A 72,089-nucleotide genomic window follows, 5' to 3' on the forward strand; every position below is an offset into this window, starting at 1 on the left:
CTTGGGGGGGGCAGAGGCAAGTCACATGACTGAATCCCCCAGCTGCACACCCACCAGGGCTTCTTTCAGTTGTATTCATTATCCGAAATTGATCTGAGTGTTAAGACCTGGAGCTACCAGAACTGCATGTCTTTCTCTAGTACCATTAAATGACTTGCATCGTCCACAATTTACAAAACCTTTAAAAAAATAATTTAGGATGATGTTCTATTGTGGCACATAGGTTACACACACACACACACACACAATGCTTTTTGTTACCACTATTCAGCCTCATTTAAGATTTCTTTACTTCATGAGCTAAGCTTCAGTGAGGGTGGGGGGCATTTTAAAATCTTGTCTCTGGGCCTACTCCAACCTTGCTATGCCCCTGGTCGCATGTAGTTCCACCCTGAGTTTGTCATGAGCAAAAGTGCCCAGAAATCCCTGTAACAACCAACTCATGTGCTCTAAAGGCTGTACTCAGCATGTTCCTTTTGCTAGTAAAGGACCCCTTCAAAGCCGGAAATCTTCAATTTTTAGGGAGTTTTGTGTCTTTTTTTTTTTTTTAAGGAAGGACATTTTTTAAATGCAATATTCTTCCTTCTCAGGAAATACCCTTACACTTTCCTTTAGCTCAGAGTGAAAAGAGACTCCATTCAGCAGCATCTAATTCACACCCCTTGTTTTCCCTTGCTTGTTATCTGTTTGGGGTTTTTCTAAAGAAAATGAAACAAAACCTCATCGCTGCCAAATATTCCGTGTTTCACGTAGGCTAATTCCAGCATTTCCCACATCTGTATTCAGCTCAGAGGAAGTTGATTTAACAAGCAACCTTGAGAAGTGACACTGTTGCATTCTTACAGGGTCTCAGTTTTGCTACACAAGTATGTGTCTAACTTTAGCCTTGTAAATACTACCACTGGAGAAGCACCACACTGAGTGATGTTCTTACTTGGATATTCAAATCATGGCATGGAGGAAACACTATGGCCACCATGTGTACACCTTCATACCTAGCAAATGGGCAGCTTCTTATTTGGGGGCATGTAGAGTCAGAAGGAAACAGTCAATCATGATTACCCCATCCCAGTGATGACTCAATGTTGTATTCTGTCTAGTAATCTTTTATGTTGTGTTGTTGAGAAGTTTGTCCCAGTAGGGATCCTGTAGAGATTGGGGTGCGGGGTGGAGTCAGAAGGGGAAAAGGAGAAAAGGGATGAGGGAAACAAATTAAAGCTGAATTCAAGCAAGATGGAGGAATTCAAGCTCATTGTGGGGAGTCAGAAATTGAGGGATGATTTACAGCTTCCTGTGCTGGATGGGGTTACACTCTCCCAGAAAGAACAGGTAAGCAGCTTGGGAGTGCTCTTAGATCCAAGCCTCATCCTGGTATCTCAGGTGGACACTATGGCCAGGAGCGCTTTTCACCAGCTTTAGCTGATTCAACAGCTGCATCCATTCCTTGAAGAGAATGATCTCAAAACAGTGGTGCATCAGCTGGTAACCTCCACGTTTGACTAATGCAATACGCTCTATGTGGGGCTGCCTTTGTAGATAGTTCAGGAACTTCAGTTAGTTCAAAATGCGGCAGCCAGATTGGTCTCTGGGGTATCCCGGAGAGACCATATTATGCCTGTTTTAAAACAGTTGTACTGGTTGCGGATATGTTTCCAGGCAAAATACAAAGTGCTGGTTATTACCTTTAAAGCCCTCAACTGCTTAGGTCTGAGTTACCTTATAGAGCACCTTCTTCTGTATGATCCCCACCGCACATTGAGGTCATCTGGAGAGGTTCGTCTCTGGTTACCACCAGTATGTCTGGTGGCAACTCTGAGCCAAGCCTTCTTTGCAGCTGCTCCTGGGCTGTGGAATACTCTCCCAGCAGAAATCTGTAGTTTGGGCTCATTTTTGCCCTTCAAGACAGCCCTAAAACGTATTTGTTTGGTCTGGCCTTCCAAGGTCTTTAAATTGTTCTTAAATGTTTTAACTAGTCTTGAATGGTTTTTTAATGTTTTTTTTTAATTGTTTTAAGTCAGTTGTTTTAAATGGTTGTTGTTATTTATTTTATTTTATTTTTATTTTACATATTTTTATACCACCCAAAACTTACGTCTCTTGATGTTGTTGTTGGTTTTTTGTTTTTGTTTTTGGTTGTACACTACCCAGAGCCTTTGAATTGGGTGGTATAGAAATGTAATAAACAAACAAACAAATAGGATAAGGAGAAAATGGAGTTGTTGCTGAAAAAATATCTGGTTAAATCTACTTAAGTTTTCTTTGTTTGTATGAGGGAAGCAGCTATAAAACACTCAAGACCTCAGTGTACCTGAGGCATGGCACCAAATGCCACTTCCCTTTGTGTGCACCCTCCTTCCCTTCTTTCCTTTTTTTTAAAAAAGCAGTAGGCAGGAGGGCCCCCTTGTTGGTGCCTCAGTAATCTACTACCTGAGGTGGCCACCTCACCTCACCTCATGAAAGGGCTGCCCCTGGTCCATTCTCTTTATATTCCACAATGTGAACACATATATGTGTGTGCGCACACACATGCATATTACCTGTGACAAAACAGACACTGTGGCTGATTTACTAACTATATTTACTTGAGGAAGTCTCACTGAAATTAAAAGGACACATTAGGCCAGGCCCCCTTTGGGCCCCCCCCCACTGTTTTTGAATTTACAACTCCCATAATCCCCAGCCACAGTGGCCAATAGGCAGGGGTTATGGGAATTATAGGCCAACACCTGCAGGAGGGCTGAAGCTGAACAGCCCTGTGTTAGGCCTAACGTGTCCTTTTAATTTCAATGGGACTTCCACAAGAACATTTGGTCAAGCTAGTGTACATATGGAAATTCTATTCAGGTAGGAAAGTTGTCATGAACTAAGCATTTATTTATTACACGTGTGCCCTGCCCTTCTTCCATTATGGAACTCAAGGTGGCATACATGGAATTCTCAGGTGATACCTGTCCAGACACTGACCAGAACTAGACTGCTTAGCCTCAGCAAAGTGGTTGTGGCATGCAGCACCCTCACATCCAGATCCTACTATGGTTCTGATGCCTGCCTATCCTTACAGCTCCCTATCGCTGTTCTTCAATGGAATGAAAGAAGAACAAACAACATGCATATGCTTTTGATTGCAGAAATTTGATGTTAAAACCCTTTCTTAAGGAATAACCTTGAAGAAATAGATTGCAGGAGACCTGTGGTGATCTGCCATGTCTGTTTATTGACAAAAATATACAAGTTGAGCAGGGGTAGCAAGCTAGTGCCAGGCAAACAGTGCTCATCTTCAAAGCAGGATCAGTTCCCCAAAAGCAGACAGCTTGCCTCTGGAGCCTCCCCAAGACTCTTCCTTGCCAATCAACTGCAAAGCTCCTGTCTCTGTCCCCCATGGTGGCTGATGTCAATCTTCATTTAAACAAGCAGGTTCTAGCCATCAATGTCTATTAAAAGAATAGATTTGGTTTATAAAGTAAATAAAGCCCAAGATAAAATGCCATCCCCTCACTTTGCACAGCCTTGAGAGTCTAGCCAAGGGAAGAACAAAAGTAGGGATGTGCACGAACCTGTGCAGTGTTCTATTCTTAGAACGCCAAACAGATACGGAACCCGCACATTCGAATCAGTTCGAACACGGGGTCGGGGTGGCTTTAAGGATGAGGGAGGGTGCACTTACACACACACACATTCCGGTGTGATTCGCACTCTGGCAGCCTCCCCATCCTTAAAGCCACCTCCGCCCCACCATCAGCTCGAAGGGAGCCAGTTCTCTGCACATCCTTAAACAAAAGCACCTGTGCCAACCCAACCTGAAGAAAATCGAAATTATAGCCATCTTCAGACATTAGGGCCAACAGCACGGAACATGCTGACATGTGCCAGAAGTTGGTCAGAAATCCTGCCCCCAGCCATGGGATCATGGGGTCATGGAATCATGGGAGCACCCATCATCACCGATACAATTTTCACCTCTTCGGATGAACCCTAGCGTATTCATGAGTGGCACGCAGGAAGTGGTGAGTGAAGGGCCAGGGCAGGTGTGCCACGTCATATGAAGAGGGCTTATGTGTCCTTTTCTTAGACTTGTGCAAATTGCACTTTTCATGGTAGAAGCCCATTCCACATTGAACCAGAGGAGGGAAAGGTGGTATTGAAGATGGAAGACCAGACAGAAGTGAAAAGAGGAGAGCATGAGAAGGAAACAGCAAGGATTCATCTAGGGGGCAGGGGAGGGAAGACAACATGAAAATAGTGAGAAGAGAAAATGGAAAGATGCAACCAGTGGGGGCGGGGGGATAATATGAAGGAAATCCAAGCAGAAATTAAATTAAAGCAAAAGCACAACAAGACAGGACACTCAGTAGCACCTTTGGGCTAGTGGCTTTATTTTATCTATACATCTTGCTTCCTGCATTTCACTTTGGAAAATGTCCTACAAGCTCTTGTTAATTTGGGGGAAGGGGGAGGGAGGTGATGGCAGAATGTGATTGCAAACGGGATGTAGGCCAACTTTCTGCTTCCCACTGAGCATAAAACTAGGTTAGTGTCAAAGCAGGTATTTTTAAATTCTGTATGTCACCCGGTGTCAGGAAGATGCAGATGTATAAATATATCTTTTACCATGTTGAAGCAAAGCACCCACAAGACTGATCATTTTTCTCCTGCAACGTCTTTCTCCTACAATACATTTAGCTATATTGCTGCATGAAAAAGAATAGGTCATTGTTTGCTTATAACCAGGTTGTGATTGTATAGTATACAAAGTGGACCAGAGACTTTTGAGGCAACACAGAAAAGCAGGTTTATGAACTCTGCTTGAAGCAGTTAGGTGCTATGAGCATAGCCCTTAATCCAACCTTGCCCTGAATAATTCTCATATAACTAGACGATACACTGGGATTCATATAGAAACTATGGGACAATCTAGCACACACAATAGCTCTATTCACATGTTATGTTCAATGCACATACAATATGTGTACAGTCTACGCACGTACAGATCTGTACACACATACAGTTATTCACACGTTACACTGAATGTGTGTACAACAGTATCCTGCATTTCAGAGGCCTGTACCCAGGTTCACTTTTAAAAGGAACGCATGTACAGTCATCAAACAAACACATGTACATATACGAAGACCTGGAAAGCACATACAACATAATTAGGTCATTCTCATAACAGGGGCCAGGGAGCGCTGGTGGGGAGACAGGACAGGATCGCTCTACCTTCCCCCACATGCCTGTGGTTCTGCTGCAGCCATGCTGCTCATGCACCCACACGATCTGCGCTGCAGCGAGTGGTGCAACCATCTGGTGGTGGTGTGAGTGGTGCAGCCATCTGGAGGCCAGGGGGGACGAAGCCCGACCTCCAGATATATCACAATGCACCACATGCAGTGGTGTAAACTCTAGAGGCCAGGTCACTCCTCCTCCCCCAGCCTCTATGGTTTCAATGGCTGCCTGCAGCCCAGGAGGAGCAGTCAGCAGCCCAGTTGTCCACATGACCCGGGAGGGGGACAGGAGAGAAAGCGTGTACCCTCCTACCTCACTTTTAGCCCAGCTACAAAACCCAGGCTACCCAGATGAGGAACACCAGGATTGGGAACAATCCCATCACTTCTCACAACCATCTCTATCTCCCTCACTCCAAGGGGCCACTGAGGAGAGGGGCAAACACAGGCCACCTCTTCCTTAGCTATGCCCTTTCTACCTGGGCAAGGGTAGGGTAGAGCTGGTCGTGACAACAGCCCTAAAATCTGAATAAGGCTAATAAAACCTGTTTCAAACCTATGTATATGCCATGGCTTACAACCAAAGAAGTCGGAATACTGTAGTGCTGTTAAGTAGTTAGCAATCTCTAACAGACCTAGTGTGAGCTCACTGAAGACACTGATTGATTGATTGATTGATTGATTGATTGCCATCAAGTCGGTGTCGACTCTTAGCAACCACATAAATAGATTCACTCCAGGATGATCTGTCTTCAACTTGGCCTTTAAGGCAGGGATCCTCAACGTTGGGCCCCAAGATATTCTTGGTCTTCAACTCCCATAATCCCCAGGCCCAGTGGCCTTTGGCTGGGGATTATGGGAGTTGAAGTCCAAGAACATCTAGGGGCCCAACGTTGAGGAGCCCTGCTTTAAGGTCTCTCAGTGGAGCATTCATTGCTGTCGTAATTTAGTCCATCACCTTGCTGCTGGTTGTCCTCTTCTTCTCTTTCCTTCAACTTTCCCCAGCATTATGGACTACGCAAGGGAGCTGGGTTTTCGCATAATGTGTCCAAAGTATGATAGTTTGAGCCTGGTCATTTGTACCTTGAGTGAAAATTCTAGACTGATTTATTCTATGATACGTTTGTTTGTTTTCCTGACTGTCCATGGTATCCTCAAAAGTCTTCTCCAGCATCAAAAGTTCAAAAGCGTCAATACTTTTTCTATCTTGCTTCTTCAAATTCCAGCTTTCGCATCCATAGAGTGTCATGGGAAAAACCATTATCTAAATGATTCTAATCTTTGTAGGTATAGACACGTCACGGCATCTAAATATCCTTTTCCAAGGCCTTGATTGCAGCCCTACCAAGTGCTAGTCTGTGATATATTTGTTGGATCCTTGACTGTCAATGGTCGATCCTAAAAGGCAAAAGCTATTTACCACTTTGATGTCTTCATTGTCAATTCTGAGCCTGGTTGCCGTACCACTGAAGGCATAGTAGGTTAGAACATAAGAACCTAAGAACAGCCCTGCTGGATCAGGCCCAAGGCCCATCTAGTCTAGCATCCTGTTTCACACAGTGGCCCACCAGATGCTGCTAGAAGCCTACAGGCAGGAGTTGAGGGCATGCCCTCTCTCCAGCTGTTACTCCCCTGCAGCTGGTACTCAGAGACATCCTACCTTTGAGACTGGAGGTGGCCTATAGCAATCCGACTAGTAGCTGTTGATAGATCTCTCCTCCATGAAGTTATCCAAACCCCTCTTAAAGCCATCCAGGTTGTTGGCTGTCACCACATCTTGTGGCAGAAAATTCCACAAGTTGATTATGCGTTGTGTGAAAAAATACTTTTTACATTAGAAAAGGAAACATATAGATTGACACCGTTAGAAGGATTGAGCACATGCACAAAACTATGCTTCTTTGGAGGAAGCCATAATTGGCTTTTTGTTGATTGGTTTTACAGATTTATCTTCTGTCCTGCCACCACATGGCTTGCAAACATCTTCAGGGTCATGGCTTACAAAGCTGTTTGAATCAAGTTGTTTTCAGTCCCAGTGGAGAGGGGTTTCCTCAGGTAGATTTTCTACCCTACAACAGATCCCCTCATCCTATATTGATGTCTGTTTTGGAAGGCCACACCAGTTAGCCAGTACCACTCTCATATTTACCTGAATAGAAAATGACCCTGGATTTAAGATGACCCCCCTCTTTAAAAATAGAACCTAGTCTTGGATTCAGGTAAATACAATATTTGGTATTATCCTCCAACGATGCCTCTGAAAAGCAAAGAGCAATCCTTTATTTATTATAAATAAATAATAATCCTTTCCTGCAAACACTACCACTACTACCACTACTAATATGTATATACTGCTTTTTAACAAAAGATTGCAAAGCAGTTTACATAGAAACATAAATAAATAATAAATAAGGGCGCTTTCCAGACTAGCTGCTGGAACAGCAGCAAAATGCCTCTATTCAGGCAACTCGCATTCGGAACGTAAACGGCAGGGGGAGCAGTCTCGCAGCAACTAACAACCCGAAAAAATAGCAACTTTTTCACACCAGCTGTATGACGTCCTTGCTCTATATTGCAGCGATTAAATTTGCAACAAGGCACTGGAAATGTGAACGGCACCCCGCTGTACCCATAGGGACTGCAGTGTCAGGACGCAGGAAGTGCGTCACTTTCAACGAGCTGTCCACCATGACCCCAAGATCCTTCTCCTGGTCAGTCACCAAAAGCTCAGATCCCATCAGCGTATACTTGAAGCTGGGGTTTTCATCCCAATGTGCATCACTTTACACTTGCCAACACTGAACCACATTTGCCACTTTGTCGCCCACTCATCCAGTTTGGAGAGATCCTTTTAGAGCTCCTCACAATCCATTTTGGATTTCACTACCCAAAAGAGTTTGGTGTCATCTGCAAATTTGGCCACCTCGCTGCTTACCCCTGCTTCTAGATCATTTATGAATAAATTAAAAGGCACCGGTCCCAGTACAGATCCCTGGGGGACCCCACTTCTTACTTCCCTCCATTGTGAAAACTCTCCATTTGTACCTACCCTCTGTTTCCTGACTTTCAAACAGTTAGCAATCCACACATGTACTTGTTGCCTTATCCCATGACTGCTAAGTTTCCTCAGGAGTCTTTGATAAGGAACTTTGTCAAAAGCTTTTTGGAAGTCCAGGTCTATGATGTCAACTGGATCACCTTGATCCACACACTTGTTGACACTCTCAAAGAACTCCAAAAGGTTTGTGAGGCAAGATTTACCTTTGCGGAAGCCATGCTGGTTCACTCCCAGCAGTGCCTGTTCTTCTATGTGCTTTACAATTTTATCCTTGAGGATGCTTTTCATCAATTTGCCTGGAACAGACGTTAAGCTAACTGGCCTCTAATTTCCCAGATCACCCCTGGATCCCTTTTTAAAAATCGTTGTTACATTTGCTACTCTCCAGTCCTCTGGTACAGAGCCCGATTTTAGGGATAAGTTATATATTTTAGAAAGAAGATCGGCAATTTCACATTTGAGTTCTTTGAGGACTCTTGGATGGATGCCATCCGGCCCTGGCAATTTGCTAGTTTTTAGTTTTTCCAGTCAGTTTAGAATATCGTCTCTTGTCACTTCTATCTGACTCAGTTCTTTAGCCTCCATCCTTAAAAATCCTGGTTCAGGAACAGGTATATGCTCAGTATCCTCTGCTGTGAAGACGGACACAACAAACTCATTTAGCTTCTCTGAAACCTCCATATCCTCCTTAATAATCCCTTTCACTCCCTCATTGTCTAATGGTCCAACCACCTCCCTGGCAGGTTTCCTGCTTCTGATGTATTTAAAGAAGTTTTTGTTATTCCCCTTGAAACTTTTAGCTAAATGTTCCTCAAACTTTCTTTTTGCCTCCCTTATTGTCACCTTGCATTTCTTTTGCCAGAGTTTGTGTTCCTTTCTGTTTTCTTCATTTGGGCAGGCCTTCCAATTTCAGAAGGAAGTCTTCTTCCCTTTTATGGCTTCCTTGACAGTACCCGTTAGCCATGCTGGCATCTTCCTGGACTTAGTAGTGGTACCTCTCCTCCTTTTGGGTATACAATCTAACTGGATTTCTAGTATTGTGCTTTTGAGTAAACTCCATGCACTCTGGAGTGCAGTGACTCTCCTGATTTTCCCTTTCAGCTTTTTTTTCACCATACTCCTCATTTTGGAGAAGTTTCCTCTTCCGAAATTCAAAATGTCTGTGTTAGACTTCCTTGGTGATTCTCTCCCAGCATGTAGGCTGAATTTGATCGCACTATGGTCACTGTTCCCTAAAGGGTCGATGACACTGACATCACGCACCACGTCCTGGGTGCCACTCAGAATTAAGTCCAAGGTCGCCTTCTCTCTGGTTGGTTCCAAGACCAACTGTTCTAGGGCACAGTCATTCAGTGTATCTAGAAATCTGACCTCTTTGTCATTACCTGACTGTGAATTTACCCCGTCTATGTGTGGGTAATTGAAGCCACCCATTATTACTGCCCTGCCTCTCCTTGAAGCCTCCCTGATTTCCTCCTGCAACTCCCAGTCACTGTCAGTGTTTTGATCAGGAGGGCGATAGCACGTCCCCAGTAGCATGTTCCCTTTCAGGCCTTGTATTGTCACCCACAGGGTTTCTGTGGAGGACTCCAGTCCACCTAGGTTTTCTAGCTTGTTAGATTCGATGCCTTCTTTAACATACAGTGCTACTCCACCTCCAAGGTGCCCCCCCTGTCCTTTCTATAGAGTTTATATCCAGGGATAACAGTGTTCCACTGGTTCTCACAGTTCCACCATGTTTCTGTTATGCCCACTATATCTATTTCTGCGTTAGCAACCAAGCACTCCAGCTCACCCATCTTGGCTCGGAGGTTTCTGGCATTGGCATATAAGCACCTATACGCTGAATCTCTCACCTGATGTATGCTATCTTTCTTTTGACTCTTTGACCAGCTGGCACAGGCTCCCGTCTGCTCTTTATGCAGTTCTGCTCTGTCCCCTTTTGTTTCATCTGAATGCCTTCCTCTGAGCTTTCATGACATATAGTATACATCTACAGTATAGATTTGTATACAGCTGGATCTGTATACAGCTGTTATCTGCTCCATTCCTGGATTGGACTGGCAATCTAGAAGCAACTTCCCACCCCCACCAGACCAATCCAATATAACAATATACACTGGTTTCCAATCTGACTATAGTTACCCAAGATCATACCCTGAATCCATTGCAACAGGCAACTGGAAGACAGTAAGGATACTAATGGCTAAAAACAGTAACCAGCATGGTCCAGTGAGTCACAATAGTAATATTTTCTCTGTTGCAGTTCTTTTTCCTCTATGCTGGCTTTACGGAGGGACTGTGCTAATTTATACCTTTGTGATGCTGGAGGTATATGTGTCACATTTATCCCCGAGGCACACCGCAAAAACATTCCTCACTGAGAGAAAAAGAATGACATAATAAGACTGTGAATGAATGTATAACCAAGGTGAGTATATGGATTTTGGCATGCAGTGGCATATAGGTTTCATTATTCATTATTCATGATGGAGGATGAATAATGAATAGTAATTCAGAGTCAAGCATTGCAACCAGATGGCAAGCTAACTGCTGGAGTTTACAGCATCTATTAGATTTCTGTTCACTTTTGAAAGTTCTAAACCTATCCCTTCTGACTTCCTAGTTTTAGAAGATAGGCTCAAAACCCAGGGAAACCTCAGTAAACTGGGAAAGAGTATTCACCATTCCTGCCCATATTCAAGATCAACAGACATCAATAGCAAAGAAATGATTGGCTCAGACATTGCATGGCTTTTGGGGGCTGGTGGTTGTTTTCCTACTTTTGAGCTTCTTTTCCCTTTTAAAGATTTCTGCTCGATTATCTTTCAAGTGTTTTGAGTTAAGTAAAACTTTGAAGAATGGTAAAAGCAACAACAGTTCTACAGATATGGTGCCTGTTCATTTCTAAAAAGAAGAATTCCAAAGTCAGAGTCTGCCTGGAAGAGGAAAGGTAGTAGTATTGTTGCTATTGTTATTATGTCATCTTTGCTTTACAAAGTACAAGAGGACAGGTGTCTGCCCCAAGGAGATTAATTCAATACATGGAGACAGACAACAGAGGATGGGGAGGGAAATTAAAGCAGGGGTTTGTAAGGATAGAACTCACTCAGTATGTACTCAGAGACATGCATTAACACTTTTTATGTTCCAGAGCTGTGTTCGAAATCTCCTGGCTCAAATTAAATTCTTCTTATATTCAGTAGTGGGAACAATTATGTCCTGATTCACACATACAAGCAACAGTGTGGTAGTTGCTTTTATTCAACCCAATGGAGGCTGCTCCAAGAGGAAACCATTTATGCAGATGTTGTTCTGCTTTCTTCCAAAGCACTCCTGGAATTCTGTACATCCAGTCTCCTAGCTCGGGGGTTCCCAACCTTGGATCCCCAGCAGATGTTGGACTACAACTCCCATCATTCCTAGTTGCAATGGCCAAAGGCCATTGTGGCTGGAGACGATGGGAGTTGTAGTCCAATATCAGCTGGGGATCCAAGGTTGAAAATCCCTGACCTGGCTCATGATAATTTCTAGGAACTGTATTGATAGTAGGGATATGCACAAACTGGTTCATGCACTCCCAGGAGGGGTGTGTGTGTGTGTGTGTGTGTGTGTGTGTGTGTGTGTGTGTGTTAAGGAGCAGAGAGGATGCTCTTACCTTCCCTGCCGCTTTCCCCCCATTGGCACTCTCCTCAAAACTGCTGGTGCAGGGCTGCAGAGTACCTCCCTGCAGGTACAGTAAGCATCATACCAGAAGTGGCTGACACTTCCCAGAAGTGGCTGACACTCCCAGTAAGCATCATACCAGAAGTGGCTGACACGCATTGGCCACTTCTGGTATGACGCTTACTGGGTGGGGCTGCAGAGAGGTACGCTGCTGCACCGCACCAGCAGTTTTGGGAAGAGTTCCGGGGGGTCAGGGGGAGCAACGGGGAAGGAAAGGGCACCCACCCTGCCCCTTAAAGGCCCCCCTGCCTCCGGTTCAAACACTGGACTGCCAAACTAGTTCGTGCACATCCCTAATTAATAGCGAGCACTGTCAAAGTGATAATATTCTGATAACAGTTTGCAGAGAACAGCTCCCTGTAAAAATCTACTCATCAGCTATCATGTATAGGAACAAAACACACTCCCTTTCTCTTCAATCTCTCCTTTTCTCTAGCTTCAGTGTTTTAGCTGGCAGAAGCAATGCAGAGGTGCAGCTAGGTAATTTTGGACCCTGGACCTAATGAACTTATGGTGGGGCAGGGCCTACAAAATAAACATTTTTTATGTATATATACATTTCATCACAAACCCACAGGTGCATGGGGGGGTGACGGGACAACACAACCCCAAAGGAGCCATACATCTTCTTGATCATTCACCACAAACCCACAGATATGGGACAGAATGAATTTGCCAAAACACACACACCAAAAACCCTACAAATAATGACTATAGATTCACATAGCTTATTGACCATTCACACACTAACTGGGACACAACACGTGTCCCTTGCTCCGCAGTTCAAACACCAAACCAACATATAGTGTTTTCGTAAAGAAAACATATTAAAACTTCAACATATGACCCTTGCTTCACAGTTCTCATGCAGACCTTTCAGATCACAAACCAAATTGACCATAGTGCATTTGTAGTAAATAAATAAATTGTTGTTTGTTTATTCAGATGTAACAGTTCCACTTTCACTAGATGTGAAGTACTCTATGGATAGAGATAACTGTTTCTGGCAGCTTTACTGCAGTAGTGGGGGAATGCATTACAATCACAAGATCGACCAATTTCCTTGAAATAAAAATATACAGAGCCCTGCCATCTTGGACTACACATGTATCCAATTTCAGAATTCTAAGCCCAGCCATTTTGGAAATGTAAAGGGTTGGGCAAGGGTGGGGGCATGTTTTTATGAAGGCAAATGGCAGATTCCTTCACATGGGGTGGAATGATGGCCCAATGGGGACTTCAGTCCCAGATGTTTTGTAATTTTCTGCCATGAAACAAGCCACTTATAGGACTTTGACATTTTGAAGGGTTTTTTTAATTTTAAAAAACACCTTAAAAATCAATGCATTGACTGATCCACTTGAAAATCAATATACAGAGTCCTGCTGACCTGTCCTACATCTGTGCCCTATTTCAGAACTCTAATCCAAGCCATTCCAGAAATATAAAAGGGGGTAAAAAAGTGGGTGATGTTTACCCCCTTTTAGGAAGGCAATGGAAAGATTCCTCTACATGGGAGTAGAATTATGGTCTAGGGGGTGGTATGGCCTTCAGTCTTCAGAGGTTTTTGTAATTTTCTGCCATGAAACAAGTCACTTATAGGACTTTTTGATTTTTTTAAAAAAATCAAAAAATCATTTAAAATCAACTGATTATGCAATCTGCTTCAAAATCAATACACAGAGTCTTGACAACCTGTCCTACATCTGCACCGAATTTCAGAACTGTAGATCAAGCCATTCTAGAAATATAAAAGGGGTCCTCTTTTCCCATAGGGAAAATCATGGGGCCCTCTAGCAGAGTGGGCACATGGAAGTGGGGCCCCACATCCATGCCTAACAGTGCCCCTGCAGCAATGGCAAGGGTTTTAACAAGTGCAGCCATATAGAAGTATGCAAAGACATTTGGGAACACCTGTGCAGGCTATTCTGGCAAGCAGCAAAAACCCACCTACGTTCTAGACTCCCCACTGGCATAAGCAAATTTGACTGTATTGCCCTGCTTGTGCTAGCCATATGTTTTCCCTCAACATCAAACAAGTTAAGTTAATTGATAGTTTTTATATGGTGTTTCTCGGTGCACTATTTTGTCTTCAATGCTTTTTAATATCTACATTAAACAGTTGGGAGAGATCATCAGGAGATTTGGTGCAGGGTGCTTTCAGTACTCTGATGACACTCAAATCTATTTCTCTATGTCCGCTTCATCAGGTAATGGCATAATGTCCCTAAATGCCTGCCTGGTGGTAATGGGATAGGTGAGGGATAACAAGCTGAGGCTGAAACCAGACAAGAAACGAGTGTTCACTGTAGCAGGCCACAATTCAGGAGATGGGATAGATGTACCAGTTCTAGATGGGTTTACACTCCCCCGAAAGGAACAGGTTCACAGTTTGGGAGTACTTCTGGACCCAACTCTCTCTTTGATATCACAGGTGGAGGCAATGGCCAGGAGTGCTTTTTATCAGCTTCAACTGATATTCCAGCTGCACCCTTTCCTGGAAGAGTGTGACTTTAAGCCAGTGTTGCACATGCTGGTCACCTCCAGGCTTGACTACCGCAATGCATCCTATGTGGGGCTATGTCCCAAATAAACCATATCATTTTGAAAGAACAATACTGGCTGCCGATAGATTTCCAGGCAAAATACAAAGTGCTGGTTATTACCTATAAGCCCATAACAGCTTGGGCCCAAGGTATTTAAGAGAACTCCTTCGTCATGAACCCTGCCACCTATTAAGATCATCAGGTGAAGTTCTTCTGAGGGTGTCACCAGCTTGTCTGGTAGCGACTCAAAGGTGAGCATTCTCTGTAGTTGCCAAGGGCTATGGAACACACTTCCTGCTGAGATTAGAGCTGCTGCATCCCTGATGGCTTTTAGGAAACCACTGAAGACACATCTCTTTATCCAAGCTTTTCAGTTGAAGTTTTAATTGATGTTTTTGGTTGTATTCTATTTATTGTTTTAACTTTAAAAATTATATATGTTTTAAATGTGTTAATCTTTTTGGTTTGCTTTATTATTATAAACCGCCTAGAGACTTTAGTAGTGGGCAGTATATAAATATGTTAAATAAATAAATAAATAATAAAGTCCTGGTGGCCCTGCAGCTGCAGCTGCTGCTGCCGCCTCTAATGGTGATTATTACCAGCCATAAAACGGTGTGCAATAGAAACCATACATCACCACACCCAACAATGTGACAACACAATAGAGAAATATTATTAACTCTGACGCAGTTTTCAATATAGTGAGTGGACCTCTGGGTCAGCCAATGAAATTGATAGGCAGCAGGTTCCAGGATGAACAAAAGGAAGAACCTATCCACAAAGCTGATTGCTAGGAATGAAATGTCCACATTCAGAGGTCTGGTTACCAGATGTTGCAGACAAACATTGAAAGTTAGCTCTCACCATCATGTTCTGCTTATGGGCTTTCTTGAGTCAACTTGCTGAATACATGCTTTATGCTGAGTCAGGCCATTTGGCTAGTATAGTCCATTATGACTAGCAACAGCAGCAGCTCCCCACAGATTAAATCAGGGGTCTTTCCAGCCCCACTACAGGCGTGTAGCTATGACTGAGCGAATGGGTTCAAAGAACCCGGGGCCTCCAGCTCCTGAGGGCCCCTTGGCTTCACCTCTCCCTAATTCCTTCATTATCTCCTTCACTCCAAGGGGCTGCCGCATAGAGGGGTGAACACAGGCCCCCATCTCCCCCAGAAACGCCCCTGCCCTACCAACTGAGACCCTTTTGAGTAGGGATGTGGGAAACTGAAACAGGGACCTTCAACATTCAGCTGCAGTACCCAAACAAACTCTTTTATTGGCTTGCACTGGCTGGGCTGGACTGACTTTGGTATCACACAGCATAGTAATTTTTAAGTAGCAACTTCTGAAAGTGAAGTGTACAGGTCACACAGGCCTCAACAATTCATATTGGTATAATGCTGTGAACATCTATGCCATGTGAATTTTCTAGCACTGTCTTTTCCTGCACAGGAGTTGAGTGCTTGGCTCTGAGGTGCTTACTCAAGGCAGTGTTCAACAAAAGACTATGCATTTCCAAACGGCACCAAGTTAAGTTGTAGTGTTTGATTTTGGTGGCTCAGCATAGAGCATTTCCACAATGCAGAATTAAGGTAGATTAATAGCCATGCCCTCTCCCAAAGAAACAGAATTGTAATTGTGTGGGGAGGTTAGAGATCTCTCTTTCTTTAACAAAATTGTCAGCAACACCACCAGCAAACTACAATTCCCAGGATTAATGGGGGAAAGAAATGTTAAAATGGCATAAAGAATGGTGTCATGCTTAGAATGTCAGACTAGGAGTTGGGAGACCCAGGTTTATATCCTCACTCAGTCATGAAGCTCATTGGTCTCTCTCAGCCTAACCTACCCCACACAGGGTTGTTGTGATGATAAAATGGGGTTGACCATCTAGATACACCTCCCTGAATTTCTTGGAAGAAGGGCAGGGTAAAAATAAACTTAATAAATACATAATAAAATCAAATAAATATAATCCCTGATAATTGAGCAAAGAGGCTCCTTTTTAAAGTGGTGATTCTCTTTATTGAGCAGGGGGAGAGCAAAGCATCCCTCCAGAGGCTGTTGCTGGTGTCTATCTTCTGTTTCTTTTTTAGATTGTGAGAACTTTGGGGACAGGAAGCCATTTTGGTTATCTATATAAATATTTGTCAGATTCATAACACATATGCACTGGAGATTATTCCATATAGAGGCACTGTCCATCAGTGTTCACGGTGAGGCATTAGACACCTTTCATCTCATGTATCTCAAACATATATGTACCATAAAGTTGGTGTAGCACTTCCAGATAAGGTGCTTAGTCTAGGATTGGCACTCCTTCTTCACTCACTCTTGCAGGGGGAGGGGGATTTTCAGGGGATGATGTCTATCTGCAATCCACCAATATTTTTCCAGTGCTCAAATCATCACATTGATAGAGAAAATCTCACTTTTTTAAGAACAGTGATACAGCTGCACAATGGCCAGGTGTGTGCTGCTGTCCTTTCTGAGCCGCCCATGCCCAGATAGAAACATAAAGAGGAAGGATGACAGGCGACTGATTCCTCTACTGTGTCCCAGAAACATACACAGTATTTAGTGCAGTGTGGAAGCCACGGCTCATTACTTTTCTGCTTTAAGTATTGAGGGGTGATGCTACAAGAACCTAGCCTGTAAGTGCCCCTCCCGGGATCAGGATGGTTTCTAATTCCAGCCCACCAGGTGTTAAAGGGCAGTCCTGGAGAAAGTCCTTATAGGTGCACATGGCGATGACCAGCACCAAAAGAGAGCTTTGCTGCTTAGCCTTTCCCCGAAACAATGATTCACCCCGTCCTTGACACAGGTGCGAAGGTGGCGTGCGGACAATGGGAAGCCCAACAGAACCCAGCCAGATTGGCCAAGGGGATCTTTTGAAGTTCAGCAACCAATCCGCTGCAGGACATCAGAAGGGAGGGCGCTGCCTTCTGCCAGGAACCACGTCCAGGATTTCAGACTCACCCGCGCTCTGGCTCTGAGTTCCTTCGATTGGCAGCAGAGAAACTTCAGCACTTGGGAAGCCTTGGCGAGGTTAATCCTGCTGCCTAGCTAGACTGCGGTGGCCCTCGCTGTGTTGACAGAAACCCGCTGGGGCAAGGCGGCGATAAGCGAAGCCTCAGCAGCCTCCTGATGATCATTCAGCGCACCGTCTCTTTGTTACAGCGTTTGCACACTGTCAGATTAAAGAGCTGTGGAGCGCGGGGCGGGGGCGGGCGGGGGGAGCCGCAAGAAAAGACAAGGAAGCTGCAGGTTTCACCAGGCGTGATAACCAAGAGGGCTTGACGGGGAGATAACCCGGCGCCAAGGAAGGCATTGTTGTGGCTCCTATTGAACAGAAAATGTCACCAACGTATAAAAGCCCCGCACAGATCCGTCTGCCCAAAGAACCTTCTGGTCGCAGCTCCATGGGCATTCACACCACCAGCGTCCCGGCCGGATTCAAGGAACACAGACCGGACACTGTTCAAGCCAAGGGAGACTAAGTAATCCCTTCCTAGATGCGATCTGATCCATCAGGCGTCGTGTTAGGAGTAAAACAAGGAGCATTGACTGGTATCAAAAGGCCTTCTTTCCGGTGGAGAAGGGTGGGTAGCCCCACGCCTGTACTTGCGTGCATTTGGAGGACTGGGCTAACGAACACTGCTGTTCCCCAGTAATATGGAGAAGGCCAGAATCTGGCCTTAATGACAGCCCCGCTGTGCATTCTGGGCAATGATCTAGCACACCCCAGTAGCCTGGGTACCTGCCAAAGCCTCGAACAACGAGCGCTCCATTTTTATTCTTATTTTGCCTGGGCATCCTCTGTCCATTTTCCTTCTCCTCCTGATGATTCAGATTCAGATGCTTCACGCTTTGAAAGCTACTAAATTTCTGCATTGTCTCTCATTACTTCCCTGTCTCTGGATCGGTGGCTGCAGCTCCAAGTATTCTTACCTCACCTGGGTCCCCCTGGAATTAATTACAGCCCAACCCTAATGTTTACTAGGAAGTAAGTCCCATTGATTCCGATTGGACTTACGTTGAAGACCGTATGTTTCGGACTACAGTCCTTCCAAGTAAACAGATCCCAAGAACAGATTTCTTCGTTCGGTTGCTGGCGAAGAGCTTGGCCTCATGCAGAGAGGGCGGGACTTGGCCAGACGCTCCGCCTCCCAGCTCTGTCGGAGACTCAGAGAGTGGCCTTGGTCAAGTTACTGTCGCTCAGCCTCATCTTTCCCCACCGGTAGAATGGGAATGACAATCAACGTCGGAGAGTTTGTTTTGAATTTGACAGCTAAGGCTGTTAAGTCCTTGCCCCAATAAGCAACTAGGCTCACTTACTTTGGCGTACATGCCAACTGAAGAGGTATCAGAACTTCTCGTCCTTATTTTTAAGGAGATTCGTTCTACTATTAGTAGCAGTCATATCTTTGTAGGAGTGGGGCACTGTGTTTCGCTTTCTTATCATTTCCCCCTTTTAGAACATTATTACTGGTATTCTTTTAACAATTTAGAATATGTTTGCCATTACAACAGTCTTGTAAATTGTTCCTAACAGATCACTATTCCTCCAATTTTGCAGATGGATACGGGGAGCCACCCAAAGCCACCCAGTAAATCTATCTCGTCTCTCCAGGTCCAAAATCAAGGACCCCTGCCATCTCCCATCCTAAGACCTATGCCCTAAGGATCCTGTTCTCCAAAAGCTACTAAATGATCCAGTTTTCAAAATATTGTCTCTTTCCTGCCAGCTTCCATCCTTATGGACATCCCACATCCAAAGGCTGGTCGAATCTTAGCTGCCAATGGTCCTGTTCTCTGTCTATCTCCAAGTTCACGTGTTTGGGAAAACATATGTATTGCCTTGCAAACAGAGGTTTCTCCGCTCCACACACACCAGTTGATCCGCCCTCTTTTAGCTCACTATTATGTTTTATTTGAGGCAAGGAGCAGCCTAGATATAGTTCCAGTGCCCTGAAACATATGAAGCATTTGCTAAAGAGTGCTCTAAGCATATGCAGAGAGTGTTTCCTTAGCTCGTAAAAGATCACTAGCCTAGTGATAGGATTTAAAAAGCAGGATCAGAAGCCCTGGTTTTCCAGGCAAGTTTGCAGTCTGATACCTGTGCCTTTTAAAAACCAGAAACTAAGGGGCGGTGGGTGGGACGCGATCTGCGCAGCCCTTAAACTTTTCCAGAACAAGAGGAGCAGAGGAAGAAGAGAGCCAAGGCTGGCTACCTCTGCCGATCCTTACGGAGCCTGTGGTCTGACATTCGCTCTCGGGCGCAAAGGGCAGATTGAACCGCGCTGTGGTGTTGTGTTGCTGAGGCGTTTGGGTAGGTGGGCCTGGAGCTAGTTTGGAGAGAGAAGGGAAGATCTGGAGCTGCTATGGCATCTGGCCTGGAAATAAAGAAAGGCAGGCGGGGGAGGGGGGAGGAAAAAGAAAGAATGTCCCGCGAAGCTGTTACATTAAATTGGAAAATCGATTTATGGAATGGCAGGTGTTAGCTACCAAACAGATGGAGAACTTAAAGGCATAAACAGGGCATTTGTATGGAAAAGCAGGCATCTATTTGGAACCAAGGAATCAATAGCAATCGTTATACCATTGCAGAGAAAAGGTCTCGTTTTATGGGTTAAACTCTGAATAACAAGAGAAGAGGGCGGGGGGCTGACAGCCACGGATTAGACCTGAGCGCTGTAAGAGAGAAGAGGGCTGCGTTGGTTAAGCCACAAGCAATGCATTGACCGTCTCGAGCTCTGTCTGGAAGCCTGTATGGGCGGATTTCTGGAGGAGGTGGGCACCCCATAATTGCCCAGTGCAGGTGATCAGTCAATGCGCCGCGCCACTTCGGTTTTGTGGGCAGCGCCTAGCGTCGTGTGTGCAGTTATATAAAACACCAATACTCCGGTTGTCGCTTGGACCGAAGTCCCTTGTGCTTCTTGGACTGCAGTCCGGTGGAGGCCAATACTTTGACATCGCGCTTGGGGACGGGATGAGTTGGATAGAGTACTTGAAACTTGAAGTGCGGGGATAACAAGTCTCCCACCTCTGCTATTCCCATGGACAGCGCCTAGCACAGGGCCCTTAAATAAATGAGGAGTACTAAAAACAGTTGGGCATAAGTCAGTCGTTAACCGTTTCAAATGCACACTCCTCGCCTTTGAATTAAAATAATGATAATACTGGAAATCAAGATGACCCCGCATTTTGAGCGCCTACGGGCTCCCAATACCCTCCAAACCACGGACTCTCGCCATGCCCTTGGGCACCAGCCTCAGTTGCAACATCTGTAAAATGGGGATCCGATCGACCTACCTACCAATTCTAACTCCTGGGCGAAATCGGCAAGCAAGCAAATAATCTCTTTGTAGACTGAAAGCGTAGCTACGATCCTACGCACGCTTACGTGGGAGCAAGTCTCATTAAGACCAGTGTGGGGCATACTGAGTGAACACGCGATGGATCCGGCTCCGGCTCCAATTTTATATCTAAGAACCCAGTGCGACTTATAAGTCAGGTGAGTCTGAGTTCTCCTGCAGCCACGAGGCTGACTTCCCTTGCGCAAAAAGGGCCAAGAAGACCAGCGTGCCCCGGCTTAAGCGCTTTGGGGAGCGACCTGAGAAGAGCCGCAGCGGGGCAGGGATGAGCGGCTGGGCCATTCAGGCGGCGGCTGCTTCTGCTGCCAAGTCCCCGGCTCCTGCTTGTCTCTCTCTCCTCCTTCCAGCGTCCCAAGCTCAGGCTCTGCGCGGCACGTGCTCCAGGCAAGCTGGCTCCTCTCCGAAGGTTTGCCGGGGCTGCCTGCAGCTGCCGGGGCTGCAGGTGTCCTTTGTGCGCTCCTTGGCCTGACTGCTGCTGCTCCTGGTGTCTGGAGGCTGCCGGGCCGGGCCCGGGCTTGTTGTCCCAGTTGGCACGTGGCGTGCTTGGCTGGCTCGTGGCAGCTCCCCTGGAGCAGATGAGGCACGCGCCGGCCTCATTACAATGAGAATGGAGCCATGTGGCAGCAACAGTTTGCAAATCTCCCCTCCTTCTGTGCAGATCAGGAAACATTTCCAAACACTTGTCTCCCAAATCGACCACATTAACATCCCTCGGCGCCCCTCTCTACAAAGAGAAGCTCCCAGGCTGGGGACATTTTTGAGGCTCTGTCTGTGTTTGTATGTGTGTGCGCGCGGCTTTTGGCTAAACATCGTGAGTGTGTTTTTTTCCTTTTGGCTGGCTTAGATGTCCAAATTTCTAACAGAAAAGTTTTTAACAGCGATCAAGGAAACCATATCACAAATAGATATGGTAAGCCTGCAAAGCTTGTTGGCAAGGCAAAACTGGAAATAAATCAGGTTGAATACTCGTAGTTGTTCTTGCTAGTTTCCCTGGGATTACTCCAGAGTAAATTATCTGAATATTGCAGCGTTGAATCCGGGCATGGGGCAGAAGGCGAGAAATAGGACTGATCGAGATTACTTTATTGGTTGAGTAAAAGGAGTCTGCTGGTAACATCTCCAGCCCCACTTTCTTCAACGTGACGTTTCCTTTGCAAAGCGTCTGTTGTGTTTTGTCTTCACAACAACCATGGTTCCTATCCAACAAGTGAAGAACAGAAAGAGGGTGACTTGCCCAAGGCCATCCGATGAGTCGGTGGCAGAGACAAGCCTTAAACCCAGGCTTCCCAGATTCAGTCTCCATCCCCTTGGAACACTCTGGTTGTCAACGTGGCATGAAACATTTTATTCTTTGTTCTTCCTTTCCTGAACTAAAGACAGAAATGTAAAAGCAGTGCACATACATACATACGACTTGCAAATTAATAGCAACAATCTGCCCGGTAAGATTTAACTGGTTTACAGGAGAGAATTTATTTACATGTTCTGCATCCGGGAATAATCTAGCTACCTGGGTACTCTCCCTCCTACCTGTGTGACTTTATGCACCCCCAGTCCCTTTATCGCACAGTAATTACCCGCAAAGACACACAGGAAATCGATAGTGGGAAAGAAAGCTGGAGCAGGCGGAGACAACCGTCATGAATACCACGCCGTGTTCAAGTGTGGCTGTTACACGAAGCGCCCTTTCTTACAACTGCGCCAAGAGACTGGCGTGTGCTGGACCCTGGAGAAAACCATACGGCTGCATACACAGAGAGAGGGAAATATCCAGGTAGGGACAGATCTGTTGGTCTGAGTCTGCCAAGTTTCTCACACACACACACACACACACACACACACACACACACACACACACACACAGACACTTTTTAAAATTATAATCCGAAAGAAAGAAAGAAAGAAAGAAAGAAAGAAAGAAAGAAAGAAAGAAAGAAAGAAAGAAAGAAAGAAAGAAAGTTAGTTATCTACATTGTCTTCCCCTTTGGGGAAAGGGCAGTTTTTCACTTTAAAGGTAAAGTTGTGCTGTGGAGTCGGTGTCAACTCCTGGAGACCACAGAGACATGTGGTTTTCTTTGGTAGAATACAGGAGGGGTTTACCATTGCCATCTCCCGCGCAGTAAGAGATGATGCCTTTCAGCATCTTCCTATATCATTGGTGCCTGATAGTCTGGGAAACATACCAGTGGGGATTCGGGCCAGCAACCTCTTGCTCTCTAGGCAAGTTACTTCCCCGCTGTTCCACTGGAGGCCTAATTTCCAGAGGAAATAAACTATCTCTATCGGACTAGTGTGCAGTCGTAAACCGTGCCTCGAACTGCGATGCAAGCCGACTGAAGCATGTGGATTTAAACCGATTTCGTCCAGATCATGTCGGTTTAATAGGGGCTTACATCAGTGGAGAGCAGATCGTCTCTCTTCAAAAGATCCTTACGACTGCTGCACCAAAACCGGTCCCAGCAATCCTTGGTCTTAACTTCACACCGGTATTTTTGAAACGAATGGCCGTGCTGCTGCTACCGCAGGAGCGGATAGCGGAATAGATGGCATGGCACTGGCAGGCAGCTCTCCAAGGCATCAGGCGGACCGAGATCTTCCCCAGCCCTGCTACCTAATACCTTCTCAATGGAGATGCCACGGACTGAACCTGGCACCTTGTGCGCTCTGTCGATGGGCCCTCCCCTCAGGGAGCTGCGACTGCTACGAATACTACTTATGTTCTGCTTTTCAACAAAAGTCCTTAAAGTGGTTTACCCAGAAAAAATAAATGATAGATGAATAGATTGGCTCCCCACTGTCCCCAAAGGGACACTGTGAAAAGGTTAGGCACTAGCAAGAGCCACTAAACTGGATCAGCGTTCTTTCAGAATGAAAAGAAAGTCCTCTAGGACCCAACACCCGTGAGGAACTATCTCCTATATATCTGCAGTGCACAGCTGCTAGCAAGAGCAGGATCAAGCAAGGGTCACTTCGCCAGTAGAGTATGGAGGGCAAAGGGGTGTGTGTGTCCAAATGGTTCCTTCCCCCTTTCTGTGGTAGCCCCCAAACAGAATGTGGCTAAGGAAGTCTAATACTACACTCATTGGTTTTATGTCTCTCTGTTTGTCTTCTATCTATCTTTCCAGGGGTGTAGCTATAATTGAGCAGATGGGTTCAAAAAACCTGAGGGCCACCCCCCAGCTCCACCCCTCCCTATTTTCTTCATTATCTCCCTCAGTCTGAGGGGCTGTGGGGAGCAGAAAGCACAGGCCCCCTCTCCCCTAGCTATCCCCCCCACCCCGGTCTGGCTTATACCTCACCTTTTAAGCACAAATGCAGCTTATAAAAAGTGACAAGCCCACAATAAAATACAAACAACCCAGAATACACTTCTTGGATATCCTTCAGGCCGATGAAGAGGCCTCAGTCTTGCCTCACAACCTGATGGAAACAACTGCAAGAGGATATAGGCCTTCCTTGAAAGTGGGGGAGGGACGGGGGGGGGCAGATGGCGATTAGTCCTCCTCAGGCCAGTGGAGGGGCCTCACCATCTTGCCTCACCCTCTGCTCTCATGCAGTGAGTTGCTAGGCCTCTGCACTGAGCCTAGTAGTCTGCTTTGACTAGCAATGGTCCCCATCCCTTGTCAACTGCCACACAGGCTCAGTGATTCAGTGTGCAGCGGCAGTACTCACAATCCCTCCCACCCATCTGGAAGCCTACTGGTATCCCTAGAAGGAACCTACTTGTTATGGCTAGGAAAGCTCAAGAATGAAGGCAGATCAAAGGGGGCCAATTGCCCCAGGGTCCCCCAACAAAACTATTACTACTGCTGTCTACTGATAGCATTGCTATGCATTGACTTTGTTGCAGAGGAGGTCCTGGAGATCTAGGCTTTGTCCTGAGAGCCCTGAGTTACCTACCCATCTTACCGTTGCCCAGGACCATCCCTAGGAGTGTGTGGGGCTGGGGGCAAATCAGCAAGTGCGGGGCCTCCTTAACATTTTATATCATCATTGAATCATACTGATTGATGACATACAGAATAAATAGTGTGAGTGAGGTTTTTGGACATATCCAACCAGCTTGGACATACAGTGTATTTCTAAAGAAATAAAAATAAAAAGCACAGCACATGCTTCACAGTTCTCACTCAGACCTTCTGGGTTGCAAATCAACTTGAGCATAGTGCATTTATGTGTGTGTGTACACACACACACACAATTATATAGATAGATATAGATAATATTGTTTTTCCAGAAGTTTTTATAATTTTGTAAACTTTTTGATGGGTTTTTTAAATTCATAAAAATATTTAAAAACCAACAATTTGTCCAATCCACTTCAGTTTAAATATACACATTCTTCCCACCCTGCCCTACATCTCTGCTCAAGGCCAAAGCCCTATGCCAAGTCATTTCAGGTGATCTAAAGGCTGGGGCAGAAAGGGGTGGTGGTGTTTTATCCTTTTTTATGAAGGCAAAGGGCAGAGTCTTCCATATGGGGGTGGAATGATGGTCGGGGGGGGCACTTCAATTCCAGACATTTTTGTAATTTTCTGCTATGAAACGAGCCACTTAGAGGACTTCTTGATGGGTTTTTAAAATTCAAAAATATATATTAAAACCCAACAATATGTCCAATCCACTTCGATTTATATATACATATTCCTCCCACCCTGACCTACTTCTCTGCTCAATACCAAAACCCTATGGCAAGCCAATCTCTAAATATTCAAGGGATATATTGAATATAACCCTAACCATAAAAAGGAAATCACATCATACCTCTATTACTAAGAAGCAAGGGCTGGGCTAGGCTGGGCAGAGGGTCTGCAGAGAGCTGTGGTGAGCAAGGGCAGCCAGCGCTGGACACTCTGCCTGCCTGCCTGCTCCCTTCCTTCCTGAGCTTCAGGCTTCAGCAAGGCCTACATGGAGGCCTCTCTAGAAATCCCACCCACCCACTGAACAGCTGAGAGTAGAAGAGAGAGAAGGAGCTCTAGCAGCGTTCCTGGGAACCTTTCACGTCTGTGCTGCACATCTACACAAAAGATTGGCTCCAGCTGGGCTGCGCATGGGGGAAGATAAGTGGCTGGAACTGGGACTGGGGGAGAGAGGAGGGCAGGCTGCATTGCAGTGTGACCAGAGAGGGGCCTGCGCCACTGTGGAGCTTGGGGCAATCGCCCCAGTTGCCCCGCCCTAACAGTCCTGCTGTTGCCTGCCCAAGGGCAGTCCACTGGAGAAGTCATCTCCTTTCAGAACCAGCCCTAGGCTGCTTTAAAAGTGGCATGGTGGGCAGAGAGGAGGGAAGGCAGCTGGCAGCCTCCTCTTCTCTTCTTGTGCTTCTTGCAAGCTTTGCAAGGACTGTAGGGAGAGGCACTCCTTGCTAAGCTTGCAAGATTCAACAGCTCTAATGGCAACAGTAGGGAGCATCCTGCTGCCCTGTTTGTTTGTTTATGTATTTATTTAACATATTTTTATCCCACCTGAAATTTACATCTCTGGGCAGTCTACAACAAAAATAGAAAAGTTAAAACATTAGTTAACAGATAAATGACAACAAAGAAATTAAAACATTGGTTAAAATAAATGACAACAAAAAGTTAAAACATTACAATTTAAAACCTTAAAACAATATTTCAATGTTAAAACTATTAAAACGGTATTTATATTGGTCTAGGACCATAATAAAGTTCTGTTCTCTTCTATTAAAACGGTATTTAATTAAAACCCTAGGTGAGCAAATGTGTCTTTAAAGATTTTTTTTTGTCAGAGATTGGGAGGCACTTATTTCAGCAGGGAGTGTGTTCCAAAGCATGGGGCAGCAACTGAGAAGGGCCGTCCTCAAGTAGCCACCAGAGGAGCTGGTGGCAACTGCAAATGGACCTCTCCTGATGATCTCAATAGGCGGTGGGGTTCATGACGTTCTCTTAAATACCCAGGGCCCAAACTGTTTAGGGCTTTATTGGTTATAACCAGCACCTTGTTTTTTGCCCAGAAACTTATCGGCAGCCAGTGTGGTTCTTTCAATACAGGAGTAACATGGTCTCTCTGAGAAGACCTGGAGACCAACCTAGCTGCTGCATTCTGAACCAGCTGTAGTTTCTGGACTACATACAAAGGCAGCCCCACATAGAGCGCATTACAGTAATCTAGTCTGGAAGTTACCAGCACATGTACCACTGTTCTGAGGTCATTTATCTCAAGAAACGGATGCAGCTGGCGTATCAGCCGAAGCTGATAAAAGGCACCTCTGCCACTACCTCAACTCGGGACACCAGGGAGAGGCTCGGATCCAGAAGCACCCCCAGACTGCACACCTGTTCCTTCTGGGGAAGTGTGACCCCATCCAGAACAGGCAGATCAAACTCATCTCCCAAGTTTCAACACCGCACAATAAGTACCTCTGTCTTATCTAGATTCAATCTCAGTTTGTTATCCCTCATCCAGCCCATCACTGACTCCAGGCAGGCATTTATGGAGGTTATGCCTTCTCCCAATGAGGCTGACATGGAGAAATAGATTTGGGTGTCATCAGCATACTGATAGCACCCTGCACCAAATCTCCTGATGATCTCTCCCAGCAGTTTCATATAGATGTTAAACAACATCGGAGACAATACAGAGCCCTGAGGGACACCATACAAAAGTTCAGATTTTGAAGAACAACAGTCTCCAAGGGACACTATCTGGAACCTGTCCAAAAGGTAGGAGTGGAACCACTGCAAAGCAGTGCCCCCCACCAACTCCCAACCCCCTAAGACACTCCAGAAGGATACTATGGTCTAGATTATCGAAAGCCACCGAGAGGTCCAAAAGGACCAACAGAGTCACACTTTCTCTGTCCATTCCTAATTGGAGATCATCCATCAGGCTAACCAAGGCAGTTTCCACCCCATAGCCCACCTGAAAGCCAGTCTGAAATGGGTCTAAATAATCAGTTTCCTCCTGGGAGCTCATGACCCTCTCAATTATCTTGCCCAACCACAGAAGGTTGGAGACAGGCCTGTAGTTACTCAACAATGAGGGATCCAAGGGAGGCTTCTTTAGAAATGGTCTAATAATTGCCTCCTTAAGACAAGGAGGCATCCTTCCCTCTCTCAGAGAAGCGTTTATGATCTCTACCAGGCCTCCTACAACAATCCCCCTGCTAGATAGTATAAGCCATGTTGGCGCCCCAATAATTCACTGCCTGGAATGACTGCTTCACCTCAAGAACATTCCTGCTGTGGACATAGCACATTGCATCATCTTGCTATGGTCTGAAGCTACTGTGCCTCTTTCTCCTTTTATCCATCTCAGCTAAGTGACTACACATGATATCCTTCTACTTATTCTGGCCATGCCATATTATTCCAATTCATCCTGCATCATTTTTCTGGTTTTCACTTTACTGATCGCTAAAGTCCAGAGGACTGCACAGCTACTACTACTACTACTACTACTACTACTACTACTGTTGGGGAAGCCCTTCCCTCTCCTTCCCAGGAGTACTGAAAGACCAGTGTGCCCTGAGAGGAAGGCAAGAAAGGAGGCACCCAGGGCAGGGAGATTTTTTAAACAGCAGCTTCTCTTGCCATATGGCAACTTACAAAATCTGTCTGTAAGATGACAACCTGATCTGTTCTGGATGTAGGGAGATGCCATAAGTTCCATATGATATATAGGAGCTCAAAGACATGCCCACAGTATCACTCCATTTTCTTAATTTAGTGTAGTCAAGCATCAACACAGGAATTCATCTTCCACAGAAAACACTGTGAAAATGTGGTGATATTGACAAACAGCTTCCTCACAACACAGTGCAGTGAGAACACTGGTCATCCAATCCACCTAGTAAAGTTTACACAAACACACACACACACCACAAAAACCATTCTTAATCAACCTTGTGGGACCCATATTGTATTTTCCATGTAGTATGTAAACACAGGTTGAACTCCAGCCTAGTTGGAGCTCAAAAATTCAATTTTTTAAAAAGTACAAGCATAGATTACAATCTTAAACTCAGTAGGGAGTAAGCCCCATTAAACTCAATGGGATTTACTTCTGACTATGCTGAGGGTTGCCTAGACTGTAATCTCTTATGCAAAGGTACTGATAAGCAAACTTTTGTTTATTCTCTGGGACTTGCTTCTGTATAGAGATAGGATCAAATTGCACAAGGTATTGCCAGCTTTGCTCATGATGAATCCATGCTGCCATTTTTCTGTACACTGTGATATGAAGACCATATGAAGACCTGAAGGGTGATTGCTACCAGTCAAAGTAGTCAATGATGCATTGATCAATCATTGGTCTGACTGAGTATATAACTGCTTCAGAAGTTTATATAACTGAATCTCCAAGGCTGCAGCCCTGCATACAGTTTGGCTATTTAGACTTCATGGACATCCCATGTGATGACATCCCGTATTGCAGATAAAGTAGTCATGACTAATTTCAATTGATTTTAATGGGACATGAGTGATTACCTTTCTCTGAACTGAAATCACTGTGATTCAATCAACCAGTGAACAGCAATTCAACTTGAATCAATTATTAGATTCTTCAGTAAGATGTAAATTAGGATGTTAAAGGATGCTTTATGGATAAAATAAAACACAAATACCGATATCATAAACACATAGACTTGCAGTAAGTCCTACTTATTTTAATGGAACTTGCTGTCCATTAAATAGGTTTAGGATTGGGGTATAATTAATCCATTGGTATTCTTAGTGTTAATTAATTCATTGGTATTCTCAGCATACTATATGGGTAGTATGAAAAAAATCAAGGTATGAAACGGGGGTGGGTGGGGGGGTGGGAAACAAGTAGTATCTCCTTTATAACAGTCAGTTTTTTAAAGCAATATATTTTTAAAGCATATTTGAATTAAAACTAATTTCACTTGAGATATTAAAGCAAACTATTTTATATGCCTTATAATATACGCCTTGTTCAAATCCTACATTATATATATTATTTGATACTTAATTATAACAAGTTGGACATTAAGTTTGTGGGCACTAGTCTTTCCTTAGAAATAAATGCATGCTAGGATTCAGAATTTGTTAAAGAAATAGATAATTTTTGAGGATTGTGCAAACTCTAAAGTCCCTATCAAATCCTTCATGGGTACATATTGGCCTATGGAACTGGGTGGTATTTGCAAGGAACTGGGTGGTATTTGACCAATTAAGTCCAGATTAAACACCCCTCAGTTAAGGGTTTCTAAGGTAACACATTCACTGTCACTTGTCACAGATATCCCATGCCAACTTTTAACCACCTTGGCATAGTCACAATAAAAGTTGGTTAAAGAATAGTAACAATATTGATTCTTTCATGACTGTTTATGAGGGTTCCAGTCATAGGTGTCTTTTTGGGAGTGGGGCAGTGTGTGCAGTATATACACATACAAAGTATGTAAATAGAAATCAAAACACAACAGATAGTATCCAATATTAATACTGATCCAATCCAGGGGGGCAACTTCCCCCTTGCCACCCCCACCCCAAAGCCCATGGTTCCAGTTATGGATGTGATGTTTAACCAAATAAACAGATTAAATGATTAAAATATTTCAATTGATTAAAGATTCCCCCAATTAATCAGACAGAAGGGTTTTTTAAACCATTCATCATTTCCCCCCCCCAAAAAAATACAAGTACTTACAAAAACTGCAGGTAGCCAGGACTATCATAAAAAACGAGTGTCTCTTCAAAGAGGCACTTGCTCTAAAACCTGTGCATGCATCATCCACAAATAGATCATTTTCTTTTCTTCCAAACTATTTGATTTGCATGCAGATGTATGCAGATTTAACTAGTTCATTGATTAATCCACTACCATAAGAATTCTTTGACAGTGTCAATCCTAATTTTAATCTCTGTTACTGTGATGATAGAATCAAGCAGATATGTGATTTTTCTGTAAATTCATGAGGTGGACTAGAATATATACACACACACACACACACACATATATATATATATACACACACACACACACAGCCCTCCCCCAATTGAAACCTCACACAAGTACTAGGGGAGCCCCTATCATGAGTGCTCCTAAATGGTTAGAAATATGTAGGAAAAGAACCAATTGTGACCCACAAGACTAGCCTTCGAACCTGCCCTCTGCAAACTTTTTTGATCCAGCTGCCTGATGTTACTTACTGCAACCTTTAATCTAAATTTCTTGTCAACACAAAACAGATGGCCTGTTACAGTTCATATTTATTATTTTACTACAGTCGCTTTAGTAGCTACAATCACAACGATATCATAGCCTCGACTTTGAGAAGATTAACTGTTTTGTACTACCAAGACAGCAGTCATTCTCTGGCAGGAGAGACTCGGGGTGGCAATCAAGTCAAGAAGAGTTGACAAAAAGTTGTGGCCAGCTTCAGGCTGAAAAGAAAGAGGCTAGGTTTCGGGGGGGGGGCTGGAACGTTCACCGCCCACATCACAATATTTTGACCAAGGAAGGGAAGTTGATGCTCGACGCGTGCAGATTAAACCTGAAACTCTATCTGCGAAGGTGCACGTTGGGAGGACTGCGGCAGTGAGGTTTGGCAGAGCTGTGCAAAGCAGGAGAGCTCCGCTTGTCTTCCTTTAACCTACATTATGGCTCGGAAGAATAGAGCGAGTCCATATGGTAGATGCTGCCTGTGGATCTCCAGCACCAATGCGATGCCCTGCTCCTGCACGCCGCCCGGCTTGTGCCAGATGGTGCCTGGGCCAAGTGGCCATGCGTGGGGTTGCTCTGGTTAGCCTAATAAACCTCCAATACAAGTCAAAAATCAAAACACACACATACTAACATCTGCTAGAGCCTGCAGTACCCAGCTAGCCTTTCAATGGTGAATTAAAGAGCCCCACCGCCCTTCTGTTCCCCCTAGGTTAGGCACTCATTACCATTTATCAAGCATTGATGTTATCTGGCCTCCCATTTTATTTAGTGCCAAAGCTATTAGCATCAGATTTGGTTTTGACAGTTGACGCTGTCGCTGCTGAAGCGGGAACGCTGGCCTGGCTGGGCAGGAGATCAGCAGGCTCTCCCAGTCCTCCGGACGGAGCTGACATTCTTGCCTTTTCCTTCCCAGCTTGTTTACGAGGCCAGTGCACCCAAAGCAGACGGCCATCCTAGGCGCCTTCCTTGGAAGTGAGCGGCACCGAAATCGATGGAGTGCGGGGGCGGGGCATCCAAAGAGAGGTGTTGGGCAACTGTTTCCAGGATGCTTCCTTTAAGAGAAGGCATTCTCAAGGCAAATGCATCGTTCGCGGTGAGTGACATCTCAGCTGTTGCCTCGCTCTTTCTCGGTGTAGAGGCCTTGCTCTACAGAGAGACACTGTGCAGATACCTCAGGAGCGAGCAAGGGATCTGGAGCAAAATCAAACGAAAAGAAAGAGGAGTCGTTTGGGGGAGAAAAGGCTTCCTGGCTAACCATCGACTACGGGTTTAAAAAGAAAAGGAGGTCATGCTGCAGTGTATGTGTTGTGGCAATAGGTCAAGACATGGTCGTGGAAATCTTAGGTCCAGGTATTACAGGAGGAGAGTACCGGTGTGGAACCATCCTCGCAAGGTGAAGAATAGTGGTCCCCACTCCCTACTGTGCGGACTTCTAAGAGAAAATCCACAGAAGTACAGCAATTCATAGACGGGAGCTGTAAAAAACACAAAACTGTCCAGAGAGCCAAAGAAGATCAGCAGAAGTTTACACCCATTTCGAGTCGAGTGAGTCCCCGCCCCGCCCCCACCACCAGCCATCTGGCATGCACACATTTTAGCCAGCCACTGTGGGTACCCCAGATCTAAATCAACATTTGACTCCTCCTGGTGTCCTAAGATCTGCAAACGCGGGCGTGGTCGTTGCTCCCAAAAGCTGCTTACACTTCTTTGGAAAGCAAGTTGGTGGGAATCTGTCCGGTTTTTGCAGAATCTCGACATTCATACTTTCTCGAAGTTAAAACAGACTATTCTCCACAGACTGAGAATTAGTTACATAGGCTAAAGAAAAGTTTACTCCTAACGAGAGTGTTTTCCAAATTAACGCGTCAAATGGTCCTTTCACTTCTTTTACAGGTGAAGGGCAGCACAAAACTTCTGGAGAGGGGCTGGCATAAAGGTGGCACGACCTCATTATCATACAGCTGAAGGTTTATCTTCTCCCAGCTCTGTCTCCCCCGCCCCCGTCCGCATCCTTTTTAACAAGCTGAAATAAAAGCCACATGAAAGGCCTTCTCTGTGCTTGGCTTTAATGAGGGACACGCGACCCAACAATAAGCACACATTGCAATCAGGCCAAGGGGGCTTACTGGCACACACCAGCCTATAACTAGGATACAATCTGGGCCCAAGAATAGCTGCTAAGGTCTGTTTTGCAAAACAGCCATTTTCTCTGCTGTATCTTTTTATGGTGCATCTATAAACAACATGCAAGTGTGTTCTCCCATCTCAAAATATTGTCATACACGAACGGCCCGCAGTTTTTAAGCGAACTTTCACTGTAGATATCAATGGATGTGAGCTGGGGCGGGGGTAATGCTAAGTGCACCACAAGGGTTTTTGAGGCAAAACTAGTATTGATAATCAACCCCCAGTCACTTCAGAGTAATTTACAAACAGTGGGAGTATCTCTCAATTTTGAGCAAAATCGGTTAAATTAACCAAACTTCACCTGGAGCCAGAGCAAATGTAAATGCTCCTTGCCCCTGTAAATGCTATACTTCTCTAAATTGGGTTAAAAATAATGCCCAAAAGGATAAAACAAAGTTTTCCGCCCCCGCGCTTTGCTTTTGAGGAGTGTAAATCGGAGCGAGCTGTCATACCCAGGTTGAGGATGTTTAGGTCAGCAACAGCAAAGGTATCTTTCGGTTTCTCCAAACCCAACTTCATTTCTCGCTTCTACTTGCTATCAGCTGGGCAGGTAAGACTTGTTACTCATATATGTAAACTCTAGATTGTGATATGTCTTTGGGAAACTTTAAGTTGCCTGATTTCTTTGAAGCTGGAGGAGAATGGCATTATAATCCCGCTTAAAATGACAGGTGTGTGTTTCATATTTGAGCCTGGCCAGCTGAGAAATCTTCCTTCAGTCTTCGCAAAAGCGCCTGATTTTCAAGGGAGCCTAAGTTGCCGGCGCTGGAAATATCTCAACAGATGCTTGTCTTGTTAATAATCAGCTCGGCTCCTCCTTGGTGGTCAGTGCAGAAGCAGCAGAAGCGGTGGCGGCGGCAGCGCAGGGTATTAATTCTGGATCTGAGGTCTCTGCAACATTTGGTTCCAGAACGATGAAAAAGGGGAGGGATCGCCTGAGCCTGACTGACAGTTTACATAATGAGCTTGCGAGGACATGAGGGCGTCCACTATATAAACAGCTCGAAGGGAAGCTTTCCATTTACTGAGCGAGCGCTGCGAGCCCCGGCAGAGGAGGAGGAGGAGGCGGCCGTTCCGTGCGACACCCACCCACCCCCTGGCGCGCCTCTCTGCTGGGCTTTGGAGGAGTTGAGGGAGCCCGAAGTTGCCCGAGCCCTCGCCCACAGGATTAATCCCTTGCCCCGCCCACGTGGATGGTTTCAGCCACCTGGATTATACCTTCCCATTCGGACTGGGGAATATTTGGGAGGAAGAGCCGGCGCTCGAGGTGCCTGCAAGCGACGTCTGGGGAGCTCCAGCCCGCAGCAGCAGCAGCAGCAGCAGCACCCCCTTGGGCCACCTGAGGAATACAAGGGAGCGCCGCCGCCACCGCTCAAGTCCACCCCGAGCCCAGCAAGCGAAGGCGAGGATGGCAGCCTTGCGCCACTGGGGCTGGACCTTTGCCTTCACGCTCATGCTACAGGTAATGGCCCCGCAGCAGCAGCCGCCGCCGCCGCCCTCCCCCTGCAGCAGAGGGGGCTCTCGGCAGGGAGCGAGCCGCCGCAGGGCCACCACGCGTGGCTGGGTAAGCTCTGATGTGGCTCTTTTGTGTGTGTCTCCTCTTTGTGCAGAGGGTCTCCGGCTCGGGCGTCTTCCAGCTGGAGCTGCGCGAGTTTGTCAATGGCCAGGGCTCCCTGGCGAGCGGCGAGCTCTGCGCGGCGGGCTGCAAGACCTTCTTCCGCGTGTGCTTGAAGCACTTTCAGACGGTCATCTCCCCGGGCGCCTGCACCTTCGGGAGCATCACCACCCCAGTCCTGGGCACCAACAACTTCACCATCCGAGAAACGGAGGGACTGGGCAGCCCCATCAAGTTGCCCTTTAACTTCACATGGCCGGTGAGCTCTCGCCTTCAGCAGCAGACTTGTATGCGGAGGGACCGGGGAGGTGAGGGGCAGCAGCGCGACGCTAGAAAGCAGCCGTGTGTGTGTGCGCGCGTGCGCGCGCGGGGTGGGTGGGTGGGTGGGGGTTCTATTAAGCATCCCCCCCCCATAAGTGCATCTCCTTTACAAAGCTGTACAGTCGAAGGTGGCCTTTGCAGACGCATTTAGAAAAAGCAAGGGCTGCAAGAGAAGTAGCCCGGTCTTTCAACCGCGAGATCTGCATTCCGCAAAACTCGTCCGGGGGTGAAGCAGAAAGGCTTCTAATCATCAGAGAGAGAGAGAAAATTCCCTCCGACAAAAGAAACGTTTTCCCAGGAGACGAAAGCCGTCCTGAGGAAGCTCCATTTCATTGACTCAAAGTAATGCTATCTGCAATTAGATTAATTGAAATGTATATCTACGACCCGGGACACTACCAGCGCGAGGTTTTCTGGTTTCACCTGATTGTTTCAAACTCTACGGCCGAGCAACCCCTTTCCGATCACTTTTCACAGAGTTCTCTCCTTGCCTTAAATTCTGTACCTTCCTGCTCTCACTCCTTCTTTTAATCCACAGGGAACTTTCTCGTTGATCATTGAAGCCTGGCACGCTCCCGAAGGCTACAGCCCAGCAGGTGAATATGGCATTTCACTCGGTGGTCACTAGAGGGCGAGAGCTTTTCAAAACTTAACTGTACTGCTTTATGTTTAAAATAAGACAAAACAGTTAAGTCGGTCGGTATCCTTATAAATTTTTCACCTAACATTTCACCTAAAAGAAATAAATTTTACTGCACGTAGCTGTTAAGAATATCTTTTCGGTGTTTGCTTTAGTTTGCAATCCAGAGCTGTTCCCTACATCTCGATACGTTTTGCTTTGATTTTGTCCCTTACTTAATCTCCACACAATTGCGTTTCCTCCCGTTTATTTTTGGCGTGGGAAAGAAAGGAGCTCTTTGGTGAGAAAACTACAAGGCTGCCAAAAAGTCCTGACTGCCTTTTCCTGTATTTTACACCTTTTTCAAATTCCGCCCTTTGGAAAAGGAATAATGGCTTTGGGATGTTTTTCTGACATAGAGGAAAAGGATATTTCAATAGCACAACAGCCTTTACTTTGAAAGGCTTTCTGCAAAGTTTCCCAGGTCCATGGTTAACTATAATTCATACAGAAGGCAACAGACAATAACACTTTTACAGTACTGTAATAATGTGTGGTTTTCCTCCTAATTACAGTATCTGCAAGCTGACAAATACAGCAAAGGTCTCCATATACATCTGGCTAGCTAATGTTTTAATCCACATTATATGGTACACTACTTTGATTGAATAATTGTAGTCTTCTACAATTCAATTAGACTGGCAAAGTATTGTCACAAATTGCCACTGGTCGCATTTAGTCCCTTTGCAAATTAGTTACCATCTGAGTTTTCCAAATGCTTTACCAATCTTAATTACAATTTGCATGAAACCAGTTCAGGATGAAATGGCTCTTTTCCCATTTTTTATGAAGGCACTGACTAATAGCCTTGCATGTTGGGAGCTGAGGGACTGATGCTAGATGACATTTTTCTTAAGGTTGACACTTTGGACATGTGAGAATGGTTTTAATAAGGGCATAGGATGTGATAGCACTAGGTATGGTGACATGATGCAAAGGTGGGTTGGTAGAGTCCTTCCTCCACGGCATGATGTTAAGTACAGTGGTGAGTGTGAAACAGCAAAAAGTTACCTGTGAGGAGAGTTGTCACCTGTTCCTGGCAGGACCCCTATTCTTTCTAGAACTTGGAACAGGCAGAAATTCAGCAAGTGAATTGCATCCCAGCATGAAGGATGCAGGAATGTAGAATGTATCACCTGTTGAATTTCTGCCTGTTATGCAGCTGGTAAAATATACAGTAGTGCCAGCCAAAAGTGACAAGCAGCCTCTGAAGATGCAGAGGCCACTGTGGAAAATGGCCAAACTAATAGCCAAACTGGCATGTGTAGAAGGCATAAAGTTGCTTTGGTGACAGGAGTGCAGTGGCAGTGTGGAAACAATTCTGGTGACATGAACTGGTGTGCCACTAGAATAGACAACTGTATGAGACAGTGGCAGTTCCTGGGTTTTGCATGGCTGCAGTGTACAAAGGGTATGGTGGAGGTCACAAAGGCTGAATCTCTTATCAAGAAAAGAGGTGCTGGGAGCAAAGTGACTCTAACCTTACCTGCCTGGGAATCATCATCTGCCTCTTGCAGCCCTGCTCTTTTTCTGAAGTGTTGCCGGGGACAGACCGTGGTTACTCAGTGGTGACCGAATGGCACTCCACGCTGGCTCAGAATCCCTTTCCTTTATAATTTTACACATCCCAGGACCCACCGTGAAAACGAAGTGGTTGAGTCTGACACAAATCAAGTCCTTCCTCCACGGCATGATGTCCAGGGCTTTGTATGGGGCTGGAGGACACTCTCTTTGGGGTCCTCCTCTGGGAGATGGATGGCCACCGCTAATGGTGTACCCCAGGGGTTCTCAGACAGGGCCAGTGTGGCTGGGGACGATGGGAGTTGTAGTCCAACAACATCATCCGGAGACCCAAGTCTGAGGTCTGGGGGCCTGGTGTACGCGACGCGGGGAGGCAGGCAGGCAGGCAGGCGGCTCCCTCGGCCTCCTTTCTGCTCTAACCCAGAGGCCTGCCTGGGCGTTCCCTTCTGTCCCAGGTGCCGAACTCCCCGCTCGGAAGTGGCTCATCAGTCAGATGGCGATCCGGCGGTCGCTGGCGGTGGGCGAGGACTGGTTCCAGGACGAGCAGACGGACAAACGGGCCAAGCTGAGCTACTCCTATCGAGTCGTGTGCAACGAGCACTACTACGGGGACAACTGCTCCCGCCTCTGCCGGGGCCGCGACGACCACTTCGGTCACTACATCTGTGACTCTGACGGCAGCGTCGCTTGCATGACCGGCTGGACTGGGAACTACTGTACCGAAGGTGGGTGAGTGAGTGAATGACCGCCGCCCCTCCCGGGTCACTGCCTCGGGCCGCTTTAGGGCAGCTGCGTGTCGACGGCGCTAACAAGACAGGCCAAGCCAGGGAGCAGAAGGCGGGAAACGCCTCTTGAGGGGGAAACACACACACTCTGGGGAGAGGAGACAGCGCCCCCTGCTGCTCGCGGCCGTTCATAACGTCGGCACCGGCGCGTGGAATCTCTAGGGGCACGCGTCGATTAAAGCCACGGGCGTTTATCGGGAGGAGAACGCGGCGCGAGATCGATTGCGCATGCGTGATCTTTGCGTCGGCGGGAGTTAAAGCGCAAGAAAAAGAGGTGGGTGGTGGTCAGCGAAGGGATGATGCAGAGACAGGAACTCAAGACTGTTACAACAACCCTCACATTCGGGATTCATTTGAACTTGAAAACCGCCGTATGAGGGACAGGAGCGTCATGCCTCTGATGCATTGGTTGCCCCGCGCGTTCAACTGAGAACCGGAAGTGATACTATCGCGTTCTTGAGTCTGTGTGTAGCCCTTTTGGTGTGCCTCAGTGGCGGTTATGATTATGAGGAAGCCCTTCGCTAAAACGCCTCTCGGAAGCGGCGCAAAGAGGGTCCTTCTCAAAACCTTAAAAAACCGGAAAGGAGCTGGTATTTTGTAGTTCTGGGGGGAAATTCCCCTCAATTTCCAATCAGTTCCTTTACCCCTTTCAGGGCTCTGTGGTCTTCAGGAGTCGACGCCGACCTGACGGCACACTTTACCTTTACCTGCAGTGCAACATAAAGCAGCAGCAATCAGTGTTTGCTGTCTCATGTACATATACAGAATCAGGGAGCTGTAGTTAGTTCTAGCTGTTTAGCACATGCATCTCTAAATATGTATGCAGCCAGAAACATGTTTGGTACATACACATGATGCAGTTTTATATTTCATACGTTTTGCACATACCCGTTAGAATTCATGGTGCAAAGTGCCCCTGAGTACTTTATTCATGGTGAGAAAATCACATACATTGTGTGTCACAAAGTAATTGTTGGTATTTTGAACTGGCAGGATCTAGACTAAGTCTTGTTACATTTAATGGGTCTTATGTTAGTTATAACTAATCTCCTTTGTTTCAATGGTTCTTAACTCCTTGCTAAGTCTGGATCTGGCCCTATTTGTGTTTGGACAGAAGTGTTGGTGCTCAAACCATAAAGAGTAATACCTAAAGTAACTCATAGTTCATCCTCAGAATGTCATTTGGAAGTCTTCATAATTTGGCACCAGATGTCAGACCAAGATACCTTAACCCCTTGTACCTCTTATTCGAGACCACTTCCTGCAGTCACGTGACCTCTTGCAGTTCCCTTGGGTCTAGATCAGTGGTTCTGAAAATGGTCTTTAGTGATGGCCACAGATCTTTCACAGAAGCGGCTGTGGTGTGCTCCCCACAATAGTTCTCTTGACTGACTGCAGACTCTTCCGTGTCTCCAAGCAAGACATTAAATGCCAGTCCATTTACTTCCATGTACAAACAACCCAGTGGCCTACAACCATGGAAACCAATGGATAGGAGCCACACTTTCCCTCACCACATTCCTTGCATACCCACAGATTTGGGAGGGGGTGCAAATGCAGCCCTTTCATCACTAATTCTTTTACTACTACTACTGCTCACATCTGCTCCTTAATCAACTTTCTTCTTCTTAGCGCCTCAGAACTTCCTGCATCTGAGCTCTGTATATTTCCACCCCCCACCCCCGCTTTGCACCCATGATTACCCTGCTGCAGATGGTGACTGCACCAAAAGTCCCTGGTATATTAATTTGCAAAACCATGTTGTAGATAATAACAGCTGAATAAAATAGATTCATAACTCTGAAGGTATTTTGAAGTCTAATAAGACCTATTAAGAACCTTCCATTACATTTTTAAATAAGTTCAACCATTAAGTCAGTTTTTTAAGTATCCGAGGAAGAACTATGAGAGGACAGCAAGCATGATTTGACCCCTTAGCTAAGTAGGGTCCACCCTGGTTGCATATGAATGGGAGACTTGATGTTTGAGCACTGTACGATATTCCCCTTAAGGGATGGAAGAGCAGAAGGTTCCAAGTTCCCTCCCTGGCATCTCCAAGATAGGGTTGAGAGAGATTCCTGCCTGCAACCTTGGAGAAGCCACTGCCAGTCTGTGTAGACAATACAGAGCTAAATGGACCAATGGTCTGACTCGGTATATGGCAGCTTCCTATGTAACTACTGTATTGTATTACATTGGCATTTTAACTATGAAGTGGAATACATTTGTTAAGGAGAAACTTGAGTTGCATCATTGCTGAAAGTTGTATGTATACAGAGCTGTTACTACCAGTCTCGATAAAACTGGTGGTAGAGCAGTTGTACGAGTTTTAAAAACTACAGTACAAGCACATTCTTGTTTTCTTCATCTTAGGAAACCAAACCTATATTTGTTGTGAAAACAAAGCCAAATCTGGCCTAAAGGAAATCTGTATTTACATACAGTGCTGATGTTATAGTCTTCATCCTTCTAGCCATATTGGAGTCACAACTGTGCATGTAAAGTGTGTGACTTTATATAAAACAAATGTATTTGCATACCTTAGAAAGATGTTCATAATCCTGTGTATGGAATATATGTATTTTTGTGATGGGATTTGGATTTGGGAGGAGGAGTGCAAAACAAACTGTCCTGCTATCAGTAACTCTGGACCAGTCAGCTCTTTGCCTAAACCTAACCCTGCGTCTTATCCAAATCTACCTCATATGGTTGTTCTGAAGATTATATAAGGATAATAGTGTTCTGTTTTGTTTAACTTTGTTGGGAAAGGGCAAGATATAAATTTGATTAGTGTTTTGAAATGTGTTCAAGTCATTTTGAAAATTCAAAGAATTAAACCTTAACTGTTTTGTTGTGGGGTTTTTGGGGGTTTTTTTACAGCTATCTGTCAACTTGGTTGTTCAGAGAAAAGTGGATTTTGCAAAATACCAGGAGAGTGCATGTGAGTAATCACTAAATTACATCTCAATATGAATAATCCCACCTCTTAGAATATATGTAAATCCATTCCCCTTTCACTTTCCTACTTCCACTGTCATGATTGGTAAAATTCACTTTGACTTTAGTAGGCTCAAAGTCTTGTAATAGCAGCTTAACATTTCAGATAATTTCTTTTCAGCTGTCGTAGTGGTTGGCGAGGCCGTTATTGTGATGAGTGCGTTCCTCATACAGGTTGCCGCCATGGCACCTGTAAGAAACCAGGAGAGTGCATATGTGATGAAGGCTGGGGAGGCCTCTTCTGTGATCAAGGTTGGTTGACATGGTTATATAACAGTAGTATGTTGATTTTAAGGAGGCTGTTCTCACATGCAGTTTACCACCTCTTGGGTAGCTCGCCGCAAAAGCGGGTTTCTGGATCATGTGTCACCGCTGCACCATGCCACATCAACTCGTGAGTAGCCTCCTAACCAGGAAGCTACAACAAGCTTGCCAGCATTGGGAGGCTACCCAAAAGGCACCGTGCCTTATGGAACTCCTGGGAGCTAGGAGGCCCCAGAACCCCGCTGCCCCAACCGGCTTCATGACAGAGCCAGTAATCGTCTAGGTGGCTGATCTGGCTGCCCAGGGAGGGCTCCATGATTGTCTGCGGGGAGAGCGGGTCAGACCCACTCTCCTTGCAAACCCTCTTCTGGCTCTACACACAGATCATGTGTAGAGCTTTCATGTGTGTTTTCCCCCTTTATAAATTATTGAGTGAAACAGGTCATGTAACCCACAAGCTTCATGGAGGAGAGTCAAGAAGAGCACCAAATAGCTCCACATATTCTTGCCAAGGCTTTCATTCATTTGGAAACAAATCAGAAGCTCTCCTCCTTCCCTGCCCTGCTTCACCCATGTCTCAAGTTGGTGTCTGTCAGCTGTGATTTGGAACTTCCAAATCAGGTCCTAAATACCACTACTGCTAAGTTTGGGTCCTATTGATGCACTTAAGTTTTAAACAATACTATTGCTGAGTTTGCATGGGTCAAAGCATGTACAGCTTTCTTCTGAGCACATGGTGCCTATAATCTAATGTATTATCTGTGTAATAATGTACGTGTTCATTATTTCATGCAATAAGGTGCATTCAAAGGACTAAAGAAAGTGTCCTCTTTCTTTAAAAAAAACCCACTAATTTTTTCATGTGAGGGTGCTAATGTTTGGTTTTGCACTGGGTGCCAGTTAGCCTAGAGCTGGCCCTGAGTGCCTGTCCTTAAGAGTTTGTTGCTTGAAACATAGTACCAAATGGGCCCCCTTCCTTCCCCTTTTCTCTTTTTTTAATATTAAACTAATACCCACAATTCATTCCTTATTTTTTCTGTTAAGAAGAAAAGCACCATGGTACGATTTCAGCTTCCTTCCTCTGCAGGCTATGCACTAGGGGAGGGGGATGCTGGCGCCACAATCTGCCAGCTGAAGCAGCCTGTTTTACCCTGCTTCATGCTAGGGCCAGCCATGCCTTTCAAAGAAAAATAATCACATAGTTTAGTCACTTTATATTAGTGATATAAGAATATAGATTTGATAAATAAAGTGTCAGGCACTGTAAGGAGTTGCTTTACACTCTGGAGCTAATTGTATCCCTCGCCACCCGCCGTTTTTTGGTGCAAACAGCAGCTGGGGAGGCAACTCTTTCAGAAAAATAGTATGACAAGAAATGGTTAAGACCTCACCTCTGTACCAGTCTTCTGTTTCAGTGTGCAGCCTCTGCAGCTGCACTGTGTAAAACCAAAACAAAGAAAGTCAGGAACAAACAGGATGATACTTTGACAGACCAGCCCACCCCATGTGATTAAGAAATGAGTGCACCATGAACAGGCATCTCTTCCCTCCCCCACCCCCAGAGCACTGTTCCTTAATTGTGTAAGGGTGCAGTTAATCTGAACCATTCCTCTATGCTCCAAATATTACTTTAAAGTAGTATTTAAAGTGCATATAAAGGGGTGATTCAGACACCTTCCTCACAATTAAAGAATGTGATGCTGGCGGGGTGCACAACGTACGTATTCATGGCATGCTCACTTCATCATGTGGGGCAGGCCAGTCGAGCAAAGTCTAATCCGAACCAGCCTCCTGTTAATGGGTATCACATATTGTTTGACCCTTCTTGAGCTACTAGAGTAAACCTGGAAGAACCCTTCCCCAAACAAAGCCAGTTTTATTGAGACATGTGCAAGCCTGTGTTCATTGACATGGGATATATGCTGTAGAAATTCAGTAGCTTTTCAGCATGGTAAATGCACATTTAAATCCTATTATTACTAATAGGTTTAGACACATAAAATCAGAGCTTAGTCATTCTTATGATGGGCTCTCGAGTTATAAGCCTCCCCAGGGATGCATGGACAGTTATGAGATATGCAAGTTTCTACTGACCCTTCTCAATGTTTGTGGGTTTTTTAATTGTACTAGCAGGTGAGATGCTTATTAATTCTCTGCCACCAGTGCATTGTAGTTTTTCGCTGAATGTCTTGGTCATGGTGATGGCACTAAAAGCAAATTGCTTTTATTTTATTTTAGTTGTCTTTTTGCTCATCTGAGGTCCTTTTAGTATACCCATATGACTATGCCATTTTGATATGAAAGGCTCTGAACCTAGAACAGAAATTAGAACCACCAGTTGAATCTGTCTGTGTGCCTTGTCTCAATCGCATGCTGCTCATACTGCCAAAGTCTGAGAACTAAGTTGTGGAGAAATAACTAAAGAAGTAACCTTACACACCCTTAGACAAGTATGTTTACTTTAAGCATGCTGAAAGTCCTCTGATCAGAGAGGCCACTCAGCATATCAAAGATCCTCACAGCTGAGAAATTTTCATTGCTTTAATTGACAATAAATTAAAGGTGTTTTGGTCAAAGTCAGTATATGTTTTGCCGCTTGTAGTGTCTCTTCTTTTGTGCTGTTATTTCTTAACACATAAATACCTCATTAACAGGAAGGTTCTCTCTTCTCCTATACTTGTATGTCCTTGCAGATCTAAACTATTGCACCCATCACAGACCCTGCAAAAATGGAGCCACCTGCATGAACACTGGCCAGGGAAGTTACACTTGCAGCTGCAAAGAGGGTTTCACTGGCACTAACTGTGAGCGGAATATTAGTGAATGTGACAGTAATCCCTGCAAGAATGGAGGCAGTTGCACAGTAAGGAATCTTTTTTTTATATTGGAAATTAATTGTGAAAAGAAAAACAATGTAGCTTTCCAAAATCCTGTATTTTTCATGTCTAGATCCTGCCCTTCTCAAAGGAGCTGAAAACAGCATGCATAAAGTCATTCTACTTTATACACACAACAATGCTTTCAGCCTTACCTACACTTTGGTAGTATGCACATACACAGTTCCTGTTTAATCTCCAGCAACACTTGGACTGAAGAGACTATAATGGCTCTCTTTTGTAATCACTGAAGGAATCTGGAAGTTCCTGCATTTGGAGAGGACATAACATCCAACAGTTTGTCTGAGAGTGCAGTTGTAATTATTCTGAGTATCCAAATAATGTGTACTTTCCCTTTAGTGATGGATCCCTGGGATATCCAGTGGTAATTAAATATGATTTTACATTCAGCTACAGCTGGTCAAGCATAAGCTCAGTCAGGGGTGTAACAAGGGGGGACAAATGTCCCTGGGCCCTGAGGAAGTGGGGAGGCTATGGCTAGGCAACAGCTTGTTCTTCTCTGAAGAAGTGGGGGTAAGGGCCCATCTTCACTTTTTGTCTCAGGGCCAACTCCAACCTTGCTATGCCCCTGAGCTTAGTATAGGGACACTTTCAGCACTCTTTCCAGTAACAGATCAGAAGTACACTGCCAGCATAAACTCGGTCTCTGAGTATTCTGGCTGAATCTTATGGTATGTGTTTACTTTATACATCTACAAAACCTTCTAGCATATATTGGTATACTAGTACTATATTATATTTAGAGAAGAGGGTTTCACTGTGTAATTAGTAGCATTAATCAAATAAATAAATAATGAAATGTGCTCTTAACAGAAATGGTAATAAAGGCAAGCTAAACAGGCAACAAGTGATTGTGTGCTCTGGTGAATGCAACGGGAGCCTGCTTCCATCCCAAGTCATCCTCAGTGCAACTGTTTTACCTGGCCAACTCTCTCTCTGCTGCTGCTCTTTGTACTCTGTATTGCTTTTATGCTTTTGTTTTAAATTTTTAATCAGATTTGTTTTGTATTTTTAGCTTAATATTTTAACTGTCTTTTTTACAATCTTGTTTTTTAATTTTGCTGTAAACCGCCTTGAGATTGTTTTATTTTATTTATTTATTTAACATGTTTTTATACCGCCCAAAACTTACATCTATACTGCCTTAATGAAAGGCGATATATAAATTTAACAGTAAATAAATAAATAAAATATTTTTGAAGTTGCAGGATCCAGCACAAATTTGTGACAAATTTGCTGCCTGAATACAACTGCAGTTTTATAGAGTTTGAGTTTGAAATGTCTGACATGCTTTTGTTTTCTTCCACAGGATTTAGGCAAAGATTACAAATGCACATGTGCCCCAGGATATGATGGTGTTAACTGTGAGCACAGTGTCTTGACTTGTGCTGACACCCTATGTTTTAATGGTGGCAGATGCCTCGAAAATGAAAAAGAAGGCAGCTACAGTTGCCTTTGTCCTATGGGCTTTACAGGATCTAACTGTGAAAAAAAAGAAGACAGGTGTACCAACAATCCCTGTGCTAATGGTAAGTCATTTAACCAGAAAGATTTCACATTTTGAAGATAATGCAGCAACTTTAATCTGATTGCTGGGTTCCTCCACTGATCTTCTGTGCATCTTCTGAGGCTCAAATTACACATTCCTCATTTTAACCCCCCTTTTTTAAAAAAACCAACCAGATCATCCTGGACAGGGTAGAGGTAGGATGGATGGGTTGGGAGAGGCTACTTAGTCTTTTACCTTCAGTGGTTTTTCAAATTAAAATAACCTTGCCTGTGTGCAACTCCCTCAGGCCCTTTATGTGCACACTTGTGCAAACTGGCAAAACATCCCCACTCTGCCCAAACTCCAGAAGTGCTCTAGAAATGAGGAAACACATTGCCAAGAATCACTCTTCTAGAGTACTTTTGAAGCACGGGCAGAATTGGGATGTTTCACCTGCTTGCACAGCAGCACACACATAGAGGAACTGGGGGAGTCATGTGCTGGGTCTGGCCGTGTCCCCGCAGTCCCTCTTTATGCATGTACTTGGTTAGTCAGGATATGTCAACCTGTGTCCCTATTGTGTTTGACACAGCACCTAACGCCACACAGTGGGCACTAAATAACTGCAAAAAAAAAAAGACATTGCTGATTGGACTTTTTCATTGTGTTTTTCTCCACAGGTGGGCAATGCTTTGTTTTGGGCCTGTGGCCTGTGTGTCGCTGCCGTCCTGGGTTCTCCGGTCAGAAATGTGAGATAAACATCAGCAAGTGTTCCAGTAATCCATGTTCCAATAGAGGCTCTTGTCATGATCTTGTTGCTACACATGATTACACATGTACTTGCTTGCCAGGCTACACTGGCAGAAACTGTGATGATAGAACTAGAGATGGTTGTGCCTCTGGGCCATGCCAAAATGGGGGAACCTGCTACGTTGGGCATTACACTACCAGTTTTGCCTGCCACTGTCCTCCTGGCTTTATGGGCAGCCATTGTGAATTTCCAGTGTATATTAAACCATTTCCATGGCTGGCCATCTCCATGGGAGTTGGGCTAGTAGCTCTTCTCATAGTGTGCTGCATGGTAGCTCTACTTGTCCGGCAGATGCAGAGGCACCCAGAGCAGAATTCAGAAACAATGAACAACCTGTCTGACTTCCAGAAGGAAAATCTTATCCCTGCTTCTCAGCTTAAAAACACCAACAAAAACAAAGACCTTGAAGTAGACTGTGTGCTTGAAAAATCCAACTACAAACCTAAGAACCATACATTGGATTACAACCTGATGAAGGAGCTGACAAGTAGAGATGCTCAGGAAGATAAATACCATAAAAGTGAAAAGTGTATAGGAGAGAAATCGCCTTTCTGGTTACACAGGTATGAACTCACGTCCACTTACTTCCAGTTCCTTAAGAAGCTTTACTTGTAAAATTGCAACAGGTGAACAAGGTGTATGACTATGTATGACTGCAAAAATTTTGAGCAAATTAGAAACGTGTTTGATTCTTCATAGGAACAATGTGGTATGACCAATGGATGGAAAGTTTCTGACATTTTTACTATTCTTATTAATACACTTCTCTCATGACTAATAGAGGATAATTGGCAGCCAGTCAAGTTATGGAAGTGTTTTATTCTCCTAATTAGAATGATAAAAAGTAACTGCTTCTGAGCTTTCTTTCCAATAAGAAAGCAAGCAAAATTGTTTGTTTTAGACAGAAAGCAATAATTGTTCTTCTTCATGGTCTCTGTGCATCACACATGGGTTTGCGCCTGTGCAGAACCACCATTCGGAAACTTCTAGAGTTTTACCATATTAGGAAGAAAGAGCGGGTAGCCCAGCTCCCACTATCCGTCAGACTACCGCACTCCCTCAGTCTTTCGTCGACCGCCACAGTAGCTACACCTCTGGCTATCTTCTCCAGCTTTGCTGCTGTTTTGTGAACTATTTGTTGATTATTAGGACTTGTTCCCCTATCCGTTTATTTCTTTGTTTCTTCCTATCCTTTTCCTTATATTTCCTCCTGTACATTTTGCGTTTTGATTTTTATTGGGTTACCTCCCTTTAGTTCTCCCTCCCATGGCCACAAAGGTCTCTTTTTAAAAGTGCTCACAGTGCTCAGCAAGGCTTCCCTCCTCCAAAAGACATTCCTTGTGCCTGGTGTGTTTGGGGGAGGCACATCACATGGATTTGTGTGTGATTTGCCAAGGCTTCAAGAAACAAGCCCATTGTAATCGGGCTGCCCGCCTTCAGGCATACTTGTGGGAAAGGGTGCTTTCTACTAGCTCCTCTGTGGCCCGAGCATCAGATACTCTAGTGCCTGCCTCATGCAGGTGGCTCCCGAAGCACCCATTATTCCCCCTGCCTCTCCTACCCCTCGCGAAGGCTGCAGTCCCGGCTGTTCTTCCTCCCACCACCACCAGTCTGCTGCTGAGTGGAGAGTCTTTGTTGCCAACTTCCTCTCATGCTAAGAAAAGTATCATGAGACCCAAGAACTGGGCGGGGATTATCTCCATACCAACAGGCAAGACACTGAAGGGAGTGAAATGGACTACTGCTCCCTTGCCCACAGGACAGAGCTCGGAGATTACACCTCTGTTACCGAAAAAGAAGACTAAAAGGCTATTGCTCTCTGCCCCACCTGCAGAGCAGACGCAGAGGAAAAGGGAAAAGAAAACCAAGCACCTAAATCCCTCAGCTGTGCCTGCTTCAATTCTGCATCTACCTGTGGACGCTAATGACCTTGACTCTAATCCTGAGTCACAAGCCTCCAGAAATGACCCGATGAGCCCCAATGATGCCTAGCTCTAGGGCTTCAAGAAGCAGAAGCCCAAGTATTTCATCTAGGAGGTCTAGATGTAAGAGATGCAGGAGCCACTCTCGGGACAGGTCTTACTCATCTAAGAGGTGTCACTACTCACCTGGGGTACACACTTACAGGCTATCCTTGGATGAGGATTCGTCTCAGGGAGGCGATGATCTAGATGTGTACTATGAGGGTCCTTTTCAGCATTATCAATTTCCAAGGAGGAGTTACCTGCCATTCTATGATTACTGTGCACCTGAACACCACTATCCTTTCGTGCTCACTCACATTATGGGTATAAGGAAGGGCCATATTTTGGCTCTTATTATAAGCCTCAGGATGCCCACCACAGGACCAGATCAAACTCTGTGTCCAGTGACCACCCCAGATCATGCTCCAGGTCTCCACATAGACCAGATCAGCCCGATGCGCCGGGGATTCTTCAACGACCGGCATAGCCACCTGCTGTACCACTCCTGAACCGACCAGCTCCGCAGCCCCCTCCACAGGTCCCTCAGCTGCCACAAGTCCCTGTGCCAGAGAATCCAGGGGATTCCACAGAGGACACTGAAGGGTCAGAGTCTGAAGTGGCACCTGCTACACCTCCAGGGATGGAGGATGGTGTGCAGGAACTAGCAGAGGACCCTCCAGATGACTCCAAGCATTACGCGGAACAATTGGTCCGAATGGCCACTTTGTTGGGCCTCGCTGTTCACCAACATGTGGATCAACTAGAAGATCCCATTTTCCAGCTTATTCAGACTGAGTCTCATCTCCCAGTGGCATTGCTACTGATTCCAACCCTGGCCCAAGTAGTCAAAGCGTCCTGGGAAAAACCAGCTTCCATTTCTGCCACCTCCAAGAAACTAGAGAACATTTACAGGGTGAAACCCAATGACACAGAGTTCCTGACAAAGCACCTGGTTCTGAATTCAGTGGTAGTGGAGTCAACCCAATCTCACAACAAGCAATGCTTGCTTACCACTCCAGTGGATAGGGAGGGCAGAAAGATGGACTTCCTGGGCAAGAGAGTATATTCTACAGCTAATCACCAAGCATCTTGGGCATGTTATTAGCATTTTCTTTTAGAGAAATTTTCACCTTTTCAACAACTCCAGAAGGATGCTGTGCTCTGTTTTCTAAGCGAGGGCATCAGTGTAGCAAAGCAGCAGCTGCATTCCTCAAGGCATTGCACAGATTGTGGTTCTCAGGCCATGGCGTCTGCAGTGTCCTTGCAGAGGCATGCATGGCTGCGTTCTTCTTCTCTGTCCAAAGAGGCCAGAACACGCATTGAGGACTTGCCATTTGATGGGGAAGCACTGTTCAGGGCAAAGACTGATGACACGCCTGAGAGGGTGCAAAAGCTACACATAACAGCAAAGTCAATGGGGTTTTCTCAGTCGGCCTCCTCTTTCTCAATATCAACTAGGTATAAGCCCTGGCCGCGCTACTATCAGCCTAAACAATCCTCACATTATTCAGGGGGCTCCTTTCCCGCTTCCAGCAGCGCTGAGTACCCAACTTGGGCACGGCTTCAAAGAGACAGTCTGCCCTTAAGTTGAGGCCATCCTTCTCAAAACGACAATGATGCTGCTCCTCGCTTACCTCTGTCTTCCTTCTACCAAGCCTGGTGCGACGTAACGTCAGATTCTTGGGTCCTGGCCACTGTGAGGAACGCGTACAGGATAGAATTCAGCTCCTTTCCCCTGTTCTTGGGTATTGTTACAACACCCCCATCGCGTCCCCTGCTGGAGGAGGTTGCATCCCTCCTAAAGAAAGAGGCCATTCAAAAGCTTCACTGCAACAACACTTTGGGCTTCTATTCCTGATACTTCACAGTCCCCAAGAGGGATGGAGGTCTGAGACCTATCCTTGACTTATGGGCATAAATTACTTTGTGACGTACAGAAGGTTTCACATGGTGACCACCCCTACGATCTTTCATCTCCTCTTCCCAGGTGCTTTGTTCACTTCCATTGATTTAAGGGATGCCTATTTTCATATTTCCATCGTGCCTCACCATCGCAAATATTTAAAGTTCTATATGTTTCCCAAACATACCAGTATTCTTTCCTTCCCTTCAGTCTGGCCTCTGCCCCGTGTGTATTTACCAAATGCATGGCACTGGTAGTGGCCCACCTTCAACTGGTGGGGGTGCGGGCGGGGATTTGACAATCTATCCGTATATAGATGACTGGCTTCTCATAGCTCCCACAAGAAGGCAACTAGTGGGAGATATAGAGTTGGCCCTTTGTCTGCTTTTGAGACTGGGTTTGCAGGTCAATCAGGAAAAGTCAAAGTTAACGCCGAAGCAGTCCATAGAGTTTGTAGGCACTATTTTGGACTCAGAACCTCTCCTGCCACTCTGCCTCGACACAGGGTCATTTTGATTTTGCAAGCAGCGCAAGCATTCTGCGTGTCACGGACACACAGGATAAGGTTTGTGCAGCAGCTCCTGGGCCTGATGGCATCATCTACTGCGGTGCTTCCTCAGGCTCGCCTTCATCTTCGAATTCTGCAAGCCTGGTTCCTGGTAAGTTTCAAGCCCCAGTTTTACTCCCAGCAGAGACTGCTGACAGCTCCACACAGAGTGCAGAGAGCGGCTTCCTGGTGGACAAGGGTCTCCAACCTATCACAGGGGACACCATTTTGGAGGCCACCCCCCCCCACCCTCACTATCACCACAGATGCCTCCAGCATGGGGTGGGGAGTGCACTTCAAGGACCTAAGGGTCTCTGGGCATTGGTCGAATACAAAACAACAGCATATCAATTATCTGGAGCTCATGGCAATGTTCTGGGCCCTCAGGGCCTTTTGACATTGGATAGTGGGATCCCCTGTACTACTACTTATGGACAACATTACGGCTCAATCTTATGTGAACAGACAAGGAGGGGCAGCCTCTCAGTCCCTACTCAATCTCGCAATGCAGCTATGGCTGTGGTGCCTGGATTGGAAAATTTGGCCATTGGCAGTACATATCCAAGAGAAAGTCAACACCCTAGCAAATGCACTGGGCCGCCAGAAATCCCTCTCACATGAATGGCGTCTGGATCGGGAGATACTATGCAAAATCTTTCGGAAGTGGGGAACTCCGCGTCTGGATGTATTTGCATCAATCCGGAATACTCAATGTGTGAGATTTTGCAGCAGGGCAGGGATGGACCCGAGCTCAGAAGGGGCTGCATTCCTCCTGCACTGGGACAGCCAGCTTCTGTATATGTTTCCCCCTTTTCCTCTGATACCAAGGGTCCTCTAGAAAATAATCGAGAATGGGGCCAGATGCATCCTGATCGCGCCATGGTGGCCCAGGCAACCCTGGTTCGCCACGCTTCTCCAGCTATCGCAAAGGAGTTACCAGCGTCTACCATCAGTGCCATATCTGTTGACAGGGGATGGGGGCCATCATCTCCACCCAGATGTGGAGTCACTACATCTAACAGCATGGTGGATACAACCGTAACTGCGTTCAGTGACCAAGTGCAAACTGTCTTGACAGTGGCGAGAAAGCTTTCTACATTAAGATCCTATGCAGCCAAATGGACTTGCTTCTTGAAATTTGTGCACAAGTGTTCTGCAACTGAGGTTCCTTTATCAATGATTTTGGAGTATCTGTTTCTGAAAGACAGTGGGCTGTCATATTCTTCATTAAAGGTTCATTTGGCAGCCATAGCTGATAGGCATTCTACACCTGGCTTGTTCTCACACAAGTTAGTTAAAAGATTTTTGAAAGGAATGCTCCATTTGTTTCCCCCTACTCCCAAGTGTGCACCTCCTTGGAACCTATTACTGGCTTTAAGGCAGTTAATGAAGGCTCCCTTTTGAGCCTTTAGCTACATGTGACCTGAAATTGTTATCTTTAAAAACTGTTTTTCTAACTGCAGTTATGTCAGTGAAAAAAGTAAGTTAATTGAGAGCACTACGCTCTGATTATCCCTATTTGGTGTTCCATTACGATAGGGTTGTGTTACGACCTGTTGTTTCCTTTTTGCCTAAAGTTGCTTCTGAGTTTCACCTGTTGCAGGAGTTTTCTTTACCTACCTTCTTCCCTGCGCTGGCCACAAATGAGGAGCGTGCGTATCACTCTCTGGATGTCAGAAGGGCCCTGGCTTTCTATATAGACAGAACTCTATCATTCTGCAGGGCAGAATCATTGTTTGTCTCATATGCGGATCCCTCCAAGGGTTTACCTCTTTTGTCTCAGAGGATTTCTGCATGGGTCAAGGATACTGTTTCCTTAGTGTATCAAATAGCCTCTGAACCCTTACCCGCCCTGGTTAGGGCACACTCCACACGAGCAATGGCTACCTCTGTAGCATTTTATAAGGGTGTTTCTATGGCTGATGTTTGTAAGGCCGCTACAAGGTTGCGTCTGACCACCTTCATCCGACACTATGCATTGGATGTCCATTCCAAGTCTCATGCACTGTTTGGTGCCTCTGTTCTCCAGTCTGCTTGTATTAAGAAATAAAGGTTTTTTTCTTGCAATCTTTCCCCTGAGTTTTTTTGTGTCTGTCTCCTGGGTCTGACCTGCACCCTCCAACCAAGTTTTATTTAGCTTGCTATTATCTCATGTGTGATGCACAGAGACCATGAAGAAGAAGGGCAGGTTTCTCACCTGTAACTGTAGTACTTCGAGTGGTCTTCTGTGCATTCACACAACCCGTCCTTCCTCCCCGCTGCAGCATGTATAGTTTTTATTACCTGCAGCGGTCACTCTGACTGAGGTAGTGTGGTAGTCTGTCGGATGGGAAGAGCTGGGCTTCCCGCTCTTTTTCCCCCAATATGGTAAAGCTCTAGAAGTTTCTGAATGGTGGTTCTGTGCAGGCGCAAACCCATATGTGAGTGCACAGAAGACCCACTCGAAGAACTACAGTTACAGGTGAGAAACCTGCCCTTATGTTTCAGGTAAACTAGAAAAAGGTAATGTGGTTGACCATTGTTTAGTTTGACATATAATATTTTTACATCAATAGCTTTCAATACTTTCAGATATAGGACCCATCTTTAACAGTGACAGCATCAGAATTTCTTTTTTTTGGCGGAGACCACAGAAGGGTAGAAGTGGGCAAGCTGTGTCCCACATGTTAGATTTCTGAAATAGAAATGAGGGGCGCAGGTGGGAGGGCAAACTATGTGTGAGAGTGTGCTTGCCCCCCCTTGCCCCCTTCTGAAGCTAACCTTGTTCTTTAACTCCAACCTGCAACATGGCACCCATTTTTAATTTTTTGCCCCATTTGTCAGGCTCACTCTGTCCTCTTAAAATCCTTTTGAAAAGAAAATTGTGGCAATGGCTCTGGCAAGCCAGCTGTGAATCAGGACTCGCCAGTTCAAGACCAATGCTTTATAGGCCCTAAAGTTAGTACTATACCTAATGGCTGGCATGATGAGGAAAATAGTCCCATTGGCATTAAAAGGACAAGTTAAGTAATTGCCCTTTGAATTTTAATTGAATTACTTTAAGTAATTTTCCTCATCATGTCATCCAATTAAAGAACCAAGTTATGACTTGGCAGATAACTAAGCTAAGTTATGATATGGAATAACATAGTTCTGTAACTAAGTATGGATTTCTCTTAATCAAAGCAATGCCATGGTCAGAGGAATGGCTGTTATCTGTGTTTGTTCCCGACAGAGATATCTACTTCACAAAGAATCCACATATTTCACAGAAGAATGGCCATCAGCTTTGTAAATCTATTGCATTCAAGTATCTCCTGAAGCAAAGACTTTGTATTAGGAATAAGTGGTCTTGACAAAAGCTCACTCTGTCTTATTCCCTTTCTGAAATGGAAATATTAGTGACTTAACTTTCAGAGTTGCTGCAAGGATGAACAAGATAAATGAAACACTTTACATGTTAGAAATTCTATACAATTATTAATACTAATATGACTGACATATTGTACAAGGGTATGTCAGCTCCATAATGTTGTGTGTGCATTCAAGTTGCTTAAATTGTTCAACTGTGTTGCACAAAAGTAAGCCCATTGGAAATAATGGGATTGCTCTGATGTACTCTTGCATTGTATGTCAGCCAATTAGTTGAATGGCTACCATATAGTGTGTGTGTGTGTGTGTGTGTGTGTGTGTGTGTGTGTGTGTGTAAAATGTGAGGATTTTTATATGGCAAGGACACTTGGTGGGGTGCAATTAATATCTGCATTCTGTGCTTACAAATTGCACCTTCCTCATAAAGTCCCTGTGAGTGACCTGTGTCAGGCTGGTGGATGGTTTTCTTCCACTACAGTGTTGTATCTAAGTGCAATCCCAAATTGCAGTCAGTTGACTTTGTCCTATAGAACTTAATGGGAGTTATTGGAAACCAAGCCACTTTCTCTCTGCATAACAACCCCCCCCACACACACACACATCTCAGGTTCCATTACTTGGTCATGATAGAGTAGAACATGATGAAACCTGTGCTGGTATTTTTGTCTATAGTCAGCCATGATCGCTTTTACTTCAACCACAGTTCTTGTAGAATATCCTCTCTTCTCGCAACAGAAGACATGAAACTAATATATTGTGATTAAAGTTGTAAAAATATTATTTATGTCTTTCCTGCAGTGAGAAGCCAGAATGTAGAATATCAGCGATATGCTCTCCAAGGGATTCTATGTACCAGTCTGTTTTTGTGATAGCAGAGGAGCGAAATGAGTGTGTTATAGCCACAGAGGTATGTACACTGCCTACAAAGATGCCAGTTGTGCAGTCATTCGTACATAGGAAAGTAGCATTTCATCTAAAATGACAGCAATGCAGTTTCAGCCTTCCAAGTTTTGTTTGCATACATTTTTGCTATATAATTAAAATAAATAGTGGTAGAACATGAAACTCTTTCTAGTGCTGCTTTGGACCGTTCTAATAAACAAAACTTAGAAAAACAGACGAGTTAATGAGATAAATCTTGGGTATATCTTTCAAAAGGTCAAGGACCAAAGTAAAGTACAGGTTTGGATTGTAACTTCCAAACCTGTAACAGTCATGGAATAGGGTTGTCCCTTCAACCCCTTGTGCTCCTCAAAAGGTCATTCTTGAGAACTGACAGGCGCTCCAGAATTGCACAGGATGTAGTACAGGGAGCTATAGTAGAGAGGGGAATTGGCAAAAATGAAAAGCCCACCATCTTTCTGCAAGCAGAAGTGCCTTCCACTCATGCAACAACACCTTGGATCCAAAGCCCTGAAATTTGAGATGCAAAGCATAGAAAACAAATGTATAAAAATTCAGTAAAGGCAGATAATGTTGCATAATATATATTTAAATAGATACACAGAGAAAGATGAAAAATGAACATTCTAGAGACCCTACTACAGCTACAAGTGTACATAAAAACTGACTTATTAGGTGTTGAATTGGAGGTACTTAATCTGTATTTGCTGGGTTAAACTGAAATTTACACTAGACTAAGCATGATACTTGATTCTCATTCTCTTTTCAATTTGTTTATAAACAGGTATAAGAATGAAGGCTGCCCTGATTGCACCTCAGATTCGGAGATGCCACAAGGTGGACATTCCCACTACATTGTTTACAATTCATAATTGGATTGGACTTGGATTTTTTAATTATATGCAATGTGCTGCTCTCAGGAGGAGGAGAGGATGAAAGTGGGTGAACTGGACAGACTGTGAATTTAAAAGATGCAACAGACCTTCTTGTTCCCTGTTCCCTTAAGTCTGATAGGAGGAATGTAATTGATTACAAGAAAGGGAGGGACAGAGATGGCATCTTTTACTAGCCTTTGAATTACATTGCTGCCAGTTGCTCATGGACATTTGCGTGACTTTCCAGAACTTCAGTCTTGGGAGATGCCACTAGGTGCAAAAGGCACTCAACTATCACAGATGTATACCAACAATAATGTGAGAAGAATGAATGAAGAAACATTATGCTATGCAGATAATGGATACAGAATAAATGGAGTCACCATTTTTTCTGAATTTGAAAGTGCCTAAAGAGAGTTTGAGAATCTAGACAGCCCAAATCAAGATATATCTGCTTCTCCCCCACCCCTGCAGTACCCAAACAGTATTGGCCATGAGTGGCTGACAATATTTCCTGTTCCCTTTTTTATGTATTCCAGACCATGTGAGGGGAGATGGGATAAAGGGAAGGTGGTTGTTGAATTGGCATGTTGTCTCCTATGAGGATGCTTTAGTGAACTGAGCAGAAAGTTGAGATTTGGTCCTATATCTGAACCACAGGGACATCCATGGACTTAAACTGAAGAGACGGAGAATACTGCCTCTATTTCATGATAGGAGGAAGCTTAATCCCTGGAAGCCTTACAAGTGCGTTTAAAATCAATCAGCTGTTTTCATGCCCTTTGCACTACTAGTCATCGTGAATAGAAGTGTTTCTTCTTCATATGCATTAGGGAGTATTTGGGATTTTGTATTCAATAACCTAATCTGGTGCCACCACTTCAGTTCCAAATAATCTCAAAATCTGAACTGTTATTTTTTTTACAGTTAGAGAGGTGTTTATAAGCCCTGCTCATTTGTTTCCTGCTGCAGAGCCACCATCATTATCTACAGTTCAATTCCTTTTCCAAATGTCTAACTGCAACTCAGCTACCAAGAAGACTTCATGCAGGATATACTGTGGGGAAAATATTAAATCTCTTGGTTTGTCCTGCTTTTTCATTCCTTCACATTGCTACAAGGAAAGGGATAACCTTAAACCTTTTGAGTCCAAAGGAGCAGTTCTGAACTGGAAAACAGTGCACACAGACTCTTATACATTTACAGCAATAATAATAGACATTTCAGATAGGAAGTGCTGTGATGTTTGTAGTGATAAACAAGTACTGTGGGAAAGCGAATATGGCGGAAGCAGAGAGAGGAAGCAAATTCTCATTCAAGGAAGCTTGGATTGTGCTTTCTGTGGCGAAAGAGCAATGTTCCTGACCTTGTAAATCCTAGTGTTGGATTAGTCCACCTACAGCCTTGAATTGTACAAGCAAGATCTTGCTTGGAATGTTCACTACTGACCTGTTCTGACTAGTCAAGTCCATTTTGAAGATGACCTTCAAAAATCAATAATATGGTTTATCCTAGTGTCTGTTTGTAGTTTATTTTGAAGTCTAGAATTTCAATAATTTAAAAAGAAAATCAGAAGCACTGAACTTTCTATGTTTTGTAACATTATTTTGTATATAATGTATATTTATAATCAAAAGCAGAAGTGTAAATATGTTTATTACTTTTCATGTAATGTTTTTATGTGATGACAAAGTTTGAATTTTATTTTTTTTCAGATAATGAAAATACCTTCCTATTATTACAAAACTAAGTGTGGTTTCTCATTTTATTTCACTTAGGTTTCATGATCTTGCAATATTTACAGGGTATCTCATAGACATAGACACTGGCAGCCATAGAGTTGATGGAAAACTTGTTTCTGGGCATGTACAGTACAAAGTTCATATGAGTGTTTTTGGTAAATGAATTCTGTGCTCTTTCTGAGTTGTTACATCTAGACGTTTGGATGGATAGATAGATAGATAGGTCTTTGCCTAGAATTTAATGGAGCCAAGCTCTTAAAAAAAAAAAACCCAAACCTCCTCGAGCAGGAATACAATCTTGCCCAGTTTAAGTTGTTCTTGCTAGAAAAAGCAACACAGTAATAGAATTTATATCAGTTGTTCATTCAGAAAAAAGATTACCTTCCAGGAGATTTACAAATTCACATTTCAGCTTAACATTTTATAAGGAATTTATAAAGTTCCTTTGCTCACTTCTGATTTCTCTGCATTTTAATAGGAGCTTGCAAATAAGGGTCCAAAGCAGTAAGACCAAACACTACAAGAGAATGTGAATGTGGTCTACCATTTTGAAACTATGTATAAATTACCATAACTTACTGAATTCTTTTCAGTATCAAGTCAATACATTTGGGTCTCGTGCATCAGGGTGCTTCCAGATGGCTACTCTCCCTAAAAATGGTAGCATCATGGCAGGGTAAAGGACCACGGGATTTGGTGTTACCATTACTGCTTCTGCACAACCATTTCAGAGCCACCTATATTGATCCTGTTAGTCAATTGGACTATCAGTGATCAGCATGAGGTTTGGAACAGGTTCATGTGGACTTGTAACAGCCTCTGTAGGTTCCCTAATTTAAAACAAGTTTGCCAAGATTAATACTACTAGTTGACATCCAGAACAATAAACTGCAGGTGGAGTGAGCAAATTTGTACTAGCAGAAGAAATTAGCTTATCTATGCTAAAAAAAATGGGAATTTATAGAATTGCAATAGCTCTCTTGAACAAATGCCCCCATTAAAATAAATGAGGTGTGCTGCAGTTGCACAACACTAGTCTGGAGCACAAGCTCCAGACTTAGCACAACAGTTTTGTGTTAGTGCAATGTCCTTCCATAAGTGCTTAGTTGTTCTGCATGTTGACCACTTTTTTTGCAGGGTGTGTTGTGTATGTGTGTGGTGGCTTTTTGTTGTTGTTTTGGGGTAGGGGGGATTAATAAGGCTAAACAGTGTCAACTTGAACTACAGCCTATTATCCTGGGATACTTGGATTTATGCCAAGGTCAATGGAACAAAATCGGCTTGTATCTAAATACACTGTTGTACATAGATTGGAACGCATATCTCTTCTAAAGCAAATTGATTTGAAATTACAAATCAATTTCATGCATAATTTCTACTGTCATTAAACAGAACCAAAATGAGAGACCTTTTGCATGCCCATGTGTTTAATCATGCAATCTTTTAACCTTTCTTAAAACTGGGCATGTATGCTTCCCTCCTTCTTTCCCTTTCCTTAGTAAAATCAACTGAAAATCCTAATCATTCTCTTTGACTACCATCTGAGGCAAATAATGATGATGATGATGGAACACAGGAAAAAAAATTTCTCCCTAACACACCCTGTAGAGCAAATTATGAAAAACAAGTCATTGACAAAAAGCTGAGCAGATGCTCCCGATTTGCAGTCCTCCTTTGGTAATGTGAAATAAACCCAACAGATGCTTCTCTTAATTGAATGCACAGATTATATACACACACAAATGCGCGCACACACACACACACACGAGTCCTGCTTCAAACAAAAAAGCAGTCAAACAGGAAAATAGCCAGTGACTTCTCACCGTTAAGACAAGCTATACTGAGACCAAATGTGGTTTTGGGGTCTCAGGATGAAACTGGAAAGAACATCTTGGGACAAAACCGAGAGTTACATCCATTGGAGCCTACAGAAAAGATTATGTGGACATATAAGTGATTGTGTATTCACACATGCTCCTACAAAACAGATAAACGGACATTCACTCTAGAAGGAATGTATGCATATATAGCACTAGCAGTACCACACACAACTCCACAAGGAGATTAGAAAAGAGACACCTGCTTAACGAGTTCAAAGTCCCATTTTCTTAAATGGGGCTTCACAGGAGAATGTTAATCTGCCTAAACAAATTTGGCTGTTTAAGCCATCCCTTTCTAGCTAGACCACATCCTCTGAAAACAGTTGGCATAGTAAAGTCTGCATAGTATGATGAAAGCCCTATTTGGACATTATACTGTATGAGTGTGCACGTGTCTGCACATTCGTACATGTTTTTATGTGACTGAGCATACTTGCATTCGTTTTAGAAGTGAACCTGGGTACAGGCCCCTTCAGATGACTGGTACAAATAGGAAATGCACGATTGTGCCCATGTTCAACAAAACGTGGAATACCTACCTGCATGCCAGTCTGTGCCTGTGTATGCTGTACATTCGTCATATGCATAGCATCTACACTATGAATGGGGCTATTTATTAGCTTAAACTTTCCAGCTTTTGTTTTAGCTCTTCAGAGAAAAGGAACTACAAGATTATTTGTTGTAAAACCAAGGTTCAGGTGAGTGATACATGTTCTAGGAAGGGTTGACTGTAAGTAAAAGGAAGTGGTGCTGTGTGTATTTAGCTGCATATACATAACAGTATATAACAGTGAAAAATGGGACTACGACTAAATGTAAAGAAGATTAAACTAGTGACAACGCGTACAGCAACCAGCCTCAGAATTGATAATGAAGACACTGAAGTGGTGGATATCTTCTGCCCTTTAGAATCAACCCTCAACAGTAAAGAATCCAGCAGTCGAGAAATACGCCACAGACTAGCACTTGGTAGGGTTGCAATGAAGGCTTTGGAAAGGATATTTAGATGCTGTGATGTGTCTATACCTACAAAGATTAGAATAGTTTAGACAATAGTTTTTCCCGTGACACTCTATGGATGCGAAAGCTTGAAGAAGCAAGACAGAAAAAGTATTGACACTTTTGAACTTTGGTGCTGGAGAACTTTTGAGGATACCATGGACAGCTAGGAAAACAAACAAATGGATCATAGGACAAATCAATCCAGAATTTTCACTCAAGGTACAAATGACCAGGCTCAAACTATCATACTTTGGATACATTATGTGAAAACCCAGCTCCCTTGAAAAGTCCATAATGCTGGGGAAAGTTGAAGGAAAGAGAAGAAGAGGACAACCAGCAGCCAGGTGGATGGACTCAATTATGACAGCAATGAATGCACCACTGAGAGACCTTAAAGGCCAAGTTGAAGACAGATCATCCTGGAGGGAATCTATCTATGTAGTTGCTAAGAGCTGACACCAACTTGACAGTACTTAATCAATCAATATATACCCACTGGGAAGCCGCTGAGTGTCCGTAAGGTTTCAACCCATTTTCTTGGGTTGGAGGAGATAATGCTTGCACAAGCAATTTGACAGGACCTCTGGTAGCCCTGTAATCAAAATATGTCAGAAACTTTGCTCTGTGTGTCACTTGTAATAAATATAAAATTGTTTTCAAACATTGTGAAAGGGAAAGAGAGGTCCAGTCTCTCTTCAATGTCACATAATTCTTTGGGTTTATATGGAATGCCCTAGAGCCTATTCCTGAGGGCATATCTATTTACAATTTCTGAAGGGGCTAAAATTTGGGACTATTACAGATGAAGAATGGAGTGCCTGAGGGCAAGTGGGGGGTTCTGGCAGACTCTGGGTGACCCACAGGTATGTCGGTGTTAAAAACATCTGAATTATTTTTTTAACTAAGGGGACCAAGAAAAATCCCAACTGCCCCCATGTCAGTCAGTAGGGAACATAGGAACCTGCCATATACTGAGTCAGACTATTGCAGTGGCTTCTCCAAGGTTGCAGGCAGGAATCTCTCTCAGCCCTATCTTGGAGAAGCCAGGGAGGGACCTTGGAACCTTCTGCTCCATCCCTTAAGGGGAATATCTTACAGTGCTTGCACATCCTCTCCCTTTCATATGCATCCAGGGCAGGCCCTGCCTAGCTAAGGGGACAAGTCATGCTTGCTACCACAAGACTAGCTCTCTTGATAATGATCCTGATGGAATGTTTGTGATCCTGATGGAATCTTGATGGAATGTTTGGGAGCTCATAGTAAGGTCGTTCACATGACCTAATAGTGTGGGACTGGGGAGGTGGGGGGAGTCAGGATCACACCTACCTTCCACCCAGACAATCCTCTCTTCTCTGTGGCCACGCCACTCGCGAGCCACATGAGTGGTGCTGCCAGGAGTGGTATGCCATCTGGACCCAAGGAAATGATGAAGCCTGGCCTCCAGAAATCCCATAATGCACCATGTGAGGATCGCAGTGCATTGAAGGATTTCTCCACAGCTGAGTGCTCTAGCCATGCAGCTCAGTGGCTGCTTGGACTGCAGGCAGCCGGAGCAGTCACACAATCAGGGACTGAAGTAGAAGGGCACACTCATGCCCTTCTACCTCAGTAAAAGCCCAGGTAAAATACTGGGGCTACCTGGTGGGGCAGTGCCAGAATTGGGCCCACACAAGCCGCCTGGCGCTCCACATAAGCAGGCCTTCCCAGTAAGGCTGATGGTGTAAACATCTCCTGTCAGTATTTGATCCAAGATCATAATAGATTTTGATGATGATGACTGATGATGTGAGTGAAGACAGTTAAAAGTTAATCATTAACAGTTAACAGACAAGCAGGTGGGTGGAGGTAATGTAACTCTATGGCAAGGTGGGGAAGAAGACTTGAACAAAAAGAGTGGGAAATTTATCAGCTTGAAAAACACCGCCTCAAGATAGGCACAAGCCCTTCTGCTTCTGAGGGGGAAAAGTGTGTAAAACTCTTTCATTTTCTTACCAGCCATTTCATAGCTTTGTGTTTCTGAGGGGGAAGAAATTTGGAAAGGAGCTGAGACTGAGCTCTGTTGTCTTTCCATTGTTGTTTTTTTTAAGCTCCCCCAAAAGCAGAAAAAATATATTTTGCATATGAGGTAAGACTCAAGTTAAAGCAGACACTCCGGTCTTTGTTGCTCACTTGTGTTTTTTCACAATGCGCAGCCACAAGCTCAGGTAACACTTGCACATCAGGGATGTACTACAACATTTTGTTGTGGGTCCTTTCTACATAATCATTACGCTTTGACTGATGGATGCACCCATGTTATTATACAACCTGGCTTCCTGTGAGATAGTCAGGTTGTGTGTCAAAATACATTTCTGGCCCTAGAAACCACTGCCTTGTCCAGGGGTCCCCAGATGTTGTTGGATTACAACTCTCATCATCCTCAGCCACTATGGCCAAGGCTGCCCATTCTTGACCTGGATATATACAATTCTCCCTGTAAAAATCCTCCTGCTCAAATATTATTATTAAAGCAATGTGCACTATTGAGTCGGTGTTGACTCCTGGTGACCACAGAGCCCCGTGGTTGTCTTTGGTAGAATACAGGGGGGGTTTACAATTGTCATCTCCCATGCAATATGAGATGATGCCTTTCAGCATCTTCCTATACAGGTGAAACTCGGAAAATTAGAATATCGTGCAAAAGTCCATTAATTTCAGTAATGCAAATTAAAAGGTGAAACTGATATATGAGACAGACGCATTACATGCAAAGCGAGATAAGTCAAGCCTTAATTTGTTATCATTGTGATGATCATGGCGTACAGCTCATGAAAACCCCAAATCCACAATCTCAGAAAATTAGAATATTACATGGAACCAAGAAGACAAGGATTGAAGAATAGAACAATATCGGACCTCTGAAAAGTATACAGTGTACTGTGCTTGACTGGCCAGCAAACTCGCCTGACCTGACCCCATAGAGAATCTATGGGGCATTGCCAAGAGAAGGATGAGAGACATGAGACCAAACAATGCAGAATTGCTGAAGGCCGCTAATGAAGCATCCTGGTCTTCCATAATACCTCATCAGTGCCACAGGCTGATAGCATCCATGCCACGCCGCATTGAGGCAGTAATTGCTGCAAAAGGGGCCCAAACCAAGTACTGAATACATATGCATGCTTATACTTTTCAGAGGTCCGATATTGTTCTATTCTTCAATCCTTGTCTTCTTGGTTCCATGTAATATTCTAATTTTCTGAGATTGTGGATTTGGGGTTTTCATGAGCTGTACGCCATGATCATCACAATTATAACAAATTAAGGCTTGACTTATCTCGCTTTGCATGTAATGCGTCTGTCTCATATATCAGTTTCACCTTTTAATTTGCATTATTGAAATTAATGGACTTTTGCACGATATTCTAATTTTCCGAGTTTCACCTGTATCTCTGCTGCCCAATATAGGTGTTTCCCATAGTCTTGGAAACATACCAGTGGGGAGTCGAACTGGCAACCTCTGGCTTGCTAATCAAGTCATGTCCCCGCTGTGCCATTTGGTGGCCATTATTATTACTGGCCATTAACTTGCTTCTTAAAATATGAGCTGTAAAGAAAGCAAATATTAGGGTCCTCTCAGAAAATGGTTATTCTGGAACTGTCAAAGTTTATGTGGTCTCTGCTCTCATATTCTTGTATCCAGACTGCTTGATCCATATATATTGGTTGTGCACTGGAGAGAAGACATCCTGACTAACGTGGGGATGTGCCAGTCCTCACAAAACTCTCCCAGTCCCCCTGCACATGAACAATTATGCCAGAGTCCTTAGAGTTCAGGGCACTGGCCAAACTCCAGAAGCACTCTGTAAGACTGGGACACCCATTGCTGAACAGAGCACTTGTGGATCACAGGCAGAACTCCAAACTCGAATGGCCCTGGCACAACAGCAGGCACGCAGGGCTGGGAGAGTGGCATGATGGCTCCTGGCATGTCCCCAAAGTCCCTCAAAATGCACACTCCTTGTCAGTCAGGAAGTCGGCCAGTGTGTTTTGTCCTACTCCAAACTCTAGTTCTGAAGACGTGTTGTATAACTCAACAATGTCAACATCCCTTTGCCACATTCTCTATTTTCATAGCCGCTATTTTTTATAGTCTTTTCAGAGAGAAGTGGAGAAGTTTATTCATAACATCACACTGCTATGAATAAAAAAATTTTCTGTCCTAGAGTTGTTGATTTATCAAGCTTCAGAAAAGTATGAAGGAGGATAGAGGCCTAACTGGGATTACAGAGTGGTTCTAACATCACTTTGATGTTTTCCAGGGGCTGCAGGGGTCAAATGTCCCTGGGCCTCTGAGGAAAGGGTCCCCACTAGCTGCATGGCAGTCTGCTTTCTGATCTCCGCACATGCCTCTCTAAAGAAGAAGAAGAAAGAAGAAGGGAGGGAGGGGCCCATCCTCACTTTTTATTCCAGGGCTCAGCCCAGTCTTGCTACATGCCTACAGTCTTGCTACATGCCTCTCATGCCTAGCCCACATAGAACTGTCACCTGGCAAGCATATCACTGGCATCACCATCCCTTTACTCTTTTGGCCTGTTGCCAAGGGTGCAAAAGCTTAAATAATGGCAACTGGGCCATTTTGGTCATCAGTGCAGATGTACGGACTGCCATCGCACATGAGCTTAGGCTGGATCAGTTTCAGTTTGTGACTCCTGAGGATGTGGACAAGTTGCTTAGAATAGTGCAGCCTACCAACTGTTCTCTTGACCATTGTCAGGAGGTTTAGGATGGGGTCACACTTCACCAGAAGGAACAGGTACGTAGTCTGGGAGAGCTTCTGAATCCAAACCTCTTCCTGCTGTCCCAGGTTGAGACAGTGGTCAAAGATGCTTTCTATCAGCTTTGGCTGATATGCCAGCTGCGTCCGTTTATTGAGATAAACAATCTCAGAACATTAGTACATCTGCTGGAAACCTCCAGACTTGACCGGTGCAATGCACTCTATGCAGGGCTGCCTTTGTACATAGTCCAAAAACTACAGTTAGTACAGAAAGCGGCAGCCAGGTTGGTCTCTGGATCATCTCGGCGATACCATATTAGTCCTATACTAAAAGAACTACACTGGCTACCAATAAGTTTCCGGGCAAAATACAACATGGTAGTTATAACCTATAAAGCCCTAAACAGCTTGAGCCCTGGATATTTATTTATCCAAGATGCTGGAATGTTTGTTCACACAAGATGGTCACCCTACCAGTGTTCCCTCTAACAGGGATTCCCAGATGTTGTTGACTACAACTCCCAGAATCCCCAGCTGCAATGGCTTTTGTTTGGGGATTATGGGAGTTGTAGTCAACAACATCCAGGAATCCCTGTTAGAGGGAACACTGCACCCTGCCCCAAAGACACAGAGAGTATGGCAGTGGCATCTGGACATTCTTTTTGAAAGTCAGAAACAGGAAGGAGTATTCTCTGCTGCCTTCCCTTTCATTTTTCATTTTTATGTTGTTTATTGACATCTCTTTTTTCACATTACCTTCAAGCATTATTTGCAATTCAGGCTTTGTTCAGGCTCAACTTCTGATGTGTATCTGTTACATCAATCTCTATATTCTGTGTTGAGATATCATCTGCCTCGGAACTTAGAACATCTGCCATTTCCCCCTCAATTCTATTACCCATTTGCATTCTTACTCTTGCAAGTGATTTTCAAAATCAGGTTAAGAATGTCAGCTGCAAAGTTTCGAATGGAATTTAGTACTAAGTGTCCATTTACAATTTTTGGTGTTGAAAATCTCCCCTTTAAATAGGTAACAATAACATCTATAATAACACACAAATAACACGTTTGCAGCAGTTGTTGTACAAATCTATACATCTAGATTTGTAGAGGATTTTCTGATTTTCTAACAAATGGTGCTAAGTAAGCACTTTTTGTTTGCCCGGATCAGTGTGAAATCTGCTTCCAGAAAATAAAACATTAAGGCTGAAAAAACTAGAACCAAAACAGCACCTTCCTCCCGTACTGAAAGTAGGGAAGAATATTCCTTAGGTTTCAACCCAAAGCAAGGAGATCCCATTGTGTTATAATCATTGCTTCCTGTTTGTTACCTAATGACATCATTTCCTGTTTCCTGTCTGATTATATCCTTGCCAACTGTTTTTCTCAAGCATTAACCAACTTCCCACTCCCCCGCCCCCTTTCTTGTTAAACAAAAATACCATAATAAATATCTCTGTAACTGGAGGCCCTGACAGAAGAGAATGTTCTTTAGTTAACCATTTCATGGCCATCGTGCAATGGTAATCATAAATGAAAGATTGTTAAATCTATTTTTATCTAGCATCAAACATAGCAAACATTTTGAAAAACATTTTAGGCTACACTACATCTTGAATGCTTTGGGAGCCCTAGTTACCCCCTTTGTAAAAAGTTTCTGAAGATCGGATTGGCACGTTATAATGGAAAAATAGCATACTGTTTACAGTATTACATGCACACTTCTTTTATAAAGGTGCTCTGTATAACATCTTTTATAAAATGTTATTGTTTATTAAATAACATTTTTTGTAATTCTCCCCTGCCTTTCATTTTACTCATGGTACTCCCCCTCACCCCCAACCCCAGAATTCAGGTCTGAATTTACTGGCATAGTTTTTCTGTGTACATTACACTGTCAAGAATTCACAACCAGCTTCTTGACTATTCATTAGTATTGTAAAATGTCCCATCCCCCACTCCCACCCCATCGCAGCAATCATGTGAAGTAGGTTAGACAGAGAACTAGTGATTGGCCCAAGAGGTCACCAAGGAAATTTTATGCCCATGAGAGATTTGAACTCAGAACATCCTGTTCCAAGTCAGCCAATAGCTACTGCACCACATGGACTCTCATACAATTTGGCAAATATGACAAACACAAAATACAGCATTTCAGAAGCAAAAAGCTGTATATGGATGAAGGCTGAAAGATATATGAAATCTATTGTGAAATATGGCAACAATGGTTTAAATATCAGGATTTCACCTAATATCTACATAAAAACCTAGAAGTAACAGTATACACTGACGTACTTATGCTGGTGTTCCATCCTAGTTACCACTGCTAACTAGGAAAGGAGACAACTTTTGAAGCGGGGCCTCTCATACATGTAGCAACTTGCCCTATTCAACCCCAGCACAGCATCACTAGTCCAGGGGCTATTGCTGGACTAGGTCCAAGGTCTCTAGACAAGGTCTCCCTTGTGTTTCTGTGAGCCCCTTTGGGACAGGGAACTATTTGCTCATTCATTTTGCTGTGTAAACTACTTTGAGAACTGTTCTGCTTGATAAGTTTCTGCTTAATAATATTCCAGCTCAGTAAACCAAACAGTATCTGCAAGATCCTGGAATACCAGCAGCTCATCCACAGCAACTGAAGTTTTAACAGCATCTACCACTTCAGTATCTTCCACCACTGAAGTTTTATCAGTATCTACCATGGTTCTCAAGACAACCTACCATAATACTCATTTGCCATGTCCTGTTCCTTAGGAAAACAGGAACATAGGAAACTGCCATATACTGAGTCAGACCATTGGTCTATCTTGCTCAGTATTGTCTTCACAGACTGGCAGCGGCTTCTCCAAGGTTGCAGGCAGGAATCTCTCTCATCAGCCCTATCTTGGAGAAGCCAGGGAGGGAACTTGACACCTTCTGCTCTTCCCAGAGCGGCTTCATCCCCTGAGGGGAATATCTTGCAGTGCTCACACATCAAGTCTCCCATTCAGATGCAACCAGGGCAGACCCTGCTTAGCTAAGGGGACAAGTCATGCTTGCTACCACAAGACCAGCTCTCCTCTCCTTGCCTTTACCTAAGTGGGCCCAAATGTGGAATTATAATTCCTTTGTCAAATTTTACATACCATGGAAATATAAGGTTGCCTGCAATAGGTAGGTAGGTAGGTAGGTAGGTAGGTAGGTAGGTAGGTAGGTAGATAGATAGATAGATAGATAGATAGATAGATAGATAGATAGATAACTTCAGGGGCGTAGCAAGGTTGGAGTGGGCCCAGAGACAATATTTTAAAATGCCCCCCCCCACTGAAGCTCAGCTCATGAAGTAAAGAAATCTTACATGAGGTTGAATAGTGGTAACAAAAAGCATAGTAAAATATGTGTGTGTGTGTGTGTGTGTGTAAGTGTGTGTGTGTGTGTGTGTGTGTGTGTGTGTGTGACAATAGAACATCATCCTAAATTATTTTTTTAAAGGGCGGGTGCGTGGCTGGGGAAGTCAGTCATGTGACTTGCCTCGGGGGGGGGGCAAGGCAGTGGGTCCCCAGACAACTGTCTCTCCTTGCCCTATTATAGTTACATCCCTGGATTACTTGGCAGAAATAGCATTAGAAAAAGATTATTGATCACAGATTTGACAAAGTGCTTCAAAACATTCTATTTGTTCCACAATAAGAGATGTTCATGCATTGAACTTTATATGTGAACTTAATATGTGAATACTCATGCTGCCAGTGTTGTGCCTGACAGCCCCTTTTATCCTTTATAGTGGTGTGTGCATGTGCATGTATGCATGTGTGCACGTGGCTGGTAATACAGCAAAATTGGAAGGAAGTATTACAGGTCTGTAGTTATCCCTATAACATAGCCCTATTGAAAAAGAAAACCCAACTTATTCTTCTTGGTTTTTTAGCCTGGGAGCATCCTCTGTATCTCATAAGAAGATATGAGTTGGACATTCCAATGCTTGGTTAGTTCTACTTCAAAACTATTAGAAGAGCCAATATGAAAAAAAAACCCCAAAGCAACATCACCATGAACGCTTGACCACTCCGTGCCAGTTGTCCCTGTGCTCGCTTCTCTGACATCTCCTGCTTGCACCTCCAAAAGTCAGAAGTATTGTGGGGCTCTGCTTTCCTGACCTGTATTTGTCCTGAAGTCAAGACCAAGTGAGCGTTTGTTCTTCTCTTCCACTGGCTAGTAACTGGAAGTCATTTAATCCATTTTTAGAAGAGTGGTTGGACAAGCTGTGAGATATAATATGTTGAAATGGACACATCCAGTAGTCTGTGCAGCCCAAGGTCAAGGTAACCTCAATTCTTTTCATAAATCCTGACTCCCATTATTGACTTATTTAAAAGCACAAGTTAATATCACGGCTCTTCCTCTTTGGTTTAACTGCATTCTAATTTCCCCATAACTGATTGCCACCGATCTTATTTGGTTATTTAATAAGATTATCTGAGCACAATAACTAAAGGGCATAGTCAGGTATGTTTTTCACTACCCTTTATTCAGTGTGCTCAGATATCTCTTAGATATTTAACACTTTCATAACTAAACTAAGACTTGTAACACAAAACAAAGAGATCTCTCTTTTTCTTTTTTATAATTGTATTTATGAAGATTTTTTTTAGTCAGTATGTGTTCCAGGGGCATAGCAGGGTTGGAGTGGGCCCAGAAATAAGATTTAAAAATGCCCCCCCCTCAACTGAAGCTCAGCTCATGAAGTAAAGAAATCTTAAATGAGGTTGAATGGTGGTAACAAAAAGCATAGTAAGATTTACACACACACACACACACACACACACACACACACACACACACTAACCTATGTGCCACAATAGAACATCATCCTAAATTATTTTTTAAAAGGTTTTGTAAATTGTGGACGATGCAAGTCATTTCATGGTACTAGAGAAAGACATGCTGTTCTGGTAGCTCCAGGTCTTAACACTCACATCAATTTCGGAGGATGAATACAACTGAAGGAAGCCCGGGGCCAGTGCGCGGCTGGGGGACAGTCATGTGACTTGCCTCTGGGGCCCCCCCCAGGCAGTGAGCCCCCAGACAACTGTCTCCCCTTGCCCTATTATAGTTACGCCCTTGATGTGTTCTGATTATTATTGCTTTGTAAAAACAAATATACTGTTAGCAAAAATCTATGGGGGGGGAGGGGAGAAAGAAAACGTACACTTCATAAAAATTAATTGTAGTAGCAGTTACTCATGATGCCTTAACAATGTAAAAATTGGCTCATGAAATGGCCCTTATTCTTTGAGATGATCATAGCTATATAATCACACTATGGAGCTCTCTAAGGCTTTGTGAAACATGTCACTTGGCTTGGCCCTGTATGTTTATGCTTTAAAATGTAAATAGCAGCTGCAGGGAGGGGGCCCCATTCAGGATGGTCAATGGAGCCAGCAGCAGATTCCCCCCCCCAACTCCTGGAAAATAGCAGGGCAACAGGGGAAATGGCTCACTGCCTCTGCCATTTTCCTGATTGAAATTGCCCCCCTGAAGCTTCTATGTGCCTGTGGGGTAAAACATACAAGAAGTATATGGGTACCTGTTACATTTCCTGCCATAGGGCAAAACGTCACTTCTGGGGGGAGAGTTTAATCTGGAAAATGGCTTGGAGGGAAGGGTGAACTTTCCTTCCCCAGGCATAATAGCCCTGATCCAGGGCAAAGTGTCACTTCTGGGGGGGGGAGTTTAATCTGGAAAATGGCTTGGGGGAAAGGGTTAACTTTCCTTCCCCAGGCACAATAGCCCTGATCCAATTTGGACACATGTGCATACACACACACACACACACACACACACACACACACAGAGAGAGAGGCCTGCTATTGACTTCTTTTAAAATGCAGGAAATCCTGAACATGAACCTTCCACATCATTTCTACTTTGGCCCCAGGGAAAATCTTCTGGTTTCCTTCTGTTTGTATAATATTTATCTTGTTATATTTGTTTATCAAGGACACTTGCTTACGCCAACCCAATCTTCATAAATACAAGGGAGGATGGAGTTCTGCTGTGCATAAGGATGCAGGACAGTCTCAGACTTCCTGTTGATTTGGATTCTGTGTTGCAACAAAACTAAACAACAACAACATGCTGAGACTGGAAAGCCTGTGTTTAAAAATATATGTGCAAACATGAACCTATAGAGGGCGCTCCAGGCACACCTGGATTCTCAGTAGGATGCAATACACCATTGGTATTTGAATAGGGGGAATTCCACATTATTATTCCCATGTGCCTCCTAAATGCTAAAAAGATAGCTTTTGCTGTGCTTTGTGCCTGACTGGTAGAAGTGTTACAGGTCACCACATACTTTCAGGCCTACGGCATGCCTTCTTGGCATCAGAGACCATCTCTCTTTCCATTTGGTTGACTTCCTCACTTGGAGCTACGGGGGTAGTGAACCTTCACTGAGCCATAAACCTTGCATCTAGCCCAGACTCCGCCCCCTTACTCTCAGACAAGCACCTCTTGCCTTTCCATGCAT

The 72,089-nt window shown here is 44.3% G+C and overlaps 1 protein-coding gene and 1 long non-coding RNA gene across 2 annotated transcripts; one reads left to right on the forward strand and one right to left on the reverse strand.

The window, feature by feature from the left end:
• Positions 1 to 3,191: 3,191 nt before the first annotated feature.
• Positions 3,192 to 37,949, reverse strand: LOC128339492 (uncharacterized). The gene is made up of 2 exons (XR_008313054.1): positions 37,375 to 37,949; positions 3,192 to 3,431 (listed from the first exon to the last, which is right to left on the reverse strand). It is a non-coding gene; the product is annotated as an uncharacterized LOC128339492 (long non-coding RNA).
• On the forward strand, positions 34,118 to 57,941 carry DLL4 (delta like canonical Notch ligand 4). The gene is made up of 11 exons (XM_053283543.1): positions 34,118 to 34,735; positions 34,884 to 35,147; positions 35,748 to 35,805; positions 37,865 to 38,134; positions 41,075 to 41,135; positions 41,313 to 41,443; positions 44,149 to 44,318; positions 45,662 to 45,881; positions 46,522 to 47,215; positions 55,216 to 55,324; positions 56,105 to 57,941. Exons 1-11 carry the CDS (start codon positions 34,682 to 34,684, stop codon positions 56,108 to 56,110), a joined length of 2,037 nt encoding a protein of 678 aa, XP_053139518.1. The 5' UTR covers positions 34,118 to 34,681; the 3' UTR covers positions 56,111 to 57,941.
• Positions 57,942 to 72,089: the final 14,148 nt, after the last annotated feature.

This window comes from Hemicordylus capensis, chromosome 1 (genome assembly GCF_027244095.1).
Source record: "Hemicordylus capensis ecotype Gifberg chromosome 1, rHemCap1.1.pri, whole genome shotgun sequence".
Classification (NCBI taxonomy): domain Eukaryota; kingdom Metazoa; phylum Chordata; class Lepidosauria; order Squamata; family Cordylidae; genus Hemicordylus; species Hemicordylus capensis.

Excerpts from the sequence above, each read along its gene's own strand:
- DLL4 (XM_053283543.1), top strand. The coding sequence starts at position 34,682 with ATGGCAGCCTTGCGCCACTGGGGCTGGACCTTTGCCTTCACGCTCATG. Across the intron at positions 44,319-45,661 it reads AGAATGGAGGCAGTTGCACA|GATTTAGGCAAAGATTACAA; the intron begins GTAAGGAATCTT and ends TTTCTTCCACAG. Across the intron at positions 47,216-55,215 it reads TCGCCTTTCTGGTTACACAG|TGAGAAGCCAGAATGTAGAA; the intron begins GTATGAACTCAC and ends TCTTTCCTGCAG.